Source organism: Haliotis rufescens, unplaced genomic scaffold, assembly GCF_023055435.1.
Source record: "Haliotis rufescens isolate VD_foot unplaced genomic scaffold, xgHalRufe1.0.p SCAF_70, whole genome shotgun sequence".
In the NCBI taxonomy this organism is placed as follows: Eukaryota; Metazoa; Mollusca; class Gastropoda; order Lepetellida; family Haliotidae; genus Haliotis; species Haliotis rufescens.
The window spans coordinates 1,420,693-1,478,565 of record NW_025964362.1 but is presented as its reverse complement, the minus strand read 5'-3'; the positions used below and the strand labels follow the sequence as shown (position 1 = coordinate 1,478,565).

Below are 57,873 nucleotides of genomic sequence, written 5' to 3'. Positions count from 1 at the left end.
TCTCAGTCATTGACACATATGTAAATACATTTGTCTGCCTGTAACAAATTACCACACCTTACTTGTTAGGTTTAGGGAAGAAAAACAGACTTCATTCATCATTTAACTCCGCTTAAAGGATTTGGTGTAGACAGGGATCAACCCCATGGGTATTCCAGGTCTGAGTAGGTAGGCCTCAAGCACACCCTGCTGGTCGCAAGAGCCAAACACAATGAGGATCCAGTGGTAATATGTGTGATGTGTCACTTTTGTCATTGTACCCTGATAGGGCTGATATATAGTTGCCTTCGGTTAACCACTGCTTTACCTTTGTTTGTTGTTTGTTGCTGCAATATTCCAGCTGTATGACGGCAATCTATAAATAATCTAATCTGGACAAGAGAAACCAGTGATTGACAACATGAGCTCCGATCCACACAATTGTGATACGATGACATGCATCCACCTCTAACTACAACAAGAGTTGTCTTCCCTGGGCACACTAGAACCCTATGATTGTGGGTTCAATTCACAATAATGGTTTTTCTAGGTTTGTCAGCATCATACCTGTGTTCAGATGTTTCACCAAAGTAATTAATTGCAAGTAGGTGACTGTGACGGACTGTCCACACACACACACACACACACACATTAGATAAAGGGACGCTTGCCATAATTTGTTTGTATGTGGGTATTTTATGACATGGGAAGGGTGGGGTGGGTTTGGTAGGTGGGGTAATTCATGCCGCCTTCTGCCTCACAATCATCTCGTTCCTATATCGCATCATAGAGGAAAAACGTGGCAGAGTGATCCTCATAGTATAAGGGAGAAAACTCCTACGTTCTCGTTTCTCTCGCATATCAGTAAAGACAGAGTTGCACCCCTTTGAAATGAGACCCGTGCCTGTCTGCCGATTAAGATGCTGATAAACCAGCCAATGAGACCCGTGCATGCCTGTATAAACAATATCTGCATTTACCGAATCGGTGTGTGAGTGAGTGAGTGTGTGTTTGTGTTTGTATAGGCGCTTAATCGCTTAATTAAACCTTACTGGGACAGACCTCCGGCGTGACGAGCGAGGGCTTTAACCACTAGACTACCCCGACGCGCCCACACAACAATGACATACTGTGTGTCAAACATGGTTGCTCCATGCATGCCCCTAGGTCACCTTAATATCTAGCCCGAAGATGAGGGAATGTCTCAAATACATGTATATCATATTGTTTATAAAAACACCTTCCGAATAGAACATCAGATGCGCAGTCGCAGATATGTCATCGTAGTATTTATATCAATAACGATAGGTAGAATGACATCTCTCAATGCCCGCTTGTCAAAACTGTCTGGCTTTTCTTTCTTTGGGATGGTGTCCTTTGGTTCATCTGCAGTTTTTAACGCTTATCAAGGGAGATAATTCGGAATAAAGTCCTTCGAGATATGCTAAATGCATGCAATGTTCTCTTTGTGAAACAACGAATAGATATCAACGGTGTTTCTCTTTTTTATTCACGTTTAAGAAAATAATACGAATATCACGTTGTCCTCGGACAATATATATCCACTTTACACAAGATACAACCAGATGTGTAGGGTGACCTTGGGTCATGCATGCAGCAACCATGTTTGACACACATATGTCATTGTTGTAAGACGTTAAATCGTCTGTGCCGGTTTTATAGTGCAAGCCATACGGGGTCATGTCGATGGTCACACAAATTACCCAATGACAATGAAGAAAATATATAATTATGTATTCGGACATGAAATATCAGAAAATTGGTTTTAATAGTCAGGTCAGTGATTATTATAAGGTTCGTTATTTCGGGTTAAAGGAGTTCGGATAAACGATGTTTCACTGTCTTTACACTGACTACTGTGCAAAGACAAAAGGAAAGAGTTATACCGATATGTGGGATCAGGCTTCCAGACGACCTCAGCTGACACTACAACTGCCTTTCTACGGTAACTGGGGTATCATTGGGTGTGGACAGCACCCGCAACTCATTCCTACACTTCACCATGAATGCGGAAGGTTATACTTTCCCCACTACTCGGAACATTCTGACCAGCAAAATACACCCCTATATCTACTGATCACATTCTTCACAGGGAAGTCCAGCATAACATAGCTTTCTCGGAATGGAGCCCACATGACCACGGACAGTTGTAGTGTGTAACCCATGTCCAGGCACCTCGGTCGTCCAGGTATAACCTACAAGGGTAAAAGGACAATCGAAATCATCGGGACTACTGAAAATATATCGAGTTAAGGTAGTGCCGATTTTAGTCTTTAGTTTTATTTCCTACGAGGGCAAACATATCGGGGTTCATACAATCATATGTGCCCTAGGGTCATATCATGTCACAAGACAAAAGTCTATTGTTTCTCTCATCCGGACGGCATAGTTGACGTCATTAGAATCTTATTGTGACGTGAAGGGAGAATGAAACGACGTCATAGCTAAAGATTGTTGACGTCATTCGACAAATTGTGGTTCCGCTGCTGTTGCGACTTGCTGTCCTTATAAGTAAACACTAAAATTCGTCTCTGCTCTCGCTCGACAAAGACCGGAATTTAGACACTCGTGTCGTAAACCTAGTATGACATGAATACTCATATAATATCTTCAATTTATTAATACCTACAGGGTAAGAAATAACTGAGTTAATAAAAACCGCATGAGCACTTGTGCAAATATCACTTCTCGCTTACGTGTGTATTGTTTCCGTCATCCGTACGGCATTGTTAACGTCATTCGAATCTTATTGTGACGTTAGGTCGGAATGACGTTAAATGGATTGATCAGAGCATATTTTATTGTAAATAAACAAACGGACTAGTCATACCATTTGAACTGACCACATTGAGGTCTTATAACACATCAGTGTATGAGTAAATTACGCACGACACAATTATGTAATAGAAGAACTAACGTCCTTTGGCATGGGACAAAAAGATCATCCATTACATTCATACAAGTGGACAAGGCCTTATATCTCATATACCACTATCGCATAAATGAAGGTGTTAAATGGTGATTTCATCGGGTGTGTACTAATTACACCGGAATCGATTAAACACAATACATATTTCATTATCTTCATTGCCAAAAACAATTGTAGAGAGATCATGATTTCCGTAAAAAAATAAATATAATACATTTCTGTAAATTCATAATAGGTTGCCGTGAAAGGCGACTATGCTTGTGGTAAGAGGTGACTAACGGGATCGGCTGGTGAGGCTCGTTGACATGGTTGATATATGTCACCGTATCCCTAATGTGTGGATCGATGCTCATTGTCATTACTGGTCAAGACTCGATTATTTACAGACCGCCGTCATACAGCTGGAATATTGCTGGGTGCAGCGTTAAACAACAAACAAACATCATAATAGGTATTTTGTTTGAAAGTATAAAAACGCTGTCTCGCATTATGAACTTCAAGAGCAGGAGAATGTGTTTTCGAAATTATCTGAATATTTCTGCGTGAATTTGCAAGTCTCATTTATCACAACAATTCCTACCAGTGCAGAACCATCAATTAGATCAATCAGGTATAAGATATAGCTCAGGTCTGATGTTTTCCTTGGTTACCTGTAAGACGCTCTCAACGACCGACAGTGCTATGTCTATCACCTGCTTTTTAATGCTGACATCCTGACCAGCCCAGAGGTTATCCCGGATGCCTGGAATTCCAATTCTTTCACCTGCTTCCAAATTGATTCAAAGCTACGGTTGCATCGTCAACAGAGATGTGACAGCGTCTGTGGGGAGATTGGTTGATGCACTGAATGTCACCCTGTAGCCGATGTAGCGGGTTTACAGGTATAGAACTCATCTACAGCAGACTTCCGAAACAAACAGCTCGTGAGACAGACAACCAAACATACGACGGGTGGCCACAAAGTTCTACATGTGCCTACTCATACTATTCTTGCTTACACATGCATTGTAACCAAATACACAACCTGGCAGGATATTTCAGCAGGCATCAGAGTGACTAGGTATTCTCGGTTGATGAAAATGGACAATATTGCCAGTATTGGGTACCGCTCTGTTCCGAAATATCTTCAACTGAAAGAGCTCACTCCAACAGTCGTCCATGCGGGCTAAAGAAAATGTTTCAAACACATTATATGATAGCTAGCGACCAGTAATCGCCGAGGACCAATTATCGCCAACTCCCCGTTATAGCGCACACGTGATCGCATCTCGCTCTACTTTTGCTTGGTCTCGTTAGAAGAGAAACATATTTATCCAAAAATGAAGAAATGAAGAAATATTTAAAAACACACCATAACATCACCTTGCTCAAATACAACTTTAGAAGAGACATGCAGGCGGTGTCACGTGACTAATTCCCGCGTGAACAAAATTCTAGCAACACGATGATGCACATTCAGTTCTGTCATAGCTTACTATATGTCTGTCATTTCTTCCCCAAGTTACCTAAAACCTATTTCAGCAAATTTTCCAAAAATCCATAACCCTGTATGTATCGCGAAATCCATAGTGCATTATCTAGAGGATAAGAATGTGCAAATCGAATTTGAGGAATATGGTGTACGTCGGTTTGCAGACGACACATTGGTAAATGCATTTCTTATTAATTGTAATAAATATTAAATAGAAAAATGTAATTTGTATCACTAAAGCGGTGTGCGTGATATGTGGTACATGCAGTTTAGATGATGGCGATAACTGGTACAAGTGGTCGACGGAAAATTTCTATTTCCACTGTTTTGATTCCCTGTCGTCGCGTTATAACTAAAATCTACCGATTTTTTTCCCACGGACAGAAATACGCGCATTTGCACATAGTTTCACACAAATCAAAGTTATTTACACAGTTAACGTTTTACACGGAATATTTCAGAAATAACATGAAAAAATGGCGATAACTGGTCGGTGACCAATATGGATGGTTGTCGACTACCACACGTCACATAGCAAATACAGTAGGTATCTATCATGAGAGAGTTGAGAATACTATGAGTAATGAACTGGGCATGACAAAGGTTTCAGGTTTTATTATGTACACTGTACATATATCAATACAATACTAAGATAGGGATGCCACACTCTATGATACATATTAACCATGCGTAGCCCTATTCCATTTTCAAAGGGATGTCAGTAGACCTACATCTACCAACTGAGTTCACACTTGTGTACATGCAAACATGTCCTTCACGCATAATAATGTGTACTGTTTTGTATATATTATTACATCACGATACGACACTCATTGTCCATTGTGAGACAAAGTATCGCGATAAACCAATATTTGGGTGCTTCGTTACAAGAAAACAAGAAAACTCGAGCGTACTGTTGAAAGTGGCATTAAACTCACACACCAAATATACTCCTAAATGTATTGGGTTGAGGAAATAGCGATTATTTTATATGTTATATTGGTTGTTTGTTTACATATTCTTGCACTTACCTTATGGTTATTTTCAGCGCACACTCAACAGGACAAGAATCACGCTGAAAAAACGTTTCACAAATCAATATTTCCACAAAAGATCGTTCATTGCAGCTCGTAACATTAAAAATAGGTTTCTAAGTTCATGTTCATCTAGGCTATAAATGAAATCTCACCAGCTTGTTGGAATTTGTCTGACACAGGGGTGCAGTTCTTGAATATACGCCACGTCTGCTTCCATTCATTGAGTGTGAATTAACGCGCATCAAAAACTCGTGCATCGGAAGTGTGTCCTGATTGGTTAAACTCGTAACTATGAAACCACGTGACAATGCTGGTGAACACCTGCGGTGACATATACAACGATTCAAATCTGAAATGACATTTGTTTGTATTTAATAGTCTAAAAAGACGAAGCCAACATTTTTAAAAAAACTGGGCACTAGGACGGTGGCGTTGTAGTGTAGTAGATAGTACCTTTGCTTGTTGAGCGAAGATAAGAGTTCGATTCTTCATATAGTTACAATGCGTGAAGCTAAATGATTTTATATTTTTGTAGAATAACAAAATTTCTTTTTTTTTCATCAGTCTGAAGCATAATTGTTTTGCAAGAATATTCTGGGACAATTTACCTTTTTCCGATAACATCCCCATTGTCTCTAAATATGACATGTAAAAGTGCTATGCATAAACGAATTAAAGTTGTATTACCTGTGTGTTTGGTTATATGTTTATTGTAAAATGTCTTTTCTGTTCTGAAGTGTTTGTTTAATATATGTTTGCAGCCTGGAATTGTCCTCGACATGAAATTACATTTCACTCCACACAGATAACACAATTCTCATAATATAATTCAAACATTAGATGCCCGATATATTTTATTTGCCTCTATTAGAATTAAGCGTTACATTGTATTGAAATATATATTTGTTTACAACAAAGAAAACAAAAATGATTTCTTAAAGCAAAACAGCCACATGACTGCCAAGAAGTCTTGACACCCATTAGCTTTTATGTGTTATGTCAGTCGAGAATAAATATATTTCATATGATTCTAAATATAGAAACCAGAAATGTGTCGGGATCGGGATCGGGTGGTCAGGCTCGCTGATTTGGTTGATATATGTCACCGTATCAAAATTTCGTGGGTCGATGTTCATGATATCAATCACTGGATTGTCTGGTCCAGACTCGATGATTTACAGACCGCCGTCATATAGCTGGAATACTGCTGAGTGCGGCGTTTAACAATAAACAACAACTCTCCATACAATTAACAAGACATTCCGTGAATATGATTGAAATTACTAATACACTTCTGCTCACGCACACATTCTTTATAGGGACGAGGGGCGGTCGGGTAGCCTAGTGGTTAAAGCGTTCGCTCGTCACGCCGAAGACCCGGGTTCGATTCCCGACATGGGTACAATGTGTGAAGCCCATTTCTGGTGTCCCCCGCCGTGATATTGCTGGAATATTGCTAAAAGCGGCGTAAAACCATACTCACTCACTCACTCACTTATAGGGACGATTATTAATTGCTATTTATGTCCAAATATATGACAGGCTAACATTCACATCACGTGTTTTCTCTGATGAACGGGCACTGGACGGAATACAAACAATGTTTTGATACAATAATGGATATAGATATTTGACGAATTCAACCATTCTTTCCAATGTCAGTTGTCGAATTGTAACCAACATTACAGTCCAAATATTGTTAAACTATCAGAGACCAAGTAATTGCTATTTTTATATGTTATACGGTATGATGTCAAAAAGTGATATTATCTATGGATTCATTTTATCATCTCTTAGTACCGGGAATGCGTCACGTCTAATCACCGAGCCGGAACTATGGCCGCAAAAGCTACACTTAAATTTACATATACAGTAAACTACGGTTATAACGAACACGCTTATAACGAACTGACGGATATAACGAACTTACTTTTTGGTCCCGACTCTTTGCTGTAGTTATGCTGGATATATGCTTATAACGAACTACGGCTATAACGAACTAAAATTAGTAGTCCCTTTGAGTTCGTTATAACCGTAGTTTACTGTATTTTAGAATTTGGCTATTTCAGTCCATAACCGGCAACGGTGCGATAAGAAATGTCATTAAACTAAAGTAGATCATAAACAGAAATTAATGTCGTTCGTGAAGGAATCAAACAGGATAGATATATTTTTACATTGCAATACCCCGAACATTACACACTTTTGTGATATATTTGGTTGTTGCATTCCAATAATGTCTCTATCTTTTTATAGATATTGACCCGTGATTGAAATATAGATCTATAATTCCTACTTAACCATAACTGTATCAACGGGGATATTCTGATAACATTAATTGAACTAATATTTACATCAGTAAACACCCCTGTCATCATATATATAAACACTTGTTAATTTCATTATTTTAATCAGAACTTTAGATAGGACTATATAGAGTTGTGTTTCAAGTAGTAGTAAAATAAATCATTGATTTAGCATTTTACAGCCTATTGGATACTTATTATATCTTATTTAGCTACTATACGCGTTCTAATAGATGCTGTGTGTTTCGTTTTATTAAAGAAACATCCACACGTTTATCTTTGTTAGCGGCATTACGATACACATGTGTATAAGAGATCTTCCCCTTTGATTCATGAATTTTTGTAAAATCACGTGGCCAGTCATGTGACCTACCTACCGTAAACAAAATGGCGAGTGACACTGTGGTTGGAAATGTCAGCGTGGCGGTTAATCCCGATCTGCAGAAAGAGCGTGATACTGGGACATTCGATGTCCGGGAACTGAGTCAACTACTTCACGGAGGACCGGAAAAATTAATGCGGAAAAGGGAACTAGGTATGAAAGTGAATATATTCGCCAAAGATTAGGCTGACAGACGTGCAGACGAAATGATCATTGATTAAAAGAAAGAAATACCATGGTCTCTGAAAGAAAAGATCAACAAAGTGAAATGTGTCAGTGCATTCATCGAGATGTGTTGTTTTTATCAGCTTTACTTATCAGTCTTGTATAACATAGTAAGTACTTCACATTATACTACCCCGACAGGATATTATCGGAGACGTACAGGCCCCTAGACAATCTTTTTAGTGTGTATACTCAAATTTTGTCATTGACATTAGGTATTTGGGAGTCTTTCTTTGGGTATTGAATATATTTTACTCCCTTGGATCCTCTGTTGGGTATTTTTAAACCAACGAGTCCACTTCTTTTTTATTTTTTTAAATAATTATGGTTAAAATACTTTTTAGGTAACTTCTAATTTTCTTCTGTTCAGGTGCTGCACCAAATGTGTCATATGTCACAAAATCCCACAACAGCAATAAATGTGTTAGTTGCAGAAAGCGAGACATATCGCTTTCATGCATTATTTACACACTACCATTCACATATAGACGATGCCTGCATTCAATCAGTAAATAAAAAAGAGTAAAGATATTTCGTTAGGCAAGCTGAATAGGCTACATTTGGACTTTGTACTTAAGAACTACATCAAGCATAGCTAACGGTGTTAAAGGTATATAGCCACTCATAGTGTTACTTATTATTTTTTAATGTTTAAGACTGGTTACTATATTTATTTATATACACTACTCAAACAGACTTACAAATGATTAAATTTAGCATATTACTAGGCTGATCATTAAAAATTTCACTGTAAATGAGAACCTCATCATGATCAGCCATGAATATGAATTCTTGTTATTACTAAATACTATATGAATAAAGAAAATGTTATTACAGACAAAGGATATGAAACAATTAGATTTTCAAATTGAAAATGTGAACATGGTTAAATTAATCAGAAAAAATTAATACACTCTTAATTCTATCTGGTTGGGTAAAAAACATTACCAAACATAAGGGTAACACAATCATGTTTCTATTCCTCACAGACCATTAAGCTTCATTCAGCCTTGCCTATAGCAAATGTTTGTTTCTTGTCATGTGAATTGTGATATGTATGTTTGTTCTTGTGTGTTTATGTTTGAATGTAACATGTAAATATATTTGTTTTTTAAACATTACTAACATTACTAATACTGTGACATGCTTGTATGAACTTTTGACACCACCCCAAAACACAATTTCTTAAACCATTTTAGTCCAGGTAATTACATTTAACCAAACCTAAACAAAGAGACAATAAAAATCATGTAATCAAATGCTATCAACTCTGTGTAATATTTTATTAAAATGATTCAAGTATAAAAGCAAGCCAAACGATGGTAAGCTAAATAATGAAAATAACAACATCAGGTATAATTTTAAGAGTCAATTTTAGTTAGATTTGTGAATATATATATATTTTCTATTCTAATCCTTAAAAGAGAATTTGGCAAATAAAACTAAAACTTTATGTTATTTATTTTCTGATTGTAGCTTTTCATTTTGGTCATTGATCTGTAAACAGTTTCTGACTCATTGACTGACATGTTATCTGGTATGAGTCTACGTACATGTATGACTTCAGGACGTCTGGGGCGATAGGTCTCAGCATGATGTATGTTTATCAGCTGTTACACAAACATATTACTGTAGTGAATCTGTGTACCGGTACACAGGGGTGTGTATCTACCTTGACCAGTACACATCGCCCAGTGATACACATTCTGAACCCGAGACATGTTAACGTCACAACATCAGATTTCTAATTTATTTTCTGTCTCTTCATGTCATGTTTGAAAAGTAGTCCAAGGATGTTGCATTCATTTAACTACATGTATTTCTCTTCACTCTTAAAAGTTATCAGATGTAAAACAAACTTGTTAAATAATTTAGGGGTTTCATGATTGGAAAGTTAAGTATCGATATGTTAACTAAAGGATATCATAATATATTGATTAATAACTAAATTAGTTATTCTGTGTGTGTATAGGTTACATTTTCCTATCTAGTCGTGCTATTTATCAACTTAATGCTGACTATGAACTTGTCTGATCTATCAAATGTTTAAATTGAATTTTCTACCTTCTTATTGTCCATCCCATCCATGGTAGTCTTAACACATGTAAACAATTCTGTGGCAGTGAATTATACTCAAAGATGTAAAAAATGGTACTTGTTGTTACTGTGCCTGGTTACGATTTACAAAGCATGCAATTTGATTCCCTCTTTCAGAACATCTACTGTTCAGTGATCCAGTGTTCCAGGATGCAGAGAGGGCGTTCAAGTCGAAGGAAGAGATTTATGAACTGGCTGTTCAAAAATCAGTCAAACTGTTTGAATGGAAGCGGCGGTACCAGTGGACGGAGGAGGACTTTGAGACAGCTGTGGAGTAAGTGATTGTCGGAAACAGAATGCTTTTTTTAAGAATGCCAAAATTGTGTTTGATGAAGCCAAATTAAGACAACAAAAATCCTTAATGAGTGAGTGAGTGAGTGAGTATGGTTTTACGCCGCTTTTAGCAATATTCCAGCAATATCACGGCGGGGGACACCAGAAATGGGCTTCACACATTGTACCCATGTCGGGAATCGAACCCGGGTCTTCGGCGTGACGAGCGAACGCTTTAACCACTAGGCTACCCGACCGCCCCTAAATCCTTAATGAAAAAGGCATGCAAATAACCTTGATGGTGGAATGGAGCCAGTTGCCATTTAGATTCATCATATCAAATTAAATCAACTGATACACTTTCTATATATAATATTGGACTATTTTTAGCTAAAGCTTTTACAATGGGGGCGGTCGGGTAGCCTAGTTGTTAAAGCGTTCCCTCGTCACGCCGAAGACCAGGGTTCAATTCCTGACATGGGTTCAATGTGTGAAGCCCATTTCTGGTGTCCCCCGCCACGTTATTGCTGGAATATTGCTAAAAGCGGCGTAAAACCATACTACAATGACAAATGAGAAATACTAGTGTGCAGGATATTACCTTCTGAATTGTATTGAATTGTGGGCCAATGGCCTTTATTTAAGAAATATACGATGCGTGGTAGTTGTTTATTGTATGATAAACAATGACCAAGAGTCGTTTATTTCTAATATGAGATATCAATATAATGTACAGCTTCTATATGGATGATGATAAAATGTACAAGCTTAATAAATATTTACCCGTATTTGAATAATGATGACTCCCTGAATAGAATCCAACCTTGGCAATGTCGGACAAGTCCATTTATGAACAAGGGTTTGTTATTGGTATTTCCCAATTATTCTCCCAATCCTCACGTTGATTATCTGTACTTTTTCTCAATACCGGTTTTAGTAAACAAGCACTTTCTCCATCGTGTCATCTGCAAAGTGACAATATTAGTACCTTGTAGGTATAGAAAGAGTGATTCAGAAATACAGGGATAGAATTGTTACTTGTTCAAGTGTACTACAGAGCACTCATTTAGATAGAAAATTATTCATAAAATGGGTGGAGGTGGGGGGGTGTCAACAAAATATGTAACTTTAGTCCAATCCTACTGGCAGATCCCCACCTATATTTAAGTGCAAGTCTCTAATACACATATGCTACCCAAAAGTTAACAAACCTGATTCCTTCATTTGACCAATAAATTTTGAGTTGCTTGCATACAAATACCCATACAAAATTTAATAAACCCAATAATATTACAACACAGGAATTACCCAATGACGTATTCTTTTCAACTTAACTGTTTATCTGGCAATCTAGGAGTTGGTGAGTAAACAAGAAAACGTACAACTTTATGTACAACAACTTCTGGTTTATTGCATATAGCAACGTTTTGATTTTTGGTTGTTGTCACTCCAGCTTGATAACGGTGTAAGAATCTACATCGAAACATCACTTTTTGCAATAAGTTGTTATCCATAAGGTTGTATGTTTTCTCACTTAGATCTTTATTTACTTATCGAATGCAGGCATAACACATAACAGTCAAGTCTCGTTAATCTGACACTCATTAATCCGACAATCGGCTTTATCCGACACTAATGATGGGAACTTATTAAATCAGTGCTATTTAGACCCGTTAATCCGACAGTCTCACACTCCGACTCCGACACCCCTATTTTGCAACGAATGACTGAAATCACTCATTAATCAGTCTCGTTAATCCGACACAGTGATCAGCGTACTCCATGGTCATCTGCCCGCGAGTACACAGCCCGTATTTTGATGCGAGACAAGTCGGCTGGTAGCTGCATATTACAAAGGCTGCAGAGATAAACTTGCTTAATAATAAACAATTAATGCTTTAAATAAAGAAAACAGGATTAATCACATGCTTAGATTATCTCAATCTCATTAAAATCAGATACAAGTTGAACTAAAGTATGAACTAAACTGCCGTGAACAAACCATGAAAAAGAAGCTAATATTCACATATTGTTACTTAGACCAGTATATGGCGCTGCTGTGAGTTTATGTGACCGGTTACACGCCTGGGGCAGCACATGAACAGACACAAATTAGAAGTCACCAGAAACAGGATTTCAAGCAGAGTTGTTATTAAAACAATGTCTACTCATTGGTGTCAAATACCCAACAGACCGGCCCCATGTGAGGAATATATATTGAATACCCAAAGAACACTATCAATACCCAATGTGAATGATAACATGTGAGTAAATTCTCAATTGCTAACAACACATCTGGGACCCTGTTGACAGTTGGTCCTCAACTCCAGGTTAGGCCACACATTTTATATTTTTCATTTCACCCGGTCTGCCGACCCTTCTGAAAAGCAGCCAGTCCCAGAAATAAATTAAACATAAAATATTTATTTGTATTATGTCTTTCGATGGTAATATGGACCCTCTTATTCAATACAAAATGATACATATAAATTCCATGTCTACATGACTATCAGTGATTCAAGGAGGCAGCTGCAGTTTTAACTCCGCAGCAGAATGACTTTCATATAAATGATTGACATAGCTATTTACTTTTATTATTTCGACCGACATTGTGTGGAAAGGTTATGCCTCATGGAGACATGAACCCTGCCAAGAATTTACAGATGCAATGTTAAAGCATATACACTCTATCACACCCAAGAAATTATAAACACTGGCATATGTTTACAATGCTGCCTCGCCTGCAAGCATGGCATTGTATAATTTAGAGTGATTTCCCCTTTGATTACTAAGTGAAGAACTAAATATTTTATGTGTGATTCAAGTAATATTGTGAATTGTATTTGTTTTTATAAATAATCATAATATACATTATACTTTACACTAAAATATTTCAGTCAAATATTTTTTTAAATAATTCTATATATGGAAATGTTTATTGCATTTGTTGTGTTATTGGTCATGGTTTATGTTTTGATAATTAAATACCATACAATTATGAAAAGAAACTGTTGATATTTCCAACCTGTCTAACCAATTTTGTGTTGTATTTTTTAGAAATGATAATACTGTTAATTTTCACTAAATCATATGCATATCCATTTGTTTATAAATTAGGAATGAAATGTGCAAATATGCTGTTTTGACATTACACTGAAATGTCTGCCAGATAAGCTATTCAGAGGGAAATCACTCCCATTTAAACAAAGTCCTTACTTACGATTCATTGATAGGCAGTACTGATAGTGGATCCTTGAGTTAGCTAGATGTACATGTTGTAGATAGTGATGGCACTCCACTCCACTCAAGAGTTGGGAAAGTCACACTTCTGGGGATCACGTTGCGATGTACTTTACATCATGTGGAGGTTTCAATGCAAAACTTGAAGTTTTTTTAATGGGACTCCTGCATTTTATCAGGCTTGTTTTGTTTAATGACCATTTTGGGGTACCCCCACAGGGCTTGATTTAACTACATAAAACTTGCACCAAGATTTAACTATCCAAAACTCTTATTGAAAAGGCAACCTAATATTTATGTCCACACGCACCACGTTCATGTTAATAAAATTCAAATTTCTGTTGGACTAGGCCTTACTTATCCACACAATAACCTGGTTTATCTGATGCAACTAAGTTTTCATATCAACATGCACCTTATCAAGTTAATTAAATCGTGCCCTGCCCCAAACCTCCATTAAGCCAATCCCTGTTAATGTATGGTGTCATAAAGTTTTTGATACAACCGATTCAAATGACACACTAATTAATGGATGTTGACATTCAGCTCCCTAGTAGCATTCGCTGTTAATTTTATTGTTAAAAACTGGTTGTGACAGGATTTAATGCAAGCCTATTTCAATCTTCCAGAGGCAAGGGAGTTAACTGACTATAAAAGTCCAGTTTCCAACCTTGCCGAACTAGGCTGGTATTATGGAGTTACATTTTGGCTGGACTAACAAGTCTATGCATAGTCCAATCAAAATCGCACAACGAAATCCAAATCCGGTTCATAAACTGTCATGCAGATTTCGGTCAATTGCAGGGTTTGCAAAGCATGCGCACCGCCAACTTGTTGTCAACAGATATTTTCCAAACCTTTTCATGTTTTTAATCAAGGTGCTCATGTGCTTTGATGCATTTCGCGATGTAAGACCCTTTACATTACAATATAGATCTTGATTATCAAGCAGAACGTCTAGATTGGGCGCCACCATTTTGTTTGAAACAAATGCAAGTGATGGAGTCTGATTGGTCGATAGGAGCGGCTTAGAAGGGACATAACTCGTAATAGCCACTGGTGGCACTACGTTCGAGCCCAGGAATTCCAGCCAAGTTCGACAAGGGTGGAAACTGGACTTTTGAAGACAGTTATCTCTCTTGCCTCGGGAAGATGGCCTATTTCAGGCTTGGTAGCCTTTGTAGTTAAAGCGTTCGCTTGTCACATTGAATATTGCTAAAACCGGTGTAAAACTCAACTCACTCACTCTCTGTTTCAGTCTAGCGTGCCATGACTTGGCTCTTAGCCTACATCATTCGATGTTCATCCCAGGGATTGAACGACTAGCCACAGATGAACAGAAGGCAGAATGGCTTCCATTAGCGCTCAACTTTAAAATCATAGGCACTTACGCACAGACAGAACTTGGCCATGGTGAGACCACTAAAGGAATCAGATTTAGTATCTTTGCTTTCTGTTAACAGAAAACAATAAACTGAATAATGCTCAAAATTATATTTATAGTATATTATTTAAAGTAATATTAAGGAAATAAACCTATACTGTTTACATTTTGAAGTGGTTCATTGTTGATTAAAAAATGCAAAATTTAACATACAGCAGTGTTTAGTCAATGATCCACCACTTCTAAATTTAAATGGAGAATAAGTTTATCTCCATTCTACCATGACTAAGATGTGTTCCTTAAAACACTCTTTTTCTTGTGCACATGTTCATTACAGTGATGTGGTTTGAAATGGTTATCGCTTATTAACCACTTCAAATCTAGCAAAATTAGCCAATGAAATTTCATCATCCATCAATGATATGGGCTTTATCATGCTTCTAACAATAATCTTAAAGACACGACAAGCTCTGTCCTATACTATCTTTAACATTATGAAATCCTTAGGAAGCAGTTACAATTTTTTGCCTATTATTTTAGTTATACCATATAAGTTAAATCAGGGGCTAGTGCAAATTACTGCAGACAAGTAAAAATTTCCCCATTGTTTTAGCAATACATGGGCATTTAATGTATATGTTTACCTGGGATAGTAAAGCTTTCGAGTTTAGTTCTAACCTTGTGACAATTTATTATTTTAATGATATTTAGAAGTGATACACATAAGGCAGAGAGTAAGTTTATGGATGTCAACGTCAACTTACTGCTTTGACTTAACTGTCTGTGCTGTTAATCCAGCTGACTTCCATTTGTCCGTTGCTATTAGGGCTGGGACGAGTCCAAATTTACTACCCTACCCGGGTACTCACTCTAGGTCTCAGGAGATGTCTCAAAATGGCCGATTGGGAAAATTTTAGCATAGCCCTGGCAAAACGTATTTAGATACATGTATTAAACAATCTGGTCATACACACACTGGAGCTGAATTAAGTTATATCTTTATTCAACCATATGAAAAATCAGAAGGAATGGGTGCTTATTCAGAAAGAAATGCAAACATTAGTGACTTTTAGACATAGAGTTCTAGATAATTTTGTCATTAAACAATATATCACGTGACTAACCACGAGTACAGGTAGTTCTGTGGGTACCTGGGTCCTACTCAATACCCAGCGGACCCGGGTACCTGAGTTACCCGTCCCACCCCAAGTTGTTATAGGCCTTGCAGTTTGTGACAGAAATTCTGTCCAAACACTATCTTTATATATATATATATGAATGTTAATGATATATGATATGGTTTGTTTATTTCAAAAGGTTTTTAAAAGTGAATTGTTTAAAAATAATTCCAAAATTTAGAATTGACATTTTATGATACATTTGGGAATAAGATTGTTTCACAAAGAATTACTTTGAGTACATTTGCACTCACAGTCATTGTCTTTTCCATTTCAGGAACCAACTTATTAGCATTGGAGACAACAGCGACCTTTGACCCCAAGGCTGATGAGTTTGTGATGAACACACCAAAGATCACATCGATGAAATGGTGGCCAGGAGGATGTGAGTAGTTCATCTCGCTGAGCATGCTTAGTGTGGAGTTACTGCTGTGTGCCGCACTCAGCCATATTCAGCTATATGATGGCGGCCTAGATAATCAGGTCTGTACCTGACAAAACAGTGATTGATATTATGAGCAGTACTTGATACCGTCATGGTATGATACCACACAAATCAAGCAAGTCACCAAGCCTCATCAAACATTCAATTAAAGTCTTAAGACCAGCATAGGTTGCTGTGGATCTATTCTCACCCTGAATCCCCATTTGGAGGGTGGAGATGTTTCATTTTTGTTCCTGCTTTTACAGCCCCAACATTGATCAAATTCTTTTTTGTCTTTATGTATTTTTGTGGTGTCTCTTCCTAAGGTAACACTTTCTTCACTGATTTTTTACAAGAAAATATCTGAAGGCAGTTTCCTCTTTCGCTACAAGTTGACTGGTAGAAAAAAAGAGCCTTATGTTTCTACACGAAACTCTTGTTTGTTTGTTACCAAACAGAAATGTCCCCTGTTTATGTAATTTCTAGTCTCATGAAAAATTATGCATGTCAAAATCCTTTTGACTTTGTGTTCACTGTGTCCTGTGTCTTCAGTGTTCACTGCGTCCTGTGTTGACTGTGTTCACAGTATGTTCACTGTGTTTACTGTGTGTTCACTGTGTCCTGTGTTCACAGTGTGTTCACTGTGTCCTGTGTTTACTGTGTACAGTGTTCACTGTGTTTACTGTGTGTTCACTGTGTCCTGTGTGTACTGTGTTCACAGTGTGTTCACTGTGTCCTGTGTTAACTTGTACTGTGTTCACTGTGTTTACTGTGTGTTTACTGTGTCCTGTGTGTACTGTGTTCACAGTGTGTTCACTGTGTCCTGTGTTTACTGTGTACAGTGTGTTCACTGTGTCCTGTGTGTACTGTGTTCACAGTGTGTTCACTGTGTCCTGTGTTTACTTGTACTGTGTTCACTGTGTTTACTGTGTGTTCACTGTGTCCTGTGTGTACTGTGTTCACAGTGTGTTCACTGTGTCCTGTGTTTACTTGTACTGTGTTCACTGTGTTTACTGTGTGTTCACTGTGTACTGTGTTCACAGTGTTCACTGTGTCCTGTGTGTACTGTGTTCACAGTGTGTTCACTGTGTCCTGTGTGTACTGTGTTCACTGTGTCCTGTGTGTACTGTGTTCACAGTGTGTTCACTGTGTCCTGTGTTTACTTGTACTGTGTTCACAGTGTTCACTGTGTCCTGTGTTTACTGTGTACAGTGTTCACTGTGTTTACTGTGTGTTCACTGTGTACTGTGTTCACAGTGTTCACTGTGTCCTGTGTGTACTGTGTTCACAGTGTGTTCACTGTGTCCTGTGTTTACTTGTACTGTGTTCACAGTGTTCACTGTGTCCTGTGTTTACTATTCACTGTGTGTTTACTGGGTTCACAGTGTGATGTGTTAACTGTGTTCACAATGAACTTTGTACTTTGTTAACTGTGTGTTCACAATGTGTTCACTGTGTCCTGTGTTTACTGTGTTTTACTTCGTCCTTGTTTACTTGTGTTCACAGTGTGTTCACTGTTTACTGTGTTCACTGTCCTGTGTTTACTGTGTGTTCACTCTGTCCTGTGTTTACTGTGTCCTGTGTGTACTGTGTTCACTGTGTCTTCACAGTGTCCTGTGTGTTCACAGTGTGTTTACTGTGTCCTTTGTTTAGTGTGTTCACTGTGTCCTGTTTACTGTGTGTTCACGGTGTTTACAGCATCCTTTGTTTAATGTGTTCACAGTGTGTTCACTGTCCATTGTGTCTTGTGTGTTCACTGTTTACTGTCTTGTGTGTTCACTGTTTACTGTGTCTTGTGTGTTCACTGTTTACTGTGTATGTTCAGTGGGGCTAGCCCCCATCCATTTAAATTACAGATTAAGAATAAATGAGGATGATGTCCTTTTCCATTTATACTACTCAAAAAACGTTAAAGAACACTATTGTCATGCCATGACAGATTAACTGTAGTCATATTGAAAAACCAAGTGTTCTTTAACTTCTTTTGAGTAGTATATATGCAGTCCAATCACGTCTAGACTTTATCCCAGTAATCTCAAAGCTTTATGACGGCCATTATTAGGAATGTCATCATATATCACAATATTGATATATCAGTACATTTTTAATGTTTATACTGTTTTGACTCAAATTGATGAATATGAACACCAACTTGATAATTCACTGCCACAGAAACATCTACATTTATAAACATTACCATTGTTATTGGACAATGAGAAGGCCGAAAATTAAATTTTCATCATTATTATTATCATTAGAGTGTAGCCCCTGGATTAACTATTATAGAGGTACAGCATCAGGAATTATACAGCCCAAAGATCTTTAACATCTATTAATTAACTCATTTCTATGTCAGTGTTGCAAGAATTCTCTGATTCTTTGTTTCAGTAGGAAAATCCAGCACTCATGCAATTGTTTTGGCTCAGCTTGTTCTTCGAGGAAAGAATTATGGGATGCACCCGTTCATTGTACAACTTCGAAGTTTAGAGGACCACACACCGATGCCAGGTGAGCTTCAACATGATGATTATACACCTAGACTAGTGAAAGTTGAGCCATTCATTGACTGTCTTTTTCACTCTCTCATCTCGTCATGCATCCACTCGTACATTCATTCACTCCAACACTTGTTCTCACTCTCCTGGGGTACATGGGCTCAGTCTGTCAGGGAGATGCAGTCCTGTGCAGAGTTGTGTCCCTTTGGCTAGCCATAATCCTGTGATCATTCGTTTGAATCTCAGATTTGCCCTGATTGTGTTTCTTTGCCTAATAATATATTTGATTAATGGAAAATTGAATTGATGTTCTTTGCATAAATAGTACAACAGTGTAGTTATTCTTCTAAAACAATAATGAATTCCTCTGTGTAGGGTAATACTGTGGTACAGACAATGGTTTGTTAGGCCAAATGGTCAAAGTGAGTTGTTTCATGTCCCGCATAAAGGGATCACTATCCAGTTATTCGCAGCCTCAGTGGGCTTTTGATGCTTTTGACAAAAGGAAATGTATTATGTTTGAAGGAATATTATTCAACCTTAAATATACTCTACCTCATAATTTCATGAGACCCATGAAGATCTGGTTTAGAATTGGTCTTCAGCAACCCATGCTTGCTGTAAGAGGTGACTTTGCTTGTCGAAAGAGGCGACTAATGGGATAGGGCGGTCAGGCTCACTGACTTGGTTGATGCATGTCATTGTATCTCAGTTGCATAGATCAATGCTCATGTTGTCAATCACTGGATTGTCTGGTCCAGATTATTTACAGATCGACGTCATATAGTTGGAATATAGCTGAGTCCAGCGTTCAACCACAAACGAACAATGTTTTCATGATGCAGGCATTTTGAAAAAATAAACAGTTCAAATGACATGTCAAATGTTTAAACATTTCTTTCAAATTGATAACAACATGGGATAAAATGATAAAAAAGTTATATTTTTATTTGTAACAATCCTGTTGTTTTACTGCCACATAGATTCATGTTTTTATATTCTACATATTGGGGTTGGTGAGTTAGCCCAATGGCTACTGCGTTCACTCATCATACTGAATATCAAGTTCTATTCCCACCATGGACAAAGTATTTGAAGTCCATACTCGGTGTCATCTGCTGAGTCATTGGTAGAATATTGTTTAAAGTAATGTAAAATCCTACTCACTCACTACCCATGACTGTTACAAGTGTTTGAAGTGCATTAAAATCACAATCACCAATACATTTGGTGTTTTTTGCATAAATATTTTGTGATATTCGGTTTTCTTGAATGTATTAAAATTTATTATTTTTTAAGTATCTGTATTGTGTTATTTATTAACGCCTTACCAGTACAAGAGTAACATTATGTTAATGTTTGGGTAAATTACTGTTTGTAAATCCTGCAATCTTCTGAAAACAAAATCTTCAATTTAGCTCAAAATGTTAAATTCTTTTTGTATAATGTCATTCAATATACCACAAATATTATATGTATATTGTCTTTAGATGTATGGTTCTCAAATGTCAAACATTGAAATATTTGAATTAAAACATTAAATTATGTGTAATATTTTAATGTAAGGAGCTTGTGCATTGTATGATAAGAGAAAATAGACTTCCTTTTAGATACGCCACATCCAGCGTTCGAATCCCACTCCCCCCTACCACCCCATACCTCTTTGGGTATGGGAGCCCTGGCCATAAGCGTTCGCTGGTTTGGGGGGTACAAAGGTCATTACCTTTACACCTAGGGGGGGAATGTTTGAAGAGCTGAGGAAGACCTCGGCTGAAAATTAACAATCAAAATTAGTAGTCTTAGTTGTAGAAAGGGATGTTTTACATGTAACTATGTTCATATAGCAGCTTTTGTGTTGTTTGTTATGACAGGTCAAAGGTCAATTAATTATTAATCAAATTTTTCTCCATTTTTTTTCTCCAAATTTTAACTGCTTTTATTGCTAAATTTTCCCGGTAGTTGCATATTGCTACCATTGCAAATGTACAATTTTGTACAATATTTTTTAATGTATATTATGTTTTTAAAGACCACTATTTTATCATGTTATAAATGTTATATTAAACCCATTATGTAAAAACTGACCAAAATTTCACATCTATGTGTTATACTGATTTTTTATATGTAAAACCATCATTTGATATTTACTTTTGGTGCATCTATCATCTTCACTCAATTGATTTCTTTGTGCCCTGGTTGATCAAGGAAGGAGCGTTACAAACAAGTGTGGACTTGCTATCTGAATGGCCTTTGTGTTCCCTGTGCTAAAAGTAGGTCAAATATGGCTTGCACTCCACTGAAATGAACAGCTGTTTATCAAACTGGCATACTTCATTATGTATCTGTTTCCTCAAATTCATTTTGAAACAGTTTCAATATCCGAAAGTATTTTGTTTCTTTTGTGTTCTTGTGCATTTTTATGTTTTTATTTGTGTTTAGATAATTATTAACTTTTATACCTTTTTTCTCTTTTTTTGGTTACATTTCTTGTTTTACTTTTATTTAAGTCTCTGTTTGTCTTGTTTGAGTTGATAAGATGTAAATTTCATCATATTTTAGTTTTAATTAAATGCTTTTTTTACTTATTTTAATAACAGTAAGTTGAAAGTTATGATTAGTTTCAATAATCATACAGTCAATCCTTCTTGCAACTTGGATCACAGAGCTGCCTGCTTAAAATTGACCAAAAATGTTTTTACCATTTAGCTTTTTTCATGTTTCTGATAAACTTATCAGTGTGTCTTTTTTTAAGTAAGGCCCTGAGAAACAAGGTAATGTTATCGCTAAGATGATCAATTACAAAGATAGTTTTATATGCATACAAATTGAGGAAGCAAACAATTTACATTGCTAGTCCTATTAGACACAAGAGAATGTCTGTTTGAAATATAAATAAGTTGTAGATTGCATATAACAGTTGAGTGACATTTCTATTCAGATATGAAAGTTCTGGGTGTCACCGGTTGATTTTACTCAATCTAAAATTAGAATCGATACAATAGGCTTTGTGCTTGCCATCATTTGCAAGAGGGTCCTGATGGTTTTAATGCTTAACGTAAAACACCCTTCAAACACTATCGTAAACGTAAAAGTCATCTTTTTTTATCCTAAATGCTTATCTTAAAATACCCAAAAATAACTGCTTAACGTAAATAAATAATTTACTGCTTATCGTAAAATGATTAAAATGGTCAAAATCAGTCTGTCTTCAAGACCCAAATGCTTCGCCACAGAAAGCAGGCTGCGCAACTGAATGTTAAGCGATTTGAGATTTTACCCGGTATTAAAAATATGAATTGTCAGGATGAAACAAAAGCAGAATTAAAAGTCCCATGTCCTGCCATGGCTGATTTAGGAATTTTTCACGACGATTTTATTGAAAAAGAAGAAAATTACTGCTTAATGAAAAAGTACCCTAAATTTTACTGCTTACTGCTTATGGGACCCACCCATCAGGACCCTCTTGCAATGACATCAATGACATTGTTGGAAACCAAGTGAAGCATGTCAGATGTTTCTAGCCGGGGGGGCTCTCAAGTTCATGCCTTCGACACTCCAAAATTATAACAGGGAGTTCCCTGAACTTGAAAAGAAGTACACCCAGGCAAATCTCTGGTGTTAGTTGCAAAGTTTCTTTTGAATGGCACAAGGTTCAACAGATATGCTAGTCCCCTAGATAAATGCTAGATAATATTAACCAGGAATATCAATAGAGGTGGTCCAGCTGGCTAGTGAAATTACATCAGTCTCCATATTTTGTTTAGGTGACCAAAAAAATAATTATTCAACAGATATGCTAGTCCACTAGATAAATGCTAGATAATATTAACCAGGACTATCAATAGAGGTGGTCTAGCTGGCTAGTGAAATTACATCAGTCTCCATATTTTGTTTAGGTGACCAAAAAAATAATAATTCAATTTTCATTCACTTTTTTAAATGTGAGGCAGAATGATGTGATGTCCTTAATTATTTTTTTAAACAAACTGATGAAGGCATCGCTGTGTTGAGCTTAAGGTTTGAATTGAATTGAATCTAACTTGATAGGACTGCAAATGGACTTGAGTCCTAACTGTTATGTAAATGACACAGAGACTGGCTGTTCGGGAGCGGGTTTTACAGGGTCTGTCTATCTACGAGTCCAGGTGGTCAAAACATTGTGATGGGGTCCCACTAGACTGACATTAGGTCCCAGAAATTAAGTTTTTTTACATGTATTTAAATATATATCTACTAAATAGAAATTTAGATCAAATGGAGCCCAGAACAATGCTTTATATCAGGAGCTGAGGCAATCTAGACTTGCAAAAGCATTCAAGACTTGAGTTGGATTGATCTTTTAATTTGCTTGCTTGAATCTGGGAGACAGACTAGGATCCCACATACGTCATACTCAATGCTAATTAGCCTTTGGAAATATATATTCATTTAGACAATGGTTGTTTCAAATTGTTCGCTATGATACTTCACTTGATTTCCAAGACATTTACTGATTGGTCATGTTGAGAAGCCTTTGGCCTGTTATAAATTTCATTGTAAGACCCGTGAAGATCTGGGGTAGAATAGGCCTTCAGCCACCCATGCTTGTCGTAAAAGGCGACTATGCTTGTTTAAGGGGATCGGGTGGTCAGGCTCGCTGACTTGGTTGATGCATGTCATCGATCCCAATTGCTTGGTTCGATGCTTATGATATTAATTACTGGATTGTCTGGTCCCGACTGGATTATTGCTGAGTGCGGCATTAAAAATCAAACGAAACCAAACCTTTGTTAGATTAACATGCAATCAGCAAGTGTGAGGAGTTTCATCAGTCAAACGTATTTGTGTTCACCAAGACTCACAAAGAAAATTATTCACATAACCATTCCCAGTTTGTATGCGTGCGTATTGGACCAAATATTTTGCGTTTTGTCAGTAGGACTAAATATTAGGGCTGGGACGATACACCAACTGTGAGATGAGATATGTATCACGATACCTTACTCATGATCCGATTTGTATCACGATACTTGCATGTGCTCTTATCTGTGGTGCATAAGCCATCTTTTTCATAGACAGGATGACCAAATAACTGGCACACTGACGATTTACAGTTGGCAGTGTCAAGTATGGCACAACAAATGAAAATATTTATGTTTTCACTATTAACTTTCACTACTGATTAGTGTTTAGTGGAACAGTTATTAAAGCAAACATTTAAGGTCAGAATCAATATATTTTACTTAGTGTGCGACCGTTATTGATACTTGTATCGAGAAGTAAAAAAAAGTGATCCACTGATGCATCGGTGTATCGTCTTGCCACAACTAACTATGGTGTGTTAAATCAAGCAAAGTAAGAAGAGAACACCAATGTCTCTTCATCTGTAGATATGTGGTACAAGAGAGTGAGTGTGGCTCAACGCCGCTTTTAGCAATACAGAGCTCCAGATAACCTTTTGGTGTTGTGGGTATTTTACCCATGCATTTTAGAATCATTGGGTATCAGTAATTCTATCTGCGTATTTGATACGCTTGGATTTTATTTGACTACGTATTTCTGCATTTTTTATGCATATTTTACGCAGATACGCAGCTTATCTGGAGCTCTGGTAATATTCCAGCAATATCATAGCAGGGGATACCGGAAAAGGGCTTCTCACATTGTACCTATGTTGGGAATCGAACCCAGGTCTTCGGCGTGACGAGCGAACGCTTTAACCACTGGGCTACCCCACGGTGGACAGAGGTGAAAATCAAATAATTTATTTATCATGGCCTTAATAGAATAATATGATTTTATGAAATATTTGTGACTTAAACTATTATGATGAAGTCATGCTATTGTTGTTGCAGTTGATTCTGAGCCAGGAAATCACTGGCCTTTCTGAATGTGCATTTGTGCAAGTACAACTGACGCAAGTGTAGGTCATTTCATGCCAAATTATACAGAAATTATATATCAACCACAACAAGGTTTAGGTCGGAGACATCACTCCAATCTGTTAATTCCAAAAGTAGAATCAACAAATTCTCCCGATTTCTCCATTACATGTAAGTGTGAGAAGGTGTTGAGTGTGGGACCAGTGATGTTTCTGTAGCATCGGTCGATCTGTAAGGGTCAACTCCTGAAAACAATTACAAGTTGTCCAAGACCAAGAACTTTATCTGAGGTAACACTGTGTTGGTTTGTAGTATTTGTTTTCCAAGGCAATGAAATACCATAAACATAAACATTGAGTGAAGATAACATGTTATGAGTTTACTGCAGTGTCTGTGATGCAGGACCATGGTTGTTTTGCCATTTCTAGGATTTGAAAATAATTTGCTCCAAATAATTGGTAACAGCTGGTAAAACAATATTAATAAATCTTTTTGGCTCCCTGAAAAATGTATTTCAGAAAAATTATGCTGCTGACACATATCTAATTTGAAGTGATTTGTCGAGAGTTTAAATGTAAGTGTGTTGGTCGAACTACAGTCGTGATAAAACTCCAAAATGTCACAAAATCATTAACTATTTGCCATTAAATTTCTTTTCTTTTTCTTTTTCTATCACAAAATGAAAACATTATGTGAAAGATGTTTTGGGCAAGAAACTGAATGTATGGCATATCTACCATGTCAGACCAAACCATTAGTTGTATCATAATAATGATTATGATGAATAAACATTGACCCAAATCATTGACCAAAAATGTTTGCAGTATAGAGCTAAGGAATTAAAAATATTTAAATTTTCTATTCCATGCATCTAAAAAAAAGAAGAGCTTTTTAAGAGCATTTAGAACATTCCCTGGGGAGCCTTTGGTACCGTCGTGTGGTAAATATGAAGAAGATATGCATTCCTGTATTATTCCCCTTCTATTTTGACTGTCTCCATGGTCTAGTGGTAGAGCGTCCGCCCGGAGATGCTAAAAGATTCTACTTGTTGTTACCCTGTCTAACCCTCGGCATTAAGGGGCTAAAACCAGACTGGTTGGCCCGGTGTCAGTACACTGTGTCTGAGTGGGGTTTTCATGTTAAACTGCGGCATGGTATCTCAGTGGGCTAGCACTATAAATCGGCATCAGTCCGGACTAGTACAAGCAGCCACACACACACACATGTGCATGCACGTCGCTATATAAGTTCAGTCATCTTGGATGCGATGTTAAACCCCATTTCACCTTTCACCTATTATGTAAACACGAACCCCTTCGCTACCAGCTTCGTTTTGAAATCGGCAAGAATAACACCATGGTAAACATAGCCCATTTCACCTCACCTTCCCCTTCTATTTCAGGTATCACGGTGGGAGACATAGGTCCCAAGCTGGCCCTACAGAACATTGATAATGGCTTCCTAATGATGAACAATGTTCGCATTCCTCGGACCAACATGCTGATGAGAAATGCCAAGGTATGACACACAGAGCACTTATGCACAGTGAATGCTGCGCTATACAAATGCATAAATTTTTTTTTTTTTGGTTATTATTATTATTATGACATCTTATTGCACACCTGAATAACAATGCCATGCTTCCGTGACGACAGCCAAATTATATAACTTTAATGAGCTGACTTCAAAGCTTTAGAAAATCTACATATGTGCTAAATAAAAAAATGTCAGATTAACATTCAAAATATTGTTTTGTCAATCATGTTGATTATTTTGTTTCCCTCAACAAACTCTTGAATCAAATGCTAAAACAAAACTTCTAACATATAGATCATGGAGATGTGTTAAACAAACCTACTTTCAAATAATATCACATATTGTTTTCTCTTCTTAATTATCTGAGCTTCAACTTGTGCTCTCCGTGAATAGATTGCTAATGTGCAATTAAGCAATAATCACTTCCTCACTGTTGCTTGTATGAACACCCGTGAAGATCTTGGTTAGAATTGATCTTCAGCAACCCATGCTTGTTGTGAGAAGCGACTAACGGGATCGGGTGGTCAGATTCAGTGACTTGGTCAATGCATTTCATCATATCCCAATTGCGTGGATCGATGCTCATGATGTCAGTCACTGGATTTACAGGTCCGGACCTTATTATTTACAGACTGCCATCATATAGCTGGAAAATTGCTGAGTGTGGCATTAAACAGCAAACAGAACATAACTTCTTGTGTAAATATATACTGTATGGTTGTCTGATCCGTAAAACTAGATGATCACAGAGCTCCAGATAAGCTTTTGGTGTAGAGGGTATTTTACCCATGCATTTTAAAATCATTGGGTATCAGTAATTCTATCTGGGTATTCACATTTCTGTTACCCACTAGTTTTTACACATGTGGGTATTTAAGTTAAATATTTAAAAACACTATTCATCTAGTCCCTGCAAACTGGTGTTGTGTGGGTTCAAGAGCTTTATAGGACTCAAAAATACCACGATACTTCCACAAGAAAGTGTGATGGCATATGATCATGATGTAACTGTCATCGTTGAGTTTGGCAAGGTTGACGGAATGCCCGTTTATAATTTCAAAACAAGTTGCTGATTTGCTAAACGAATACACAGGGTTTTATTTTGGATTTTATTTTACTGAGTATTTCTGCATTTCTGATGTGTATTTTACGCAGCCAAGCAGCTTATCTGGAGCTCTGTGACCACCTGGCTGAACCACCAATCAACCGATGTCTGGGCAGGCGCTCTACTCACTTGACCAAGGAGGCAGTCTCAGCCTTAAAACGGAATGTTCTTCGATGTGACATATTAAATCACAGAAGCATGTTAAGATTTAGAGCCGTGTCATCTGTGTCATGTCATGTCATGTCAGTTCATTTATTTTTGGTGTTCATGCAGGTGTCAAGAGATGGCCATTTCAGCACATCAGGGTCAAGCAAGGCCAACTATGCCACAATGATTCTGATTCGTGTGAAAATACTTTCATGGGCGAGTAGTTTACTGGTGCAAGGAGCGACCACTTCTATACGATACAGTGCCGTGCGCAGACAGTCACAGCTTAAACCAGGGTACGACATTATTGATATCCTCTTATAGTATAACCCATGGGGACCCCGGGTCAGAATTGTTTATGTATAGGATGCCATCATATTGCTGAAATATTACTGAGTGCGGTGTAAGACAAAAAGGGAACCTTCTGATAAAGGTCTCCATACCTTGTGTTTGTTGTGCAGGGCAATTAAGATAATGCAGTAAAACTAGCATCTAGATGTGGATACTTCTACAAAGTGATCATAGCGCTAAGCAGACAGTAACTCCTGTCCTCTAACATAGAGTTACGACAGTCGTAGCACTGAAATGACAGTAACTCACGTTCTCTAACATAGAGTTACGACAGTCGTAGCACTGAGATGACAGTAACTCCTGTAATCTAACATAGAGTTACGACAGTCGTAGTGCTAAGATGACAGTAACTCCTGTCCTCTAACATAGAGTTACGACAGTCGTAGTGCTAAGATGACAGTAACTCCTGTCCTCTAACATAGAGTTACGACAGTCGTAGTGCTAAGATGACAGTAACTCCCGTGCTCTAACATAGAGTTACGACAGTCGTAGCACTGAAATGACAGTAACTCACGTTCTCTAACATAGAGTTACGACAGTCGTAGTGCTAAGATGACAGTAACTCCTGTAATCTAACATAGAGTTACGACAGTCGTAGTGCTAAGATGACAGTAACTCCCGTGCTCTAACATAGAGTTACGACAGTCGTAGCACTGAAATGACAGTAACTCACGTTCTCTAACATAGAGTTACGACAGTCGTAGCACTGAGATGACAGTAACTCCTGTAATCTAACATAGAGTTACGACAGTCGTAGTGCTAAGATGACAGTAACTCCTGTAATCTAACATAGAGTTACGACAGTCGTAGTGCTAAGATGACAGTAACTCCTGTAATCTAACATAGAGTTACGACAGTCGTAGTGCTAAGATGACAGTAACTCCTGTAATCTAACATAGAGTTACGACAGTCGTAGTGCTAAGATGACAGTAACTCCTGTCCTCTAACATAAAGTTACGACAGTCGTAGTGCTAAGATGACAGTAACTCCTGTCCTCTAACATAGAGTTACGACAGTCGTAGTGCTAAGATGACAGTAACTCCTGTCCTCTAACATAGACTTACGACAGTTGTAGCTCTGAGATAACAGTAACTCCCATGCTCCAACATAGACTTACGACAGTCGTAGCACTGAAATGACAGTAACTCCTGTAATCTAACATAGAGTTACGACAGTCGTAGCGCTGAGACGACAGTAACTCTCGTCTTCTAACATAGACTTACCACTTGGTTTTATCCTGCGGATGCACGTTTTAAATACAATAAAAACCCTCGGACGTGCTTTATCCTACACATACAACAGCAACTGACACGTGTAAGGCCTAGTATAAAACGCTATGTCTATTTACAGTGGTGAGGAGATGCAGATCCTCAGCTACCAGTCCCAGCAATACAAGCTGTTCCCTTTATCCAACACATACAACAGCAACTGACACGTGTAAGGCCTAGTATAAAACGCTATGTCTATTTACAGTGGTGAGGAGATGCAGATCCTCAGCTACCAGTCCCAGCAATACAAGCTGTTCCCCGCCCTGGCGGCGACCTTTGCTTTCCACTTTGTAACAAGAACCATGACTGCTGTGTACGAGAAAGCTTATGAAGAAATCATTGGTGGGAACAACCGCCTATTGGCAGAGGTCAGTCCATATGTTACCATGGCTACTGGTATAATAATACATAGATGTTAAACTGTGGCTTTAAACAACAAACAAAGAAACGTACCACCACACACCAGGGATTTTTCTAGAGCTGCTTAGCAAATATTAGGCCCCAAGTCTGCAGCAAATGTCAGTAAAAATTCCCAAATTGGAATTAAACGTTTCCCAATTCATGTTATATTGTAATAAGTAACCTCTTATCATATTAGTACAATATGTTTATGTTTTCCTGTCAGCTTCACAGTCAGTCGTCCTGCTTGAAAGCACTACTGTCGGAGGAGACGTGTGTGTTCTTGGAGACCCAACGCCGCTCTATGGGAGGACATGGCTACATGCTGATGGCCGGCGGTGGAGCATACTTGTTGGCTGCCAAGACTCTGCCCACAGTGGAGGGAGAGAACACAGTGTTGTACCAGCAGACAGCTAGGTGAGTGAGTCAGTGTTGTGTAATGATGGCCGGTGGTGGAGGGTACTTGTTGGGTGCCATGACTCTGCCCACAGTGGAGGGAGAGAACACAGTGTTGTACCAGCAGACAGCTAGGTGAGTGAGTCAGTGTTGTGTAATGATGGCCGGTGGTGGAGGGTACTTGTTGGGTGCCATGACTCTGCCCACAGTGGAGGGAGAGAACACAGTGCTGTACCAGCAGACAGCTAGGTGAGTGAGTCAGTGTTGTGTAATGATGGCCGGTGGTGGAGGGTACTTGTTGGGTGCCATGACTCTGCCCACAGTGGAGGGAGAGAACACAGTGTTGTACCAGCAGACAGCTAGGTGAGTGAGTCAGTGTTGTGTAATGATGGCCGGTGGTGGAGGGTACTTGTTGATTGCCTGACCTCTGACCAATGCTTTCTGGTCAAGTGTTGATGTCATGTAGTTAGGTAAATATTTCAACAAATAGCCATCAAGGGTTACTTACCCTATGCTGAGGACCCTCAGTTCTTGTGAAAATACACATTCTTTGTGCGTGTTTGTTGTTTAACTCAGCACTCAGCAATATTCCAGCTATATGACAGCGATCTGTAAATAATCGAGTCTGGAACAGACAATCCAGTGATTGACATCATGGGCATCGATCCACGCAATTGGGATGCGATGACATGCACCAACCAAGTCATCGAGCCTGACCACCCAATCCCGTTAGTTGCCTCTTACGAAAAGCATAGTTGCCTTTTACGGCAAGTATGGGTTGCTGAAGAACTATACTACCCCAGATCTTCATGGGTCACACATGCTTTGTGAACGTTATCTTCGACATCGGTTGTGTGTGGAGTAATATCAGGTACTCTCTTCAGGTTTTCACATCCAGCGGACTATTGTTGCAGGTACCTGATGAAGCAAGTGGCCAATGCCCTGTCTGGTCAGCAGCTGCAGGGGTCATCGTCCTATCTGGCTGCTGACCCTGAGTATGTGTGTCCCATCCAGGAGGTCAACGACTGCAGGAACACTCGGATACTACTGGACATCTACAGGAACAGAGCTTATGGGTAAACATTCTGAGGTTCTATCAACCTATCTGTTAAGGGTTTACTACAATGGTAAATGTTCAAACTAAGAGGTACCATTTGCACAAAGTCTTCACACAGCACAGGGTAATTGTGTCATATCTTAGGAATAGGTTTTTCCACATCAGATCGAATTCGTAGACATTAGAGCTGTTACGATTCACTTGTGTTTTCGGCGAATCTAACCGTATCCATTCATGATTTGAATTCGTTATTCGTGACCACTAGAATCTAATATTTATGAATATGTAAGCATGTGCCTTTACATTAAAATATCCATAAGAACATATTATATTCATAGATTTCTTCAAAAGACAACACTCTTATACTATATAATCTGACAGTAGTGTGGTCACTAGTCATTGTCACATTTGAGCAGATACTAGTACCTGGATAAGAGCATTATATAAATGTATAATATATTAATAATTAGCAAAACATGTCAAATAATGTATGTTGTTATTACTACACAGCATATAACAAATAATCCATCAGCTGCTGACTTGTTATTGTATTCGAGAATTAATATTCAGATTTGTTACCCTATATTCGTGATACGAATCGTATTCGCCTCATAGTGTATTCCTTGCAGCCCTAGTAGAGATTATATATGTGAACACTTACTTGAATGTTATGAAAATAACTTTTGTGTGACTTTATCTTCATGTGACACAAACAACAACCCTTTCGACACCTGAATTAGTCTTTGCGAGGTCAATGGACCCAAACCATATACTGAGACACTCTGAAAACGCAATAGTTTTCAATAGTTGACAAAATGTCCACAATAATCAAATTAAGTTGTTCTGTATATTGAGGTAGGAGATAATCCAACACAACAATGTCACTGTACAGGTTCAAATCTCATTTGATGTGTGGACATGAGCACAAAAACAAATCTTTTCTGTTAAAGTTGATTATGCGTTTTCGTTTGTTTCAGTATAGTTTTCAGTCGTTGAGAATACTTTTTGTCATGGGAGATAACCCCTCATACTTGATTTGCACATTTTCTTTACCAAACCACAAGAAGTGTAATAAAATCTCCCTCATGGCCACATTCTAAGGCAGGATTCGAGGGAGATTCTGTGAGTCAACTAAATACAGCATTATGTTTTGTATTACTTGGTTTAAGGACCTCCAGACCCTAAAAATCAGTCGCATGGAAAATAATAAAAGTACCAGTTACAAGCATGTGCTATTAACACTGACCCCGACAATCCCACCTGTATAGCCTGTGGTATGTGCTCAATGCACGTACATGTTTGCTCAAATACTATTCATAGATTAAGGAAGAGAATTTATGGATGTCAACTTCCCTATTATGAGGAACACAACGTTTGGAGTATTTGCTTTCTCCTTTATCAGGTGATGAAGGAGAAAGCATATATATAGGAGTATATATCGGAGTAAGCATATACTATGAAACGTGGTGTTCCTCATATTATAGAAGTTGACATCCATAAATTCTCTTCCTTATGTGTATCACTTCAAAATGCCTCTAAAGACTTTATTCATAGATTCACCAGTATGTCAAACAGTGTGGCTTTGTTCCCCTGTAAATGCTAGAAACTGTCACATTATTAGAAATGTCAAATGGATAATAGAGAATTTAAAACTTTGTTTCTTATCCTACCGCCCCCATTTTCTTATAAAACACGCAAAAATATAATTGAAGAGTCTATTTATATATATATATTTCTCTGAAGACGAAGGGATTTAATTTTGTCAAATTCCATATATCAAGTTTAAGGGACATAACTCTGAGGTTTATTCTGCAAGGGATTTTGCTACGACTGAAATGAATGAAACACTCATATGTCAGACACGTTATCAGTTAGCTTGCCTTGGTTTCAGGTAAAGCACCAGTACATGATCACTTGAGTGTTCAAATAATAAAAATGACCTTAAGTAAGTACCCCAGATACACTGTGTTGCAGAAATCTACAGGTAGAGAAATGGTTGTTTGAAATAGAAAACATTAATATGATTGTCAGGATTGGCAGACAAACAGAGTGATAGGAACTGCTGTTAACCATATAAAGGGAGGTAACTCATGTTACTTGTATGTTCAGGATTGTGACCGGCACAGCCCGCAAGCTTCACGCAGACATGACGAGCGGGATGGAACAACATGTAGCTTGGAACAACAACATGATCAGACTGGTCAGGGCAGGGAAGGTAAGTAGATAATTCATTGGATGATAATTAAGTGTTCACACATTTCAAAATACAAATATTCAATTACTCAAACAGTCTCTCTGTAATGAGAATTTTTCTCATATACTTGAACTATACACAAGAATCAAGAGTCAATTTATTGAAATAAGACTTTCTGAAAGCTTAGTATTTCACAAAATAACAGAATAGGTTTTCAGAAACCCATGCTTGGCGTAAGAGGTGACTGACAGGATCGGGTGGTCAGGCTTGCTGACTTGGTTGAAGTATGTCATCTTATCCCAGTTGCATAGATTGATGCTCATGATGTCAAACACTGGATTATCTGATCCAGACTTGATTATTTACAGACCGCCGTCATGTAGCGTTGAACATCAAACAAACCACAAATTATTCAAGGCTGATTATTCTCAAGGGTTGACGTTGGAACTTTAGGAATCATCAATTTATAATCTTGGGGAGATGTGCTGGGTGTTTATTTATTGTCAGAATAATATGTAGGTCACTGCTTCAAGATATACAGTAATTTCATACAATCTGTCCCTTCGCAGTGAAGCTTATACCGGACTGTTGTGATATATGACGCTCAAGTCAATAACATTATCATCTTCCAAATGCATTATCATTTGCATGAAGGTATAGCTGGAATATTGCAGAGTGCTGCTTTAAACAACAACCAAACACAAACTGACAGTATGTCTTATCATTATATCATCCCCGTAGTGATTCTGGGTTAGTGTTGGTCCCCAACCTATGGTCGTTGTAAAAGGGCGATTCATTGGATTGGGTGGTCGGTGACTTGGTTGATAGGGTGTCCTCGTACCTTGATGACGTGGATCGCTGCTCACAATATCAATCACTGGATTGTCTGATCCAGACTTGATTATTTACAAACTGGAAAGATGTATCACTGGACAACTATTCAGGACTGTACATTCAAATCAGGATATTATAATGTATTGTATTGTATTGTATCTTAGTCCATTGTATCTGTGGCAGGTTCACAGCCAGTACTATGCCGTTGAATGTTTTGTGGAGGGAGTGGAGACTGCCAATGTCAGACCTGAACTGAGGACTGTTCTCCACAAGCTGTGCTGTCTGTATGCCCTGTATGGCATCTCAAGCAACAGCGGGGACTTCCTGGAGGTAGGTGTGATACTGGCTATACATTGTGCGTGTTGTGCTGAATCTGTTTCTGTACTTTGCCTCCCAGATACTTGAAAGATGCAGGCCCACGGGTGGTCCATTTGTCTAAATGGCCACAATACGCTGTTCAGAGTTGCATACCTCGGGCATGCCAGAAACCTATCATTCTTACGAATCCTCTTCCTCTATCACATCATTGGCAGATTCCTGTAGTTTGGCTGCAGTGACACTATTACTAAATCTTCAGATTTTCAACTATACATCACTACTTGTTCCTGTAATTTCCGGGTTGTAACTTGAAAACCATTCAACATTTATCTTCGAAACTGCACAAATGCATTGGTCATCAGTTAAACTGGTGCTTTTTGCTATTTTAAAATTTTCACAATGTTATTTTTTTGGTTTGATTTTGACTCACCCATAGGTGTATAAGAATCTTGTATTGTGTGCTTGCCTCTCCTACCAGTTTCTGTAAGGCAAGCATATTTTTCAAAAGGGTTCTTTTTTATTGGGGTAGGTGAGACTGGCTTGACTGTATACATGTAACACATTTTTATGACTGCCCCTCCCTATGATAAATGAGCAGACCCTATTAAAGTATGGTAATGTTCAAATATAAAGACAACATAGATTTGAAAAAATAGGAGTCACATGACACCAACAAACCTCCAACCCCTGTTTACAGTTGTGAGAAATTTTGGCGACCCCCACTCTTTCGCTGTCATTTTTGCATGACAACAACCCCCCCCCCCCCCCCCCCACACACACACACACACACACACAAACACACAAACACACGCAAAAAAGTCTCACCGCTGCCCCCCTTCCCTATAATAAATGACCAGTCCCTTTGTTTATATGTGTTCAATTCTTGGTTGTCATGTATTTTTCAGACAGAATCTGTGACTGTTGCCCAGATGGAGATGCTGAGAATGGTGGAGTATCAGTTGCTGGCTGAGATTAGGTGAGCTAATGAGGGGCTGTGCAGTGTGTGCAGAAGTATAACTATTGCAGGTGCACTCTCAAAAACAATGACACTCTTCAGATATGACTATTGCATAGACACACTCTCAAAGCCCATGGCAGATGCACACTTCAAGTGCCTCCATGGTCAAGTGGATGGGGCATCTGCGCAGAGAACAGTGTCAGAACCTTCTCTGAAAATTTGCTCCTAGTTGTAATAAAGAAGTTGTTCATCCATATAACTTGTCCTTACTTAGTTCTCCAACTTCTAAATGCCTCTCAAAGAAGGAAGGTCGATGATTCAATCTTCTGGCCGCATTATTCTAACAGATGTTACAGACGTTACAATACACTCACTTCACCTAAAAGCGCAGGACATATACCGCCTTGCACAGGTATTGTTATTGCACAGGTGGAGGCAGGGAAATAAGTTCCTCATCCTAGGAAAAGTATTTTACCTATGTCCTAAGGTGATCGTAAGTCCCATACTTTAACATAGGTTTACGATCATCGTAGCGCTAAGATTGCTTTGAGGAATGGGGCCCAGATCAGTAGTTTGTATGAGCCATAGTGAATTTAGGCAACAGAGATTACAGGAATTAACTCTTTAAGATTTTCTTCTAGGTGGTATTAAATGATTCTAGACATTGCATTCGGTGTATTTCAGACCTGATGCTGTTTCCCTGGTGGATGCATTTGACATGCACGACATCACCCTCCATTCTGCATTGGGATGTTACGATGGCAACGTGTACGAGCGACTTTACCAGTCGGCCCTCAAGGAACCAATGAACAGAACTCAGGTTGGATTTGGTTACTTTGAAGGATGCTGCATTACTTACAATGTTTACATTTTGGAGTTTTATTATCTTTCATTGATTTGAGTTTTGTTTTTTTATCTCTTTATCTTATTATGCTTTGTGATTTTACACACTTGACCAGGGGCGGTCGGGTAGCCTAGTGGTTAAAGCGTTCGCTCGTCTTGCCGAAGACCCGGGTTCGATTCCCGACATGGGTACAAAGTGTGAAGCCCATTTCTGGTGTCCCCCGCCGTGATATTGCTGAAATATTGCTAAAAGCGGCGTAGAACCATACACACCCACACACCCACTCACAGTTGACCTAATGATATTAAAATCTATAAATAAAGATATAACACTATGTAGTCAAATGTTTGTAAAGAATTAGTGAATAATAGTTATACGTAAGAATGTACTGATTCTTTTTTTGCATAAAATGTCATATGACTGAAGGTGAGCTTCTGTACCTGTGACCCTGTGGCTGGGGGACAATGTTGTAACTGTTGTATCTGCTGGCAGGTCCATCCTGTCTACTACAAGCACCTCAGAGGGCTGCTGAAAGGATCAACCCTGTCCAAGCTGTAGAGTCTCAGGCAGCCCCAGGTATTCATGACCATCATCCTGGAGTACTGGATAGGTGTTCGAAGGACAAATATGTAGTTATGGATTTTTACCTTATGTGTTCTGTGGGGAAGAACTTGACGACAGAACTATATGTGGTTATTGATCTTTACTTGTGTGTTCTGTGGGGAAGAACTTGACGACAGAGCAATATGATGTTATGGATCTTTAACTAATGTTTTCTACAGGGAAGAACTTGATGATAGAACAATATGTTGTTATAGATCTTTAACTTATAGTTTTCTACAGGGAAGAACTTGATGATAGAACAATATGTTGTTATGGATCTTTACTTGTGTGTTCTGTGGGGAAGAACTTGACGACAGAACTATATGTAGTTATTGATCTTTACTTGTGTGTTCTGTGGGGAAGAACTTGACGACAGAACTATATGTAGTTATTGATCTTTACTTGTGTGTTCTGTGGGGAAGAACTTGATGATAGAACAATATGTTGTTATAGATCTTTTACCAAACAAAACACTGCTTAGTTGCCACATTCTTTTATTCTTAATCACATTTTTAACATATGATAGTTTTTAATATATTTTCTGATTTTAAGATGATCTGTCATATTTTTTAGCTTACATTTAAAAGTCATCATCAAACTCTACCTCAAGACTTCTATACCTATTATTTTCAGAATTGAGTCACTTACTTCCACATAGTTATATCTTGTAGCAGGCATCAGAATTTCTGTTGATACCCTGTAAACTAGATAAGACAAGTCAGTCAATTACGACGCCTCCACAGTGTCAACATCACACAGGGGCAGTCGGGTAGCCTAGTGGTTAAAGCGTTTGCTCGTCACGCCGAACACCCGGGTTCGATTCCCGACATGGGTACAATGTGTGAAGCCCATTTCTGGTGTCCCAAGCCGTGATCTTGCTGGAATATTGCTAAAAGCGGCGTAAAACCATACTTACCCACTCACTCAACATGACACAAATTTGTATGCTGGTGTTCTATTTCACACAGATTCCACATTGATTACTTGTGAAATAACTTCAGTTGCATCAGTACTCTAATATAGCAAGTAATATCTTAATGAAAGAAATATGTAGAAGTTATCTCACAAATGTGGTTTTGGATGGTAAATATCCTGTTTTAGGAATAAACTTTATGTATGGTTGTTTGTTTACAAAACATGTTCTTTGTACACTTTGTGATTGGGTTTTAGAAGTATATTATGACTCTATATAATCACAGGTTCTATATTATCGCTGTATCGTAAGTCTCGTAATCCACACCCCTAGTCGACTGTTTACCTATGCGAAACTGAACACGATATTTCATCGCTTGATCGAATACAGGACTCATCGCGGTATGTCACGGCTACCCGTAAGTATACAAGGTAACACTTTTATGATAGTTTCTGGAATGTTTTTGAAGTTAAATTACCCTACCTCCATTCAAAATTGATTAGAAAAGAACCCATTTGTTTGGACGAAGTCCCTTGACCCAACCTAGGTTGTATGCATACTGATTATGCATAATTCAAAACAGGAAGTGATGTAGACAACATAATCCCCAGGTATCATGCCACAAAATAGCCATACTGCGATAATATAGAGTTGCCCGCCCTTGAATTACTGACAGGTACTTTGTTTACAGAACTCAGTAAAGAAAATCAGCATCGATCAATCCTAATTGATGAGTCATAAAAGTTGAACAAAGAACAAGAAACATTTTGCGTATGACATATTTAACAGGTTAGTAAGCGTGCACCATTACGATCCATTATAGATTAACTACCACGATTATATAGCGTACCATCCTACTTGTCTTGCCCAGTTTTATTGGAAATAATGTGTTAACAATTCCGTAAATAAGTTATATTTGACATTATTATACACTGAGATTTAACCACATTCCTAACAAGTTTTACATATAACTAAAACAATACATGTAGGTAATACTCTACTCCTTTTAACAAAAGTATCTTTTTTGTTTTATCAATTTTACAATGTATTTTTAAGTGATATGATTGGATTAAACACTATTTTACTTTGGCTTGTACCTCATTTCCTGGAGAACTAATTAAGTGTACTGATGATATATACAAATATGATCTTATACCTTAAATGTGTTGTTTGATTGCAAGTTCAGTACATGCATTCAGTTATTATTAGTTTCAATTTGGTGTTGTAATTTCTTCTGGCATTTTGGTTGTTTTATTTGACATGTGTTCATGCCGTTTTATATTCATAACGGTGACATTATTACTGTGTCAGGATGACTCACACATGTGTTGCACGTTCAATTTACATTGTCATGAAATGTTTGTACAGATCTTTGAAAGGTGAATGAGTATGGAAGGACACTGCATTTTTCCTACAATATCATAGCAGGGGATAATAATCATTATAATCATAATAATCATAATGATAATAACAACAACAACGACAATAATAATGTGTATATTTATGATGCACCAAATCCACACCCTAAAACATGCTCAACACACTACAGTATTACCCCGGTCAGTGGATCAGTGTTGACTCGAATTTCATTCTCAGCTCCCTGGGGAGTATACAACCCAAGCTGCCTTATGAGCACTATCACATTTAACGGTCACATTACCATCTAACCCTACCGGGTACCCATGAACAGAGGCATATGTCCATGTATCCTTAGCACAGTGCACACCTGTTGTGAGATGGACGTAGCTGAGGAGCAAACACTTTTGCCACTCTATGTCTGTCATAATATATGGATAATATTATAAGTCATTTTGTAACTTGACCGGAGTTGATTTTGATGTTTCTTAACAATGGATATGCCTCAAGTGAAACACGACCACTGTTGGTGTGGTGGCAATTCTAATCCATTCCTATTTCTGTACCCTGATCTTGTATCTTGCGATACATATGTGACATAAATGTTGCTTTCTCAATTTGGAAGAATATATATTTCGATCTAATACATATCTTGCCAGGTAATAATTTATGGAATTTGTTTTAAAGCCAGATGAACTGTTTCTTTTTTTATGAAATGTGCAATCCAATCCCAAATTTTGAAGACGTTGCTTGATGTATTTTGAACGAGTTCTAGTTCAAACTTTTTTTGTCACAAGTTTCTTTAGGAAACTTAACTCAAATCACCCCGAATAATGTTAAGTAGGTTTATTTCCAGTCGTAAGGGCTTTACTTTTTGACATGTTGATATAGTATTAATTAGTCTAGTGGTCAGTATTGCAGTGTTATGCTCTTCAGTGTTTCTGACGTCCATTTGGCAAGACTTTTGTTCCAGTTTATGAATTTTTTGCCCAATATTTCAGGTTGGTAGTTTGATAAAACATTGAAAAAACAAATAAAAAAGAATTCATCAAAATATTAAGTAGGAAGAAAAAAGAAAGTTAGGACAGGGAAAGAAACAAGTTTAGAGTTACCTCCCTTCAATTAGAGACAGGGATGTGTGGCAATCTGTCATAATTGGTTGTGTTTTGAGGTTAAATTTTCAGTAAGTTTTAATTATAGTCTTTTGAATATTTTATTTTTATTGATTGTGACAGTAAATGAGGATTTTTAACATTCCACTTACAATCTCATTAAAATCAGACCTTAGTTCTCGCTACCGCTAAACAATGATCTGAGGACATCCCATTAGGGGTCTTATCAGAACGACCTTTCGTCCGACCAATCAGTGTGTCGCTTACCAGATTATGAAAATGACAGTCAGAATGTGATTTCTAATCATGCAATCTTGAAAACTTTAACATGGGGTATTCCGAACGATAGTAACGGGTTTAACGACTGAATCCTTACAATCTAGACCATCTATTAGCCATTCCAGAATGCTTTTTGTTTAGGTTTCAAATTTGTAATTGAGAATTTGACAAAATATGTTTCGAAGCATAGTCGCCAATTTGAAATTTGTGCCGTAAAGCACAAGAAAGCTGCCTTCTGATTGGTCATTCCATTGGTCGGTCAAAGTTCTTGCAAGGTCGGTCTGACGTGACCCGTAATGGGATGTCCTCAGATCTTTGTTTAGCGGTAGCGAGAACTAAGATCTGATTTTAATGAGATTGTTCAACTTATTTCTGGTTGATTAATAAGAAAATGCTGCTTTTCATTTGTTTTTGTATTTTTACATTTCAATTTTGGGGAGTTGGTGGATTTGTGAACCAAGTTTTCACAAAAGCCTGGTCTTACCACAACGCAAGAATTTATTTCATTATTGAAGTCAGAGTATTTTAGTCAGCACTTTTAATTGTTTTATGCCCCAACTCTGATCTTTTATCAGCATATGTGATTAAATTTTACAATGACATCTCTTGTGTAGATGTTTTGAAATTGAGTATAAATGTCGTACAATTGATGATTGCACCGATGTTTTGTGCAAATGTATGAAAATTGTGTAAATGTATTGAAATTGTGTGTAAATGTATTGAAACTGAGTGAAATCGTACTGATATTTGGTGTAAATGTATTGAAATATCACAGTGAAGTGATGAAGAATAAAGGTGACCTGATTCTGTCATTATTGTGTTATTCATCATTGCTGAATCTAAGAGCCTGTCACTATGGTGACTAAGCTGTGGATTGGGTGGTCAAAATGCCTGTACATTGTGAGCTTCCTGGATGAGCTTGGTGAGATCATACATAACGACAAACACTTGCATAGTATTTCATGACATTAGGTGGGTTTTTCAGGCTTTGATCTTTCAACAATTCCCATGTATCATTGCACTACAGTAGGATAGTTGTATGCTATTGCCCCATGATACATGTATCTTTGGTTATTGCTTACAACTATCCTACTGTAGTGTTGTCACAGGATAAAGGCATTAGCTTGTGGGTTTCGCCAAAGTGGTAAATGTCTGAGACTTGCATCACTTCAGGCTTCAGGCTTTCCTGCCTCTGACACACCCTGTGAACACTGTGAAAAGTGGCCTTAAACCCAACTCACTCACTGTAATATAAAGTCATGTGGCTTATGTACATGAAATTACATTCATAATGTTTACAAAGTGGCACTTTATACACCTTTGTGAATTCCTTTCATTTTCAATCTTACCTTTCTTTTGTAAACATGCATTGTTTATCAACTTAGCACAGTTATTCAACATTATTGTACTAATCTAGAGAAGCAATTATTTCTGGACAGCAACACTTACGCAATAAGAGCGTGAGAGATATTTTATTCTCAGATAATGGTTAAAAGGGAAATATATTTTCTGTGACATGTAAATCACATACGCGACCTAGACATTGCTTACTGTGGACTATGCCGATATACGCCTCCTGGTCAAGTGGATAGAGCACCTGCGCGGAGGGTCGGTGGTTCGATTCCCCTCCACGTCTTACCAAAGGACGTTGAGAGATGGTACTTGTTACCTTCATGGCGCTCGGCATTTAATGCTAAAACAAGGACTGATTGGCTCGGAGTCTGTGTACTGTGTCAGAGTGGGGTATTCGTGTCAAACTGTAGCATGGTATCTGACACCAGCACTATAAAACCGGCATTAAACCCGGACAAGTACAAGCAGACACACACACACGTGCATGCACATGGCACTATAAATGCAACAATATTGAACACAACCTGAAACCAATTCCCCCTCACCTCACTAAAATATAACCATGGTATATAAATCTGAGGTTTTAATTCAATATTTGTTTTAAAAAAAGAAAGATGAATTGAGCAACAGGCAAAATGCTTATTTAAGACCTCAACTTACCTTAAGATTGCAAATATATTTAGAACATTAGCAAGTACAACACTATGTTGGTAGATCAAATGTATGCATGTTTTAAAGGAAAATTGGAAATCTGACATAACATATTGACCCAGATATTGTTTCAAATATGATCAAATCGTTTACTGCAAGTAATTATCCAAATGTTAAATGCTATATATGCACTCAGCAATATTCCAGCTATATTACGGCGGTCTGTAAATAATCGAGTCTGGGCCAGACAATCCAGTGATTGACATCATGAGCATTGATCCACGCAACTGGGATACAATGACATGCATCAACCAAGTCAGCGAGCCTGACCACCCGATCCTGTTTGTCGCCTCTTACGCCAAGCATAGGTTGCTGAAAATATATTCTAACTGTTATTTTGTGAAATACTAAGCTTTAAGAAAGCTTTATGTCAATAAATTGACTCTTGATTCTTGTGTATGGTTCAAGAATGTGTGAGAAATTCTCATTTTGGGCCCTGTTTGAAGTGTTTCGGTGACTGTTTTAAGACTAGTAACGTTTGATAACGTTTGTAATTATTTGGTCAATCCAATTTTCAAGTGAGTACTTTCTTTTTCTCAGCAGTTTAGTACACAAAACATGAAATTGATGTACAGCAGTCGAAACATATGCAGTACAAGGGCCTCGTTCACACACTACATAAAAGACACTGTATATTTAAGTATTCAAAACTTCATATTAAAAACTGTCAGATTTTCAGTTAAGTAAATGAATTGTTTAATATAAACTGCAAATATATTTATTATATATACACATCTGGCTTGGCATGTGCAATTTATTTGTTACATCTTACCTTCACTGATGTATTTATTGTATCTTGTCTTATGTGTAATGGAGCGGTATTAACATTAGCGCTTCGCTTGTTTACCAATCCATTTTCACATTTTTGTGGAAAACAAATATGTTTAAATCATATATAAGTAAGATATAAAACAAATAAGTGACACATGTGTTATATAAATTGTATTACATAATTAGGTTAACTTACCTGATGTATGAATCTAGTTACATACCTGGATGAAGCAGTCATCATGTCACTCTGCATCCCAGGTGTGGGAGGGGAAACCACCTGTACGACTGCTACCACAGATGTGAACATACATTGTCAAACTCGAGTATTTTGCATTAGGTACTTAGTCAATGTGACAAATCCCATCTCTAATGAAGAGGGATCGGTACGTTGATAAGTGCCACAATGCCGTGTATGGCGTAGGTACACCGGGTGTCTGTGGGTTATTGAATTCAAATGCCCATTAACGATAAGGGGGGTCTTGAAATAACATTATTATATGGTATTAAAGTATTCCTAAAACAAACACGTAATGAAGATTCGCACAGGCAACAGAAACGCCATTAGCGCATGTGTATTGTGACGTTTATTAGATAGTTGCACATTAATAAACACTCTTTTGCAAAGTGATCCTAATATCCCTCCACTTGGTGTACATTTACATATTTTCCAATAATGTTTCACGGATGAGAAACTGGTTAAGAGGCAAAAATACTGACTTTAATACATTTCTACAGGGACAGTTAACACGAGCACTACGCCTCGAAAACTTCAATAGATATGTTATTTGTACCCGAAAACAAACAACTTGACCTCATGTTTTACTCTCTATCTCCGCCACCCGCCTACCCCCTCCCCAAATTATTTTTTTCAAAATTCACGGGACATTCTGCATGTCCTCAAAAAATAATGTGTCGAGAAAAATTGTTCAGCTACTATCACAGAAAATTTGCGTTTTGATGTGGTGGTTGAAAAAATACCCTTCTCTAACAAAATTCAAGCCTCGAAAACACTTGCAATTTATTTATATATTAAGCTTTACCGCAATCTCCTCTGCATGCATTCGTTTGCTGAAAGACAATACAACCACACACAGTGAGTGTGCTGATATTTAACGCCATTGTGTAGGACATGTCGAGTACAAATTATAGGATTAAAAAAAAACATGTCATAAATAAACTGCCGGTCAAAAGAATGTACACACTTGAAAATTGGATATCACCAAAAAGAATACCCAAAGCGTTACTTGGCCGAAAACAGTCGCCGAACACCGGGTACACCCGGACCCAAAACACATCCATGACATCCGTATCAAATTCATCAACATCGAAAAACCATTTCTTTTTTGTTTCATATTTAGCCACTATCAAACATGGGTCTATACTTTCTTTTGCCCTACAGTATAATACTATAACAGCAGTTTGTCAAACATAGCATAGCATAGCATAAACATTAAAACTGGTCAAAATTACGGTGATAAACTTCTGTTTATTTATTGTTTATTGTTTCGTTAAAAGCTTAATATGATACAATTCTATGCAACGTACGATTAAAACACACGCACTCTATAAGTACCGTAATACTCATATTATAAATGAGAAAAAATATTTTATCGTTTGAGTTTTGCGAAAATTTCTTCCTTTTTATACATAAAACTCGTATGTACATGTGTATACCATTATCATGTACGTTGATTGGATTTGACTGTTTGTCTTTCTGGTGAGATTTCAACATAAGTCGTAAGCCAATCCATCCGTTTTTGTTTTAAATAAATATATTTACAACACTTATATCTGACAAAAATATCACTTTTAATTTTGAATAATCAGTATCGCTGGACAGGACACAAAAAAATAAGAAGAGCATGACCTACCAGTTTTTGATATGAAGTTTTGAATAGCATCTGATATAGAATCAAGATTCTCAAGTAAGAAAACGAGTTGATTAATATAAACTGCAAATATGTTTATTGTATATACACATCTAGGTTAGCTTTTTTAATATTTTTGTGAAAATAGATATGTTTAAATCGACAGCGAACAACCTAAGGAAATCTGAATTTATTGTTTTATGTACAGTTTACTCTAGTTAATTGTTAAATGTCCTTGTAGGGATTGTCTGTTCACCAACCGCATTTTTAGAAATAAATATTGTTTAAATCACAATATTCCATTCTCCTATTCTTTGTGTATTAATGGTACAGGTAACAATTAAGTTTTAAATTCTAAAGCACGTGAATCAATTTAATTCATCCAAATAAAACAGTAAACATCTCCAGATTAAGTATATTTGGCAAATTCTATGGACTGGCTATGTGATTATGTGTTAAAAAATGGTTTCACGTGTAATTGGCGGTATTATTTGAAGATTGGCTTGCTCTCCAAGCATATGTTTTCCTGGTGTCTATCAAAACACTGGCATCAAACAGCGAGCCGCGCGGGAGAAGCCAACGCGTTAATGATTGACTGTGATCAATTTCAGAAATAAACAACCATTTTGTGATAAGTTGACGTGTTTTCATAACACTATCAACACAGCAGTGATGTTTTGACTACACTTCATGGAAGGTCAAAGGGTGTTTGCATAGTTAACGTTGTAGGGGAGGGGCTTGATTGGCACACGAGCTTTGATCAGCTTCAAACAAAAGACGCCGATAATACTGATAACAAAAAACTGTGAAATCTCTGGTTTTGTTTTAATCGTCTTTTTGATGGCTCTACTCAGGGTCTTTAATCGCACGTGTCGGGTATATATTGGGGTGAGCGGTGGTCACCATCAGTTCTCTTTCCGACTTCGTCACTTAAATAACCCGTGGATAATACACTGCTGACTCATTTGGATATATACAAGATGGCGTTTACGGTGGCATCTATCCTTGGAATGAACAAAGGTTTGTCAATCATTAATATCCTTGCCTGAATCGTTATGTGACGAGTGTTAAATCAATCAAGACAGTAGTTCAAGAAAATGTTATACCTCAAGGTAATTCAAGAACTTACTCACGTTTCTTTCTCTGTTTAAATATATATTTATGTTTTTCAGGTACTGATGGAAACGTATCTCCCGACAAGCCGTCCCTGAGCCCATCCAACAGCCTTCCTCGTAGTCGTCAACGTCGTAGTCGCACCATCTTCAGCGACGTCGCCATAGACCGTCTGGAGGCAGTATTTGGAGAAAACCCTTACCCCGACATCAACCTTCGCGAACAGCTGGCAGAAGCGGCGGGCGTTACGGAGGCCAGAATACAGGTAGGCCAAAACAAAATAATCATAAAATAATTGTCATATAAAAGGTCTTATATTCAGTACATAATAAATGTAATGACAACTCATTAAAAACGTATAATAATAAGGCTATTTCTGATTTCCTTCCAGGTGTGGTTCCAGAACCGTCGTTCACGAAGTCGTCGCACCAAGACCAAGCCCGCCAACGCCGCCCGGCGTGATTCCGGTTTTGTCTCGGCCTCACCCTCACCACAGAAGCTGACCCCACCCAAGAAACCCGAGTTCGTCGTGCCCACACCGTCAGTGACGTCACCGTTCCGTCACGGCTACCCGTTCTCCTACCCCTATCTGTTCGGGTGTTCACCCCTCATGTCTCCAGCCATGTACCCGATGTTGACCGGCTACACTGACGTCCCATCCATGCTGCCCACGTCGCCAATGTTCTCCCCCGGTGCAAGTCCAACCTATCAGCGTCTGTTCGACTTTCCAGCCAGTCACATCCCAGGATCTCCACTGACGAGCCCCACCACCCAGAGCCCCGTCCTCACATCCACCCGACCTGGAATGGTCCCCTCTTCATCCAGACTTCCCAAGCCACACCCTATCCGCCTCCCTCAGATGTCGTCTGCTGATTCCAGCCCTGTCGTCTGCAAGTTGGAGCCATCTTCCACTTCCGGTCTGGAGAGAAGCATCAGTCCCGTGCTTTCAGAAGAGGAGATTGACGTCACTTCCAGTGCATAATCCCAGAAACAGGACATTTATATAAATAGTATGCCAACAACTGTGAACACAAATACCTGTACTTGAATATCGAATGTGTTAGCCGAACGGAGCCGATTCCGTTAACTGTCAAGGTGCGCTCCTGAAAAAAACCCGACAGTTGAATGACCCTTTTTTTCATTTGTACATATAAAATAGTGCTGATGTGTTTTCAATCACAATTTTATTATCATTATCATGTCAACAACTAACCTCAATATTTTCATATACTCATTACTAGTGCTAATTTATCAATGTACATATTGTCACATGTATGTATTAAGGTAGTGCTGTGCCCGACTTCATTGTAAATGTTCATTTCCGACGTGAAATTAAATTAAAATATTACTCATTAATGGCTGTGCTTGTTTTCTGTGTAGAACATGTGAGGACGTGTAATAACTCGACGAGTGCATGTATCGACCATGTACATTTTGGGGAAAAGGGGTGTTGCGTTTTATGAATATGGTAATAACCTGAGTTGTCTTGTAATAGTATTGAAATCATCACCAGAAGAGGTTGTAGTGTACATGTATACACTAAGGATCGCCTATAAAATGTCCGCATGTAAAACTGTTTAGCATGCCTGACCCCATAAAGGTCCGCGTATGTTGAATAACGTTGAATGGAGATACACTGGATCCACGCTCAAATGCATTTCAAAATGCATGTTTTAACGTACTGCAACATTATTACTAGGTCATTTGGAGATGCTATTATTTCAACAAAATATATGTAACACGACTGCCAAGCGGAATACACCCCCTTTCCCCCAAAGCTGCATCCGTGCGAGTGGTTTTCCGTTGGTAACCAATATTCTAGCCACATCACGGTGGCGTTTTAGAAACACGTTGAAACGCTAACATCGCCAACAACGACATGTTGTAACGCAGACGACCTCAGTATCATGGGTGGCCAAGTCTATCGTGTGCCGCTATTCCTTGTGCAGATTTGCGTTCCTTAGACGTGTCAATAACCTATTATCGTAGGTTTAAATCCCAGATTCGCACTGGTTATATTTAGGTTTGTCAGCACCGTGAACTCTTTTATTTGTACCGGGGACGATCTACAGCAAACATCAAAGCTTTTTTTTGACCAAAACTAATGATGAACAAGTAACGTTCAAACATCAGCCTGGTTCTGTCTATGCCACTAGAAGGCAGCATGGGTGGCCCACTCGTCTAAGGCGCCGCGATCCACTGTGCAGAGTTGCGTCCCTTCGGCATGCCAGAAACCTATGATTGTGTGTTCGAATCCCGGTTCGCCCCGATTATGTTTCTAGGTTTGTCAGCACCAAAGCCGTGCTCGTGGGTTTCACCGAAGTGGTAAACGTCTGAGACCTGCATCACTTCGGGCTTTCCTCCCACATTAAGCTGACACGCCGCGATATAACTGGTATACTGTTAAAAGCGGCGTTAAACCCAACACACTCACTCACAATACTATTAGAGTGTTGTCATCATCTAACTGTTTGGTTCAGTGACAAGTCACGATTTATGCTGCATCAAGGGGAGGGGAGGGAAAACGTCGCCATTTGCGCCTAGCAGCCACCTGCAAACGGGAGATAGCCACACCACAGGGAACCACAGCTCCGAGACGATCCGGGGTAGAATAGGTCTTCAGCAACCCATGCTTGCCGTAAAAGGCGACTTTGCTTGTCGTTAGAGGCGACTTTGCTTGTCGTTAGAGGCGACTTTGCTTGTCGTTAGAGGCGACTAATGGGACCGGGTGGTCAGACTCGCGGAGTGCCCATGGAAGAGTATAAGATGACACTTTGGGGACTGTCAGACCACTCACCTGTGGAGCTCGTAAAAGCTGTTGGATTACGCGATTTAGAGGATAACGGGAGGTCCTGTATATTGTGGTCCCCATTGTTTGTTTGTTGTTTAACGCCGCACCCAGCAATATACCAGCTATATGACGGCGGTCTGTAAATATCGTGCCTGGACAAGACAATCCAGTGATTGACATGATGAGCATCGATTTACGCAAATACGCAATTGGGATACGATGACATGCCTCAACCAAGTCAGAGAGTCTGACCACCCGATCCCGTTTGTCGCCTTTTTATGACAAGCATAGTCGCCTTTCACGGCATGCATGGGTTGCTGTAGACCTATTCTAACCCGGATATTCACGGGTTGTTTCCAATATGAAGATATTACACGGACAATTCACAAAAGTCAAGGTCATGAGAATTGAATATGTCTTGTGTCCAGCATTAGCGTCAAATGTAACCTCTGCTTGGCACCTGCGCATGGAGAAGTAGATATATCACGCGTTGTAGAATATCAGAACACTCGGCTTGCAGACCACGTGCAAGCTGTTGCAGTGTCTGTGGTTCAGGATGATGTTGTCGTACGCAGCGATCCAACTCATCCCACATGTTTTCTGTCAGGCTCATAAATGGCGTTTTTTAGGGCCACGGGAGGATCTGTACATTGGGGTTCCGAAGCATTGCTGCTAATACGTCCCGTTTGCAGGTGGCGGTAAAACATTCATGGCGACGTCGGTCCACTGTGGCTCCCAGACCAGCATGAAACAGGAATTATCTTGACTCGTCATTGGACCAAACGGTTCTCTATCTCGGGTTAGGTCATGCTCTGCTTCACACCATTGACGTCGCAGTTGACGATGTTGTTGTCTCTGACAGACCGTCTGGTTCCGCATTGTCTGATCAGATATTATTCCCAATCCTGGAATTGCTTTTGTAGAAGATGCCAGAAATGACGCAGCCGTATGAAGAGCTCCTGGATTTCGTTGTAACACGGGATGGGCCATATTCCCGAACCAAGGGAGTTAAGTGGCTGTAAAAGTCCAGTTTCCACAGAACTTGTATAGTCAGTTAACTCCCTTGCCTCGGGAAGATGGGGTCACGTGACCTACCATAATGTTGACACCGATACCAAAGTCTAGATTGGTTGGTTTGTTGTTTAACGCCGCACTCAGCAATATTCCTTACTATATGACGGCGGTCTGTAAATAATCGAGTCTGGACCAGACAATCAAGTGATTGATATCATGAGCATCGATCCACGCAATTGGGATCGATGACATGCACCAACCAAGTCAGCGATTCTGACCACCCGAACCCGTTAGTCACCCTTTACGACAAGCATGGGTTGCTGAAGACCTATTCTACCCCGGAAAATAAGAGAAGGGGCTCCAAAACACACTGGCTCCTGGTTTCCCACGACGTCGCTCCTGTGTTTTGTTTGTTTGTTAGTGTGTTGTTTAACGACTACTTGCAAATACCGAGTCTTGGGCCAGACAATCCCGCAATAATTGATATTATGAACAACGATCCCCGTCGCCGAGGTACGTTGCCATGCCATTAACCACGTCGCCGAATCTGACCACTAGATCTATTTTGTCGTCATTAACGACCTGCATAGGTTGCCAGGAACGCGGGACACCATATTTGAACCCACACATCCCCTTTTTACATGTCTGTTCGTTATCGTTTCCATGGTTTTCATGTTGCGCAACTGTGTATTGGTACGTCAGGGTTATGTCGTTGCTCCGCTTTGTTGATTCCAACAATGAATGTATTAATTTAATTCCAAATAACACCATATCCATGTATTTATGTATTGATGCTTCAGATATCGTTTGTGTGCTAATGTCTTTCATATACTAGTATACACTGCTACCCAAATGAAGTTAAGGGCCACCGATTCTTTAAAATTTTAATTTATACCACTGCCATGTGTCCTCAGCGCAACCATTGAAGGGTCACGTTTATTTTGTCTCGTACCGAGGTTGTCATCGTTTTGAATCATTTTCCTTGGATACACGTTAAGGTAATGTTGGAAAAACATATATTTAAAAACATTATTTCTTCAAACCAAATAAAAATCATTCGAGATAATACTATACAAGTTATACTGATGCATGTCATCGTATCCCAATTGCGTGGATCGACGCTCATGATGTCAATCACTGGATTGTCTGGTCCAGACTCGATTATTTACAGACCGCCGTCATATATATTGCTGGGTGCGGCGTTAAACAACAAACAAGCAAATTTACGATAGATCGAAATGAAGCCAGTTTAGAAGCCACGAATGGTAATATCCGTGCCCATGTTAAATAGCGGCGGAAAAGAAACACATTCTGTACATATATCGACGTTCATATACAGAATGAACAAGTTACCACCCGCTGGACATCTCAGTGGTTGAATCAACAGAGAAAATGAGTGATTGTAAACAATGTAAAATGTTTATTTACAGCACTAAAATACACACAAAATCATGCAATATTTGAAATGTACATATACATGTAAATGAAGCACTAGATACATGGATGAATATATACATCGAGAGAACAGCACTAAATTCCTCTGCCACAGGACCGGTAAACAGTAGGATCACACAATGTCAATACAATATGTTTAACAATATTTACAGCAAATGTTTATGATTTACACGGAACAATCGTTGGAAGTGACGTCAATCTCCAGACCGGAAGTGGAAGATGACTCCAACTTGCAGACGACAGGGCTGGAATCACCAGACGACACCCGAGGGAGGCGGATAGGGTGTGACTTGGGGGGTCTGGGTGAAGAGGGGACAAGTCCAGGTCGGGTGGATGTGAGGACGGGACTCTGGGTGGTGGGGCTCGTCAGTGGAGATCCCGGGATGTGACTGGCTGGAAAGTCGAACAGACGCTGATAGGTTGGACTGGCACCGGGGGAGAACATTGGCGACGTGGGCAGCATGGATGGGACGTCAGTGTAGCCGGTCAACATCGGGTACATAGCTGGAGACATGAGGGGTGAACACCCGAACAGATAGGGGTAGGAGAACGGGTAGCCGTGACGGAACGGTGACGTCACTGACGGTGTGGGCACGACGAACTCGGGTTTCTTGGGTGGGGTCAGCTTCTGTGGTGAGGGTGAGGCCGAGACAAACCCGGAATCACGACGGGCGGCGTTGGCGGGCTTGGTCTTGGTGCGACGACTTCGTGAACGACGGTTCTGGAACCACACCTGGAAAGAAGGAAATCAGGAATATACTCACATATATACTCTCGATATATCTTTAATGGTCAATTTTGTATGATGAATGTTCCGAATATATTTCCTTATATATACAAGGGAAAATTTTATTTTTGTTTTGGCCTACCTGTATTCTGGCCTCCGTAACGCCCGCCTCTTCTGCCAGCTGTTCGCGAAGGTTGATGTCGGGGTAAGGGTTTTCTCCAAATACTGCCTCCAGGCGGTCGATGGCGGCGTCGCTGAAGATGGTGCGACTACGACGTTGACGACTACGAGGGGCGTTGCTCGGGGGGCTCTGGGACGGCTTGTCGGGAGATTCACCTCGAGCTGAAACTTCCCAAATATTCCACCATGAATCAACCATCCACACTTAATTATCCTCAATAATGTAATTATCGACAGCACACGATATATATATATATATATATATATAAAATGTTAGCTTGTCTTTTTTTACTGACGCAAGTAAATTTTACGTATAACTTCCTGGTCATTCTTGTAGTAAGCATACAGACCCAGAACATTTTACTATAACTCCCTAGTATACAGACCCAGAACATTTTACTATAACTCCCTAGTATACAGACCCAGAACATTTTACTATAAGTCCCTAGTATACAGACCCAGAACATTTTACTATAAGTCCCTAGTATACAGACCCAGAACATTTTACGTATAACTCCCTAATAATCATAGTAAGGTCAAACAGAAATGTACGCCAACCCGTTGATCAAACACGTACCTGCGAGTATATTTGCGATGCTGAAAGCCATGCTGTCTGTTTTCGGTTGGATGTTTAGGACTATCTGAAGCTGTGACTCCTTTCAATTTCGTCTGTATTTTATATACCCGAATTGAAGCCACTAATTGGTCTTGAGTAAAGGGATTAGATGGGATATAGGACACTGTAAGATCCCAGAAACACTGTCTGCTTTTTGACCAATCACAGACGTTAATTGCTTTGTGATTTCGGGAGACAATGAAAAGGAAACCATGTTGGACGAACCGTTTAATGACGAAGTCAGTTTGTTGTTAAAACAACACGGCTGGTATTGGCGTGGCTATCGTTACTGGCTTCGTTGTCTGTGTTGTTGTGATGTTGTTTTAAGAATGTTGTGTTTGTAATTGTTAATGTTTTCAGAAAAGTAAAGAGGTTTCTAATCAGATTACAATTAGCTTGGTATCTACTTGTGTTTATTTTGACGGTGTAGTTTTTAAGATCTACAGTGATAACATTTACCCCATGGTGTGGTTTAGACTAAAATATGAAATATGGATTTAACAAAAGTCAGTTTGCCGACCCGAAACCGTTCCAAAATGCCGGGCAAAAGACAATATACATTAACGTTTTATGATGGCTAAAATGAAACAAACGGAGAAATGATTATTCAATGTGGATGTATTTCATACGGGTATGATAGTTGTGTTTTAGACCTTTAAATTTGCAGTGCTTCGACAACTGTTCAGCACCCGTAACGTTTGGTACAAATCCAATTTTCAAGTGAGTACTTTCTTGTGCCCGGCAATTTATTACAAATATGTCGGACAATTTGAAGTATAACACTCGTAGTTTGAATATACACGATGGCGTCAGGGTTATTAGCAAATGGATGGTGTCAGTGTTTAAAGTAATGCCTAAGACCAAAATCACCGCCCTAGTAATATCTGCACCAAACTCTTACAACATGGGCAGTTGAGATGTTAGCATTTTACACAGGAGACAAAGGCATTCATGTAGCATATTAAACAGCTTCCAATCTTTTCTAATATGTACAAAATATAACATAGGCGTTTTTTCGCAACTTTGAAAGAAGAAGGTGAAGCCGATTTGAACGTTTCGCAATGATTAACACTTTATTAACAATCAACTTATGACTTTGTACTTCTTCAATAACAGTTCTCTCCATGTATAAATTTGGTCTAATACCAGAATCGACTTGACTTGATAATGACGTCCGACCAAGGCCGACAACTGCAGCAGAACTGGTGTCAGCCATTCCTCAGAGTGTGGACTCAAGTGCCTATGGCCTTCATCAACCGCCCCTCCATTCCATGTATCGACGGTGCACGGCAGTCATCAATGCATATGGCGGACACACGAGATACTGACTTGTGATGCCATTTTCTCAGAGACTAGTGTTGTGTTTCACTTTAAGAACATTTGACAATTTAATTTCAACCTTGATGACCAGTTTTGCCAAGTTTCATCTTTTTAATATGTCTCAAAGTATGTTTACAGTGTTTGGACAAATAAGGTTTCTCATATATCTATCCATGGTGACGTTTCTTTTCCGGTTCAGTATATTTAACTAGTGTTTCAACACGATTTAAAAAACAACAGCACCACTTGAAGATACATAAAATCACTCTCTGTGGTCATTGACGGTTCACATCACACCGTAACTGTCCACCAAGGAATATCTTGCGTAAGTATCATGTATACAACTTGACTTTCTTCTGTTACTTGATTTATATATAGGAAGGGGTATTAAAATAAGCGTTGTCGGGTTTATCGATCCCAATTTTCAGTCGAAATAAAAAGAATATTTAAACCATACACGGCGTGTGGCATGGCGCAAGCACAAAGTGCGAGATGCACGCTTTTCTCGTGACGTACAATACATAGGCATGGCTAAAAACGGTTGATAACAGTTTGGTTGGTTTGTTTATTTCATTACGTTACTGATGCATACCACATGCCATCGTGACATTACTCATGCCTAGCAGTACTGATGCCTAATAAAGAAACGTGTCACAACGGTTCATACCAGTCGCCATACGTGTCATTACTGATGCCTAATAAACAAAAGTGTCATGACGGTTCATACCAGTCGCCATACGTGTCATTACTGATGCCTAATAAACAAACGTGTCATGACGGTTCATACCAGTCGCCATACATGTCATTTCTGATGCCTAATAAACAAACCTGTCATGACGGTTCATACCAGTCGACATACATGTCATTACTGATGCCTAATAAACAAACGTGTCATGACGGTTCATACCAGTCGACATACATGTCATTACTAATGTCTAATAAACAAACGTGTTATGACGGTTCATACCAGTCGCCATACGTGTCATTACTGATGCCTAATAAACAAACGTGTCACAACGGTTCATACCAGTCGCCATACGTGTCATTACTGATGCCTAATAAACAAACCTGTCATGACGGTTCATACCAGTCGCCATACATGTCATTTCTGATGCCTAATAAACAAACCTGTCATGACGGTTCATACCAGTCGACATACATGTCATTACTGATGCCTAATAAACAAACCTGTCATGACGGTTCATACCAGTCGACATACATGTCATTACTGATGCCTAATAAACAAACGTGTTATGACGGTTCATACCAGTCGCCATACGTGTCATTACTGATGCCTAATAAACAAACCTGTCATGACGGTTCATACCAGTCGCCATACGTGTCATTACTGATGCATGCCTAATAAACAAACGTGTCATGACGGTTCATACCAGTCGCCATACATGTCATTACTGATGCCTAATAAACAAACGTGTCATAACGGTTCATACCAGTCGCCATACGTGTCAGGACAGGGCAGTGTTTGCTGACAAGTCCACAATTATCTCTATAAAGTCGTCTTAACTAGGTCTATCGACCAGTAGCGTAATTGAAGATTTCGGACTCGATGTGATCTTGTGCATTAGAATCACTTGAAGATAATTACTACACCGACCATCCCAATTGTCGTCATTAAGGAGTCAGTGTGACCATGACAGTTGACGTTTGAGATGCCCCCTGTCCAAAGTCTCGCCAACCTTCGCACAGGAGCTGTCTGTCATTTGATTGACATTACATATAATTATGTCTAAGAAGAGTGAATAACTGATTTGTTTTCTATATTTCAATAGTAATAAAAAAGTCGAACATCATTAATAATCGCTTGCCATATTAGGCATGAACGGGAGTAGATACATGGTTGAGTCTCACACTGAGAGACGTTGAAGGATGGGGCCTGTTGTTACCCTGCCTGGTAACGGTATACTGTGTCGGTGTAATAATAATAATAAGAAGAAGAAGAAGAAAAGACGAATAGGCGATTTATATTGCGCATATTTCCACACCACACATGGGATTGCCCAAAGCGCTATTAATACCCCAGTCACTGGATCAGTGTACACTAAACAAACATTCTCAGCTCCCTGGGGAGTATACAACCGAAGCTGCCCGTTGGGTGCTTGAAGGTTAACAACCACATTGCCAGGTCATGTCTGAGTGGGGTATCCATGTTAAACTGCGGCATGGGAAACACACGCGCGTACGCACGCACAGACGCACACACACACCTCAACTCTCCTCACCAATCCATATAGTTATGTTGTCTTTGAAATGTCTCATCATGGCAGGCTCTTTGTTATCTTGTTTCATCACACAAGTCATCAGTAGAGTGAATCCACGCACGACTCTTTCAATATCAGCTTTATTTACTCACCGTAAAGTTCACTGAAAACTTCTTATAACCCTTACAAGAACCATTGTACGCCTTAACGGATAAATGAATATGCCATCCCGAAAGAAATATCATTTGTAGAATTACTGCTGCCTCAAGCCTATAGAAGCACGCTCGATCCCATTCCACTGATGGCATCCTAATCATGAAATACAACAAGCTGGAATTTAAACCCACAATCTGTCACTTTAAGCAAATAATGACATTTCTAAACATAACAAAAGCGATTTGCACAATCCAAACATGCTTTACTGAAATCCGAAATCCATACACAGGCTGCGTCTCCGGTAGAACAAGTCATCTATTCGATATTTCATTTAGTTCTAAGCCAAATTCCATCAGTGTAACCCAAACTAGTCGATACAAGCATGCGAGGCGCCCGTTGACAAAATACCACCTCATCTGCCCATCCACAACTCAACACATGCCGAAAGTTTCAAAACTCAATCACAGAGATCGAATTTCGCTGATCGATCTGACCCGTGTTCTTTTCCCCTTGCGTGGGACTCCAAGCAGGTGCTTTGGTTGCTATGGAAACCTAGAACGCCGAGGCGGGTGTTGAATCATTTAAAGCTCTCAAGGTGAAGTTGAGG

At 38.8% G+C, this 57,873-nt stretch overlaps 4 protein-coding genes across 4 annotated transcripts in view; 3 read left to right on the top strand and 1 right to left on the bottom strand.

Moving 5' to 3' along the window:
• Nucleotides 1–8,130: 8,130 nt before the first annotated feature.
• LOC124135452 (peroxisomal acyl-coenzyme A oxidase 1-like) lies at nt 8,131–37,537 on the top strand. Its single transcript, XM_048388422.1, has 15 exons — nt 8,131–8,278; nt 10,565–10,721; nt 15,219–15,373; nt 16,800–16,907; nt 19,335–19,454; nt 26,705–26,820; nt 28,217–28,386; nt 29,915–30,077; nt 30,335–30,525; nt 31,419–31,580; nt 33,671–33,776; nt 34,773–34,919; nt 35,813–35,883; nt 36,550–36,685; nt 37,202–37,537. The coding sequence occupies exons 1-15, from the start codon at nt 8,131–8,133 to the stop codon at nt 37,265–37,267; spliced, it is 2,016 nt and encodes a 671-aa protein (XP_048244379.1). The 3' UTR covers nt 37,268–37,537.
• A 9,126-nt stretch (nt 37,538–46,663) lies between these two features.
• LOC124137101 (homeobox protein prophet of Pit-1-like) lies at nt 46,664–47,810 on the top strand. The gene is made up of 3 exons (XM_046503263.2): nt 46,664–46,695; nt 46,848–47,053; nt 47,180–47,810. Exons 1-3 carry the CDS (start codon nt 46,686–46,688, stop codon nt 47,768–47,770), a joined length of 807 nt encoding a protein of 268 aa, XP_046359219.2. The 5' UTR covers nt 46,664–46,685; the 3' UTR covers nt 47,771–47,810.
• Nucleotides 47,811–52,214: 4,404 nt separating this feature from the next.
• Nucleotides 52,215–53,563, bottom strand: LOC124129895 (homeobox protein prophet of Pit-1-like). Its single transcript, XM_046493248.2, has 3 exons — nt 53,533–53,563; nt 52,918–53,117; nt 52,215–52,781 (listed from the first exon to the last, which is right to left on the bottom strand). Exons 1-3 carry the CDS (start codon nt 53,561–53,563, stop codon nt 52,215–52,217), a joined length of 798 nt encoding a protein of 265 aa, XP_046349204.2.
• A 4,229-nt stretch (nt 53,564–57,792) lies between these two features.
• Nucleotides 57,793–57,873, top strand: part of LOC124135459 — a 39,937-nt gene continuing 39,856 nt past the window's right edge. The window contains exon 1 of the mRNA XM_046500809.2: nt 57,793–57,873. This exon is cut by the window's right edge and continues 152 nt beyond it. The gene's annotated coding sequence lies outside the window, so the exon portion shown is untranslated.

Excerpts from the sequence above, each read along its gene's own strand:
- LOC124135452 (XM_048388422.1), top strand. The coding sequence starts at position 8,131 with ATGGCGAGTGACACTGTGGTTGGAAATGTCAGCGTGGCGGTTAATCCC. Across the intron at positions 19,455-26,704 it reads GGACCACACACCGATGCCAG|GTATCACGGTGGGAGACATA; the intron begins GTGAGCTTCAAC and ends CTTCTATTTCAG. Across the intron at positions 36,686-37,201 it reads AACCAATGAACAGAACTCAG|GTCCATCCTGTCTACTACAA; the intron begins GTTGGATTTGGT and ends ATCTGCTGGCAG.
- LOC124137101 (XM_046503263.2), top strand. Across the intron at positions 47,054-47,179 it reads TTACGGAGGCCAGAATACAG|GTGTGGTTCCAGAACCGTCG; the intron begins GTAGGCCAAAAC and ends ATTTCCTTCCAG.
- LOC124129895 (XM_046493248.2), bottom strand. The coding sequence starts at position 53,563 with ATGGCTTTCAGCATCGCAAATATACTCGCAG. Across the intron at positions 53,118-53,532 it reads CATCGCAAATATACTCGCAG|CTCGAGGTGAATCTCCCGAC; the intron begins GTACGTGTTTGA and ends GGGAAGTTTCAG. Across the intron at positions 52,782-52,917 it reads TTACGGAGGCCAGAATACAG|GTGTGGTTCCAGAACCGTCG; the intron begins GTAGGCCAAAAC and ends CCTTCTTTCCAG.